Genomic DNA, 72,089 nt, shown 5'->3' with positions numbered 1-72,089 from the left:
CATGTCACTTTCAGAAGAAAACTAACCTTTAACACGTTTGCCTACAGCGATCATAAAACCTTACCAGACACATCTCTTGGCCGAGTGGTGCATGTGTGCCAGAATGCACATATGCATACTTACATTTAACTCAGGTTTTCATATTTCTCTTAGTTTATTAAAATTATTTACCTTAAAAAGTAATCCTAATAGAATTTTTCTACATTAAACACTTTATATGCAAGTTATTTCCTAAATTGTTTGGGGAAAAAACAAGACAAAAATGAGAAAAGAACATTCTTGACTAAGCCTACACTATTAGTAATAATCAATCAGTACTATAGTTATACAGGGCGAATAACAGAAGCGCTAAACTTGACATGAAATTGTATCCTTTCCTCTTTCTTGGAAAGAGATTGCATATGAGAGGGCTTTAAAAAAATCTGTAGGAATCTTCCAGTATCTTTTAATTCTATTTTTCCAAGAACTTTTTGAACTCCTCTCCTCTTTGTCCTCAAATTGTGGAAGGATTTGGAAACTATCATTGCTATAGAAGTAATGATAGACCAGAAAAAAATGAGAAACGTTGAGAGACATGAAGATGACCAAACAGAAATTTGCAAACTTTCTAGAGAGCTATGTACAATACCCAAAACAACCAGCATTGTTGCCCCTCAAACTTATGTATTTAAATTTTTTTTTTACAAAATACCCTTCTCACCTTCAAAGTACTCTCTATGATACTTAATGCATTTGTCAAACTGCAATGCCATTCTTGGAAACATTTTCAAACTCATCTGTTTGGATGGCTGGCAGCACCTCCTTTGCTTTTTCTTCACCTCTTCTAGTCCCCAAATCTGTTCTTTTATGTCCCTCTTCATCCTCAAAAACAAAAAATGCTGCAAGAAGTGGGGTCAGGTGAGTAAGGTGTATGGGGCAAGAGAGGCACACTGTTTTTGCCAAAAACTGGCCCGCTGAGAGGACTGCAAGACCAGGTATGTTGTCGTGGTGGCAAAGCCAGTCCCCCGTCTGCCACAATCAGGCATTTTTTGTCGCACCCTATTACACAATCTTTTCAGAACCTCTAAACAGAAAGCTTGATTAACAGTCTGACCTGGTGGAACCAAATGCACCACTACATGCTGACATTTTCTTTGTTTGGGAAGTAGATGGATGTCCAGAATGAGGTTTATTGTAAGTCAAAAGTTCATGTTTTTTGACATGAGAAAACCACTCATTTTCAAACTTGAGTTTTTCCCATAGTGCTGTCCTTGTAAGCTGTGTTCAACATCACAACAGTTTTTGCAGCATCTTTCTCGAAGAGGAAATAAATCTCACAGTTGTCTGCTGTTCTCTTAAATTAGCCATCACAGAAAAAATGCTGAGCAAAACTGCTTTTACAAAAAAAATTCTCTGTGACCAGAAAGAACAGTCCCAGGTGATGCCACCGGGTGCACTAACTCTGAGTGAGTTGCTGATGCTTACCTAGTGTGAACATGTGCCCTACTAAAGTTCTACCAGTGGAGCTTTTTTCCAATTTTTTTATAACCCCTCATAGATAGCATGCTATATCGATCATTACATTTTAAAAAACTGTATGAAAGGGCTTCAATATTTCATGGACATAATTCCATATTTCCATGAACTTTTTTGAAGTCTCCTTGTATACAAAATCAACAATATTTCTTAATGAATCCATTCCTCTTAAAATTTTATTAAGTCGTACCTTGGAAATAAGAAACATGCGTGAGTAATATATTAATGAATTTGGAAATTCTATAATGGTAGCCCTTGTGCCCTGAGAAATAAAGGAAAGTGAGAGATGGCTGCTGCCTCAGTGTAACACACTTTTTCCTCTACTGCATGTAATCAGCGTATTCTCGTCTTTCCTAGACATTTTTTCCTTTTAATTTTGGTCATTTAAGCTTTGTGTAAGCAAATGCTTGCTGAAACCCTACTTAGATTGTGTTAGTCACGTTCAAGAACCAGTTTTTATTCTTTTATTTCCCAGTCTTTATTCTTGAAGAAGTCAATGTCTGCTGGAAGGAGAGGGACGTGTCAAGAATGGGGTGGGAGGAAGAAAACAGTCTACTATACTAAATGCCGGAGGAGAAGTATAATCTGTGTAAATGGCAAAGAGGTGGAACAACCTGACTCTGTTTCTTCCAAGAGCCTCTACCTCTGTCTCAGTACTCCTTCCTACGTCCTGATAAAGAATGCAGACTCATGCCAGTTACTTACAAAGGAAAGGATGGAAGACAGCAAGGGTAAAGAGGAGGGTGAAAGGGGGCTAAAAAGTCATGTGGGGGCAAGAATAATGCAGGTAGAAAGAACCAAGGACAAGTAAACTGGAAAGGCTGTAAATTGCTTTAAAGTGCTTATGTGTGCCTAAACATGTGTATGTGTACGGAAACGGGTCAAGTTTAAACAGACACATGGTTAGACTTCCCTGGGGTAGTAGAACTCAAGAATTAGCAGGGGTGGAATAGAGAGACAAATGAGTGTGTGTTTTCAGATTTCCTGGATTCTATACAGGGGTACCAATTTCCCTTCACATAAGTAGGGCCATTGATGTCAGTAAGGAACAAAGGCTCTATTAATGCCTATTAAGTGATTTAGATATCCTGGTATGGACTTCTTCTGTTCAAACTGTTTCATTATGAAACTTGTAATAAATAAGATCTTATATCTCATTTTATATCTTAGATAGTCTAGAATCATCTATGCTAATAGTTCTATAAAGTGTAGAAAAGCTCTCAAGAATACTGAAGATGTTCTCATGAATGTTTGCCAGCCTCTGCCCAGAGTCAACACAGCTGAAAAAAACAGGTGAACAGGAATGGTGTTTGAGTTTCCTTTAAAAGTAGAAATATCTATATATTCAAAGAAGTTTCTCTGTTATATTGCTTAAATAACTGCCTGAAACAAAACATCATGGTATCTATTTCAAAAAGCCCTTATTGTATTGATTTACACCTCTTCACAATTTCATATTATGGGACATTGAAAGGATTGACAACCAAGATTGCATGCTACCTCAAAGTACGTAAATTACAATCTTCAATTAGAGACACTTAAATGTACAAGCATGTTAGTTCTTTAACGAACCATCGGCACAATAGTTTACTTTGATCGCAGATTCAAGATTGCATTTGATGCCGTCACTACAGTCACAGTTTTCCTCTCACTGCTTTCAGATTGGGAAAGTCATGAATGGTATTAAAGAACAGGCTAGTGGGAGTCCTATCGTAAAGTATTCCTGAGAGCCTATTGTTTCCACACAGACTAATTAAATATGACCTTGTAATCCCAATGGGCACATTCACAATATTTAACATTTGATATACCTTTGCCATTATTATCAGTGCCACACCAGACCATGTGGATTTGCATTGACTCGGTGCACAATTTTTATTTTGCCAAATCTGTGTCATTTCTAGGAGGTAATCCACATGAAAAACATTTCTATTTGAGGCTTTAGGGACTGATTACAAGGGATACAATGGGAGCCATTAACTAGAGAAAATAATCTTTGATTTATTCCCCTCATCACTAACAGGATATGTAGACTGTTTCCCTAGTAAACAGAATTCGTTGAGGAATATAAAACATACATATGTTTAAAGTCTCATTTTCACACCAAGGATTAAATGCTATCATAAAAAGTAGAAGTAAGCGCCCCCAATAAAATGATCCTTTAAAAAAAAAAGGCGGGGTGGGGTGAGAGGGAGCACACTAGGGAATAAGATTGGATAAGCAGCACAACTCTGTGATTTTAAAGTCAAGCCTTATGCATAGCATCCTAGAAATGTTTGACATGGCATTAACAATTTTCAAATCATTGTATATCCACCACTAATATGAACAATTATCATGGTTTCCATAAATCCCAGCCCTCCCTTAATCTACATCTCATGACCAGAAGAAACATCTTATCTCAATGTGGTCCCAGTGACATTGTTTTTCTCATTTGCTGCCTTTCACAGAAAGGCTGTGAAAGTGGGTTCACTTTCTGACCAACCAATTCCATGATAGCATTATAACCATTGAAGAGATTTCATTAAAACAACAACAACAAAACTTGTTTCTGGTGTTAATTGCCTAAATAGCCAGTTTGTAAGATCGCATTTTCTGTGTGTACTGTAGCTTCTTATTCTAGGGGACACTAATTCGTTTTAATGGTGTTAAATACCATCCCTGCAGTTGCAAGAGCTTCTCTGGGATTTTTACTGGAGAAAAGATCTGCTGTAACTTTAAACCACTTTGTTTTCTTCAGTCACAGATGTTAGTGAACGGATGTCCAGTAGAATCTTATGGGTGTTTTGCCCCCCTCACACTGCCATTAGCTTACACTTATTTTGGGGCATATCTTCCCCCCCCACCCCTCCCAGTACCAGGGTGCAACCACAATCCCTCCCCCGCACACTGCATCCACCAGGGAAAGCGCAGAAGCTTAGTTTGAGTTCTCCTTGCCTCTCTCCCTCCCCTTACAAAGCGTTGGCTACCCTTAAAGAAAATTCTCCAACAACGTGTCAATTTTATATTGCCCACAAAGGCAACTTCTGTTGGGGGAGGCAGGGGAGAGGGACTGGATCTTGGCTGTCCCTTTGCACAGACAGGGATCTTTGTGGCAATCGGAAAACATTTCTTGCATAAAAATCAACACATTCCCTGGTTGCAACTTTTGGGAGCAAGAAGGAATACGTATCAGCTCGGTCCTCACAAGAACGAAACCCATCCTTTAACCTTCCAAACAGGAAAGTCATTTTCTCAAAATATGTCACACTTTCTTGCTCTATTAAGCCTAATCCACAATCTTAAATCCTCTGGCATCTCTTCCCACAGGGACTGGGCAAAAGCTATAAATCACTCCAGGACTTTCATTCTTTCCTCCGCATTTCCGTTGCACTGTTTGTTTGGGGGTACACCCCCTCCCCCCACAAGCTCATCTCTGGCAGGCCTGTATCTCTCCTGGTGTAAGGGCAGAGGACCAGGAAGCACGCAAACGGTAAATGGGGTCTGAAAGGATCTGCTTTTTTTTTTTTTAGCACAAGCCACAGTAGTCTCATGAACTTGACCCCACAAAGAGAGCAAGTTAAATCTGTGTGTTTTAATTCCGGTCAGGCCTCCCCTTCCAGCCTGCACATGACTTCACAGGCCAGGCAGACCCCAGAGAGTTTGTGCTTCCAGTTGGGTCCCACCTGGGGTTCTGCTGACCCAGGACAGTGCGAGCTCAAGAGGTCTATAGGGCAAAGCATGTCAAACAAAATCCAGGTGGGGGTGGGGAGGCAATTTATAGTCTCCTGTCTGAAGGTCACTTGGAACCTAAAAGGCTAGTTAAGAAGTTTCAGGTCCCTTTTAGTCTTTGGGGTTTAAGATCAGACTTGCCAGGGTGGTGAGGCTTGAGGGAGCCAGGGAAGGCAAGGGGGGCACAGGGATAGGAAGTAAAGAGAATCTAGGGTTAGGCAGGAGGCAAGGGGCGCCTACAACTTCCTAGCTCAGCACTGTGTGCATGGCTGTGCGTGTAGGACCCTCCAAGGTCTGCAGCCTGAGCAAGGGACTCAGCATGGCAAGTCAAGTCACCCCGCCTCCCACCTCCAATGCAAGCTGTCAGCCACATTTCCGAGCCTTTCAGTCTGCACTTCCTTCTGGGTAGTGTGATGGAGCAATCCCATTCTCAAAGTCCCACCATTAAAACCTGGAACCTTCAAACAAGTTTAAAGGTCCTTTCTGTATCCGAAAGGTCACAAACCAACGGAATTCAAAGATGGCAATGTAATGCAGCAAAGATTAGTCCTGGGCTGTGAAACAGCCTGTGTTTGCCCCATCCCCCAAAGTCAGCACAGTCCTCATTCCCCACCCAGAACATTGTGATCCAAGCCAGCACCACCACCACCACCACCCTGTCCCCCCACTGTCCTTTGGGCACTTACCTTCTTTGGGCGGTCGCTTGACCTCCCTGGTAAGATTGCAGACCTGGGTAGTTTGCAGCTCCTGGGTCAGGCAGCCCTCCGTCTGCTCATGCAGGGGTAACACCACGTTATTTAACAAAACCAGGGACTGGCCATCGATCCCCCACTCTCCCAAATGCTGAGGGCAGGTGCATTTTGTATACATGATCCCACAGGATTCTGTTCTCCCATTTTCCGACTTTAGGCAGCTCTCCAACCAAGTGCATAAGATATGGCAACCAAACTGGCTTGGGCTCACCTTGTTCAACACCAAAAACTCAAAAAAAGATTTCTGATCTTCTTCCCCTTTTTTCTGTAATCCTGGGAAATCAGTTGGAAATACCCGGCGTATCTGAATAAAATTTTTATCATATTGTAGAAAAACGAAAGCATTCTTGGAACTGCAGAGTTGCATTATAGAATGGGTCTTTCTTAAAAGATCCTTTATCTTTTCATGAGAAAAATGATCAAACTGATAAGCCAGGAGGGAAAAGTTAGAGCAGCTAGGTCCTTTTTGGAAAATTTCAGGTAAATGCTATATTTGGTTGGATCTGGATTTTCCAGCGTCCAAGTGCAGTTTTTAAAGTTTTGGGGAAACAATTCACTTGCAGAATACGATCCATGAATGACTGCTTTCACCAAAGTTGAACACCAGAAGTCTTGGGCAGCATTAAATCCAAACATAACCAGGAGATAGGTGGAAAATATATAAATCAGCAGGTTGCAAACACCCTTCATCCTATGTCATTTGGCCTGTAAACATGGCAATGAAAGTAAAATGCAAGTCGATGCGCATTGAAAAAAGAAACTCCTTCCAATATTACAGCCAGCTGTTTTCAAGATTTCAGTAAAAACCCGTTTTAAAAAGAAGGGCAGGTGATTTTTATTTTATAATGCCAGTAAACTATCCGCTGCTGTGTGAACAGCGCCCTCACGTGGTCATACACAATGGCCAAATTCTCCATATGTAATTTAAAAAGAACATTTAATAGATTATTAATAGGAATGCCCTAATGTATCTAGGAGGATATCCTAAAAGTGCACTATGTGTGGATGAAGAGAATAAAATGTAGGATGATCTAGATCATAACCCAAATGTCCATTATTGGAATTTTTTAATCAACCTATATAGTCTCCCCCCGCCCCCACCCGCCTTCTTCAGTCTTCTGTCGGCAGTAAACATCATCACACAAAATCTAATCTGAAATCTGGGAACAGCTGTCATCACATTATTTCTTTTCTCTAAAATGTGAAAAGCAATTATGATAAATTATAGGCACAATTTTAAAAGCATAGATTAAAATTTGTTGCAGATGGAACATCATTTCCCAAATGCCCCTACTTGCCTTTGCAGGGGCCACCATGTATACTGATGAGAAAATTCCTGTGCAAAAGCCTGGGCATCCCTCTGGACTGGCAGGATTTTAAAACTACCATCTGGGAGAGGGCTTAGATGGCTAGGTACAGAGCAGATACTTGTTCGGCATCACCACTGAAAACCAGGCCTGGAGGTAGTCATTTCGATGTGACATGCCCCTTGGGATAAATAAAGTGAATCACTGTATTAGTATCTGTATCCAAAAGCAATGTCAGTGAAAAATCCCAGAACCACAGTCATGGAGCTGCCGTGAGTTTTTAAATTGTCTCTTTTTTAAAAATCAGTGTTATTATATCTGGGGTTATCTACTGTAATTTGAGATGTACACATGGTAGATACCAGATATTAGCCTTTTCTTTCCTAGCAGATTTCAATGATTGAATTGCTCCCTTTCCGATCACAGTTCCAAAGCTCCTCCTTCCTGCCTTCCTTCCTTTTTTTTTTTTTTAAATCTTGGTCTTGCATAATAAAGTAATCCTTGGTTATATTTACCTCTAGAACTTGTTATCCAAAAATAACTTCAATTTCGTTCCTGCTTTAACCTTTAAGAAGTTATTTCTTAGAATAAATGACACTGCTTTTCTGTTTAGCCTCTGAGCTGAGGAAAGTGATGCCAAGTTAATGTTAAATCTTTAGGCTGCAGTCTCTTCCACTGTTCTGTAAACAGAGACAGACACACAGACATATAGATAGTTAAAGAGTGTCCATCCCTTTGCCTGGGGCATCCCGTTGCATAACACACACCAACGCATGCACACAGAATCCAGTATGGAAAGTCTCTGAAGCTAGAGCTGCATTTTCGAGATGGTAATTCAAATTCTACTCTTGATACGGGCAAAAACAGCCCCAAATTCTGAATCTCTATAGAGCAGCAGTCTGAAATAACATCAGAATCACTGCAACTATCAAAACAGTGTTGTCTGGTGGCAGGCACAGAGTTTAATGAATGATACATTTTCTGCTTCAGGGAATTAAGTCAGTGCACATTTAAAAGTGTTTAAAAAAAGGAAAGGAAAGTTGTAGGAATTTCTGCCCCCCCCCCCTTTGCTGTAGCACTTTGCAGGCAATGCAGGTCTGCGCAGTGTTCTTCAGGATAGAGTGTAGGCGTTGAAAGTCAATGTGACAATAAGTGTCTAAATTAGGAATTCCATTCATGAAAGAGGGCTTCATTTTAGACTCGGTAGAGCTCAGAAAGAGGTCGTATTTCATTTCCTTATGAATGCTGGTACTTTTGCTTCCATGTATTTGACAGGGTATGTCTGCAGTGCTGTGCTCGGCTCTGCCAGGATTACAAAGATTGAGGAAATCGCTCAGATTTCACTTTCACGCCTCTGGACATCATGCTTGGTATCTTAGATTCTTTAAGCAGCCTCGGCGTCCAGTCTCCTTTCCTTCTAAACAATCTAACATGCATCACTGAGACTCCCCCGCCTCATCCCCACCCCCCAGGACTGCAGGGCCAGTTCAAACCACTGCTGTTTCCCTCTTTACTAGTGACAGCGATACTGGAAGAATGGGGGCGGGGTGGCTCTAGTGTTGGCCACCTAAGTCTCTGGGAGGCTGGATGTCTTTATTTATTAATTTATTTGTCTCCTGCTGAGGAGCAAACCGGTGTTTGGTTGAGCTGTTCTCAAAACTGATTTTCTGGGTGACACTTTAGTTTAGCCAAACATTGACGGTGCCATCACTCCACCAAAAATGTTCACCAATCGAAGACACACTGCCTCCCCTTATTTTAACTTCCTATTAACCTCAAATCCCCCCACCCCATAAAATTACCTCAATCACACACAACCACCAGATTTTCCCCGTCTCTCTGCCCATTCCTTCCGAACCCAGCACCTCGCTGGGAAACCAGACTTCGCCAACTTTTCCACTGCAGCGTGGAAGTGAACGCAGCCCATCAGGGATGCTGGCATGCGGGCAGCAGCCCCTCCTCGCCTTGTCCTCTCTCCCCCTATGCCTAGTGCAGAGCCCCTCGGCGACGACCCTCACCCACCCCCCAGCCCCGGCGGAGGGAAGGGGACCCAGACCCCGTCCTTACCTTCCACTCCCAAAGCTCAGGCACGAGTCCCAGCAACACTAACCGAGAGACTCCCCTTCGGTCCAGATCACCGTGGCCCATTTCCCTGGCTCAGCGCCCCAAATCAGGGTTTAGTCTCAAAAAATGCACACATGCACGGAGCCGACGGCAGAGATGCGGTGACCAAAAAAAGAGGGTGCGAGGAAAAAAAGGCCCGGGAGCCCAGAGCCCGGCGCCGCGGGAACCAACCTCCAAGTCCTGAGGGAAACCCCCACCCCACCCCCCCGCGAAGAGAGACTCTGAGGAAACCAAAAAAAAAAAAAAAAGGCAAGAAGAAGTGGCTTCAGGTGGAGGATTTGTTTTCCCCAAATCAGTCCCCACAACAAACCGATGAGCCTAGAAGAAGGGGGGAAGGAGGGAAAACGCGCCCAGACGCAAAGTGCCCGGCGGCGACTGCGGCGCCTGCAGGCTGGTTCGTCGGGCGCTGGGTTTCTCACACCAGTGCTCGCAGTCCGATGCGAACGCTCAGCTTTGGCTGCTCCCCGTTTCCGCCGCGCACCCTCCTCAGCCTGCCCACATCGGGTACGGATGGACCGAAGGCCAGGAAGGGAAAGGGGAGAGGGAGGGCGCTGGGAGGAAAATCCTCGGCCCGTGCTGTGTCTGGAAGCGGTTTGCACGCCAGGCGAGGAGTGAGGCGCACGAGGGAGCGAGATAGTAAAGCTCTGTCACTTGAGTGCGCGCGCTCCCTTGACCCTGGGGCGCGCTCGCCCACCGCCGACCGCCCCGCCCCCCCGCGTGCTCGTGCTCGTGCTCGCGCGCGCGCGTCCTCGCACGCCTTGGGCCCCCCCGCACTGGCTGCGGAGCGCCGGGTGGCCAGCCCGAGGCTGGAGGCGGCGCGCGGCGCGGCCATGGCACCTGTCCCTGAGCGCTTCCCCCCCCCTCCCAGGGCGCAGGCGGGCGGGCGAGCGCCTTGGCGGTGGCGGCGGCGGGGGACCAGGGGCGGCAGCGGGGTCTCCTCGGAGCTCCAGCCAAGGGCCACAGAGCGCCCACACGTCAGGGCTGCTCAGAACCAAGCACATCCCGAAAGCTGCGTGTTCTAAGTCTGGGAGCTGGATGCATCCTCTGTTCCCACCGCTGCGGCTGGCGGCGGCTAAGGGGCAGGAGAAGCCCTCTGGGAGGCCAGGCAGGGGCCTAGGAGGGGTGCGGAGTCCAAACAGGACTCGGTGGTTTCTCACTGTGTCTTTCAGCACCTACCGACCTGTCGCCAGCGGAGAGCTGTGGTTCCAGCATCGGAATCCGGAGGCATTGATCCCGTCTGCTGGGCGGGGCATGTCTGGGCAAGCAAAGGGCTGCACATCTCTGGCTGAAACAATAGTAGTTTTTTCTAGGCAAAGCTGCAATTAACATCTTATTTGTTCGGGCTCCATGCGGGCTTGGTCAACACCTCTGCGCGGTGACCGAGGTTGGGCTTCTGGCACTGCTTTCTGCATGGCAATGGGATTCTGTGGTGGTGGCTGAACTTTTTCTTTCTTTTTAATGTGTCTGATTTTTTTTCCAAGTTTCCCCAGTAACAGGTTATGGTCGGGGCGATAAGAAATGAGGAGGAGAGGCTATCCGATTCTTGCCTGAGGAAGGGAAAGTGCTGGGCATGGGGGGTGGTCTTTTTCCACCCTAAACCCACTGGCCTCGAATTGATTCAGTCACCACATCCCCATTCCCTTTTATTGTGTGCTTCTCTATTTGTTTAGGCTCCTGGACAGTTGGCTGACGCCATATTTGATGAACTAACCACCAATACATACTGCAAAAGTTGGGCGTGGTCACATGTGCAGGTGTCTGTGGACACGTGCGCAGGCGAGCCTGGTAACATGCAGAAGTGCGCAGTTTGGGGTGGTCAAGTGCGCAGGTGGGCATAGTCACGAGCACAGGCAAGCCTGGTCACATGCGCAGGTTGGCGTGGTCATGTGCAAAGGTGGGTTTGGTCACATGAACAGGTGGGCGTGGTCATGTGCAGAGGTTGCCATGGTCACCTGTGATGGTGGGCATGGTCACGTGGGCAAGTGTCCCTAATCACGTGTGCAGGTGGGCGTGGTCACGTGCACTGGTGGGGTGGTCACGTGCACAGGTGGACATGGTCATCAGCGGAGGTGGGGGTGCTCACGTGTGCAGGCGGGCATGGTCACACACCCCTTTCCCCTGAACCCTTAGTAGTTTATAAATAATTATTTTATCTTATCTTACACTGCCCAGCGTCTCCCCTCACCCACATTCCCATTGCCCATCTCCCACAGAGGAGGTTCCCCATAGATCCTCAAGATCGGTTCTCTCTTTCTACACCCCCTTGCCTCCCGGTGTCACAACTCTCACCACTGGTCCTGAGGGGTTCATCCATCGTAGGGAGTGACCAAGGCCAAGGTAACTGAGAGGAATTACTGAAACCAGAATGAAGGCTGAACATAGTATAGGTTGTTACTCTTAATGGGAGCAGAAAGCCTCATTTTTCTTTCATGAATGGTTGGTGAGTTTGAACTGCTGACCCTGTGCTTCACAGTGCAATATGCTAAATCAGCTAATGGAAATTTTATGGTTCATAATGATCTGATCTGCAATTACTTGTTGGAATAGCAAAAGAGAAATAGGATAAAGCTGGAACAGGATTAATTGTGGTTAAAATAACCAATGAAAAGCAAAAAAAAAAAATCCCTCCTACTAACTCACAGCCATCAAGTTGAATCAGACTCATAGTGATCTTGTAGAACAGAGCAGGAGTTCCCTCTTTTTCCCAGACTGTAAATCTTCAGAGGGACAGAGGTCTCTCTCCATCTTTCTCACTGGGATTGAGTGGTGGATTCAAACTGCTGACCGTGGGGTTTGTAGCTCAAATCAGAAAGTAATGTCTAAAAGTTTTAGCCTACTGGGAAAATATTTTAACGTAAAATAAATAAGTAAAATTGATAAAATAGATAAAAGGAAAAAGTACAAATAAAACAATACTGGGGCTAACCAATTTAATCAGAGTGAGCAGCAATTTGAAATATATATAAGGAAAAGACCTTCAGATATGATTAAGGTATGCCGTATGGGAATTTTAACTGAAAATAATTCCATAAGTTACTTTCTATGAACAGTAATAAGATCTTCTCTGAGAATATAACTTAAGTTATAATGCAATCAAATGACTTCAAGGAAAATGAAATGTATGGCACCTACGAAATAATTATCAGAGAATTCTAAGATGGAGAAATCCAAAAATCAGAGTGAGAACCCTCATGAAATCTTTGTTACATATATACAAATATATTTTATTGATGGGTCATATTACACATCTCATTTGTATGACAGTATAATTACTTTATCATAAATTGCATATAATTCCCCTTGCCTAGAGTAGCATATATCATTTTGAAATAATCCCTTTCTGAGTCAAGTAATCGAAAAATTCACAAAGAGCCTTGTAAAAAAATGATTTGGGGTAGACACATGGAGAGTGCACAGCTGAAACTTTTTTTTCACTAAACAGATAAAGCAAGGTAGGGATATTGTTTTACAAATGTTTCCTTGAAAGAAGTATATCTTTTTGAGCCTTAAATACATTAAATTTATATATTTTGGGAATAACATATAAGGCTAAGCAGAATAAATATGAAAAGTTAAGTAGCTCTACAAAAAAAAAGATGAAAGTGAGTGTGTTAGGCCAGGTTGACTAAAGAAACAAACCCAGTAATACTCATGTCGGTATAAGAAAGAGCTTTCTATCGAGAAGCATTATATATCAAGAAAACATCCCAGCCAAGGCACACTCAAGTTCCTAAGTCCTACACTAGCCCATAAGTTCCTCTTTAGACTCACAAAGCCACATGAAACAATGCCGAATGCAGGAATATCACAGGCCAGTGGGTGCAAAGTCGTGTGGATCCAATGGCTGTGTAAACATCACCGGAGTTCTTGCAGCCATCGGGGTCAGGCAGCAGGAATAAAGGCAGGGAGATAGGAAGAGGTTCCCAGGGCCTTCCTGATGAGAAGGCCATGCCCACAAGGAGGTACCATCATGCTGTGTCCTGATTGACAAGCTAGACTCCACTCCTGTCCTTTTAGAAATCTTCAAGTTGACATAAACTTATGTAACTAGCACAGACCACCCCTTATGAACCTAACACCTTTCCACAACTCTTTAACCATAATTTTAAAACAAAACAATCATAAAATCATAGTTGTATCTAACAGTATCAAACTAAAATGCATACCACTCAAAGTGTGCCAGCCTCATTTAAATACTATAATTAAACAAAACAATTTAAATGCTATAAGCAGACCATTTAAATTGTATAAGTAAACAAAACAAAAATATTCTATGCCTAACATTGAAATTATGGGAAAACCTACAGCATCATTCTATAATCCTATCAACATTTCCCCCACCCATCCATGTTGGTAAGCCACCTTCTTCATGACTTTGTCTTCCACATTCCGGGTGTCCAATGTCTCTACTGCCCCTTCTATCAACCCAGGACTCTGAGGATACAAGCATTTTCGTTGATGTGAAGAATCTCATTCTAGTTGGCACCTGCGTGTCTGCATCATCATTAAAGTCAAACCAGGACAGGCCATCCATAAAGTCAGCAGGAAGATGCATCAATTCACAAGCTCAAAAATCTTTTCTTCATTTGGTCAACTCATTGTGGGCCACCTCACTTGGCCTCACTCGGGTGCCCATGGACTGTCTTGACTTTTGACCAAGAGTCCCTGTCACAAATCCTCACCCACCTTAGCCCCCTTGTGCTATGTCATAGGCTCAGGTTCCCACAGCTCTTTAAACTTGAGACCAGGCAATCTGCTCTTGTTTGCAACTCTAGTCCCTGTGAACTAGGTCCACAGGTGTCAGTGGCCAGATGCTCTATTCATATTTCCCACGAATCATTTCTATGATGCGTTATAGCAATAAAAATAGATAGAAAAGATCGATGTAATCCTAATACATTCAGATACTAAACACATTCTGAAAACATTCCAATTGAATCCTTTCTGATCTAAACTATCCCATTCACATGCATTATGGTCTTAGGCCTCTGGTGGCACCAAGCTAGGGCCAGGCCTTTGGTCACCCAGTTTGACTAACCAGCATGGCCTCAGAGAAGTTCGAAGGGTATTTTTGCCCCCTGAACTCAAAATTTACACCTGTCACATTCATTTTTACAACATTTCAGACAGAAATAACCAAATACAACTTCTGGGCATCAGAACCTTCACTTCCCATGTCCTTCCCAGAAGAGAACAAGTAAAATACATGACTATATTTGACCTCCAGCTAGTCAAAGAGAAAGACTATCAGAAAGCAGAGGTCAGGCAAGCATCCTCTCTTCGCCTTCATGATTTGTTTCTCTAGTATTCCACTCCCTAGATACCATATTGTGTAAGGCCAGGTTGACCAGAGAAACAAATCCAGTGACATTCATATATGTGTAAGAAAAAGCTTTATATCCAGAAATAATTCTGAATCAGGAAAACATCCCAACCCAGTCCAACTGAAGTCCATAAGTCTAATACTAGTCCATAATTTCTTCTCCAGACTCATGAAGCCGCATGCACTGTTGCTGAATGCAGGAATGTCGCAGGTTGTTGGGTGCAAAGTCTTGTGGATCTAATGGCTGTGTGCACATCTCCAGAGGTCTTGCAGCCATCAGGGTCAGGCAACAGGAAGCTGAAGCCAGAGAGGGAGGAGGTTCCCAGAACTCTCCGTAGTAGGAGGCCACGCACACAAGGAGATACTATTAGGCATAATTGGAAGGCTACGCTCCACCCTGTACTTTGATAAATCTTCAAGTTGACATGAGACTATGTGCATTTGTATTCGTACTGGGAAGTAAGATACTAATAAGATGATATAGACATCTAAAGAAGACAGAGTAAGTTTCAAAAAAATACAGCATGAAGTTATTAGTTTCTAGGCTTTGCTAAGTTAATTTCCCATGTAATGTTCAGAAAAATATGAATAATAATATTGCTAATCTATAGAATTATTTTATAGAGTGGCATGGACATACTGATAATGAAATTAATGTTAATACATTGGCCTGGTCAAGTGAGGAGGTGGGCGTGGCCATGTGCATAGGTGGGTGTGGTTACATAAGCAGGTGTTTGGTTACATGCAAGGGTTGGCATGGTCACGTGCACAGGTGGGCGTGGTCTATGTGCCCACATAACCTCCTCACCACTGTGTGCCCATATCCCTTCACCAGTCTGTGTGCCCATGTCCTCTCCTCACCAGTGTGTCCACATCCCCTTCTCACCACAATCTGTGTGCTCACATCACCTCCTCATTACCGTCTGTGTACCTACATTCCCTTCATCATAGTCTGTGTACCCATGTCGACCCCCCAGTCTTTATTCCCCCACATTAACCCCCGCCGCCTGGGCAGCCCTCCTCATGCCCTAGGTCCTCACTAGTTTGTGTACCCCATGACAGCAACCGTGGGGGGCTCGTGGCCCTGGTGGCATAGCAGTTCCGTTTGGTAATGAGGTCCTGCAGCACCTCCTTGTTCCGTGCCTCCCTGTCCTCCAGCAGATGCTGCTGCACCTGCAGGAAGGTCTCCCCTGCAGCGCCTGGCAGAGGGTGGGGTGAGCATGTCATCTGCGCCTGTGTCCATGATGTAATTCCGGGTGGGGAGCAGAATGGGACCCTGGGCCTGCATGAGAGCCGTGAGCATGGAACCTATGGACGACATCATCCCAGGGCGAGGGTGGGGTAAACCATCCAGGGCATGTTCAGTGCCACCAAGTTCACATCACAACAGTGTCCTGAGCTCACCCTGGAGCAGGGGTGCCCATATCCTACAGGAGTGGTTTTCCTTATAACAGAGGAGGTGGGACACAGAGGGACACAGAGGGGAGACGGCCTTGTAGAGACGGAGGCACAGGTTGGAGAGATGCAGACACAAGCTCAGGAATGTAACAGGGCCCCCAGGAGCTGGGAGAGAACACGAGGGAGGACCCTCCCCTGGAAGCCTCCTGAGGGAGCACAACCCTGCTCACACATGGACCTCAGATTCCAGGTCACCAGATCTGGGAGACAAAGTTGTGACCTCAAGCCTTGGATTTCTATCCCCTTGCTGTGTCCCTCTGGACACTCAGACCCCGAGGTCTCTCAAGGTCCCCCTGCGCAACTCCCAAAGGGCAAGCCATGAGCACACAGACCTGAGGCCATGATGTAGCGAGAGCCCCCACCCTGTTGGTCTAGGGGGAATGGGTCCTCCTTCAGGTCGGACCTGGTGCAGAAACAGGAGGGCATGTTGGCTGCAGAAGTGGGTCATCCCCTCCCCGCCCGTCACATGCTATCTTCGTGTTCGCCCTGCTGACACTGTCTGCGATGGCATCTGCTTGGCAGCCTTCTCGAGGTGCACCACAGACGAGGGCACCAGGCCCGGAATCTGCCACCAGCACCCACAGGGTGCTCAGCAATGAGGGTCAGCGGTCCACCCTAGGGCTTACTGCTGCCCCACACTGTCTTCTGCTGTCCATGATACACCACTGCCCCACTGTCCATGACTCATCACAGCCACACTGTCCTCTAGTGTCCATGATCCTCTGTTGTCTGTGCTGTGTCAGGATGGGAGGTGACAAAGGCTGCCAGCATCCACCTGAGCAGGGGGATCTCAGAGTCTTTGGGAAACTAACACTGAGGGACATGTGGCGAGCACTATATTCCCCAATTTTTAACAGAGGGAATCTGGAAAGCTAGCCTTCCCTGGTAGGAAAGCCTCCCCCTTGGTGAGTCAGAGGTTAAGTCCAAGTACATCATCCTGCTTTAAATATCGTTCCCAGCATTTCCCCCCGACCAGCTACACTGCCTTAAAGTGTGCACAGGTTTGATTTTAGGTCCCTACAGGAGCAGACACCCTGTTGCTACCTCTTCCCGCCCTGTCAACCAGCCCCACTCGCACCTTCCCCCACTGCAGGTCTGAGGTTTCCTCACCTGTGAGCTCAGGGACCTGACTGTTGATGCCATCCACCTTGTGACAGTATGTATGATTGAATGTGCATGTCTTTTGGCTAACTGTAAATATCCCAGTATAGTAAAGACAGCCTCGCTTCTCTTCCCCTTCCACATGGACCACCAAGAGGGGCTGAGGTGAGCATGCTACCATAAAATGTATCTGACTCCTACATTTAATCTCTCTCTTATCGTTCTTATTCTCTTTGACTTTACAGTAATCTTCATATACTATAACCGTACAACTGGGCCTACTGACCCTTTGGTTGTCAGAAGTTGGTTTCCTCTAACAAGAGTCCACCTGAGCAGGGGTATCCCAGAGTCTACTGTGCAGGGGGGAATCCCAGTCTACCTGTGCAGGGGGAATCCCAGAATCTACCTAAGCAGGAGGATCTCAGCCAGGGTCAGCTGCAGCCAGGCCTCCTTGGGGCAGGCGTAGCAACTGAGGATGTACAGCACAATGGTGAAGCAGTCAAACACCTGCATGCCCCAGGCTGTCTCCAGCTCCCTCTGCAAGGGCCAAGAGGGGAGCATCTGAGAGCTCAGCTGGGCACCGAACAAACCTGAGCATGGGGCAACCACCTGGGCAGATGTGCAGTTGGGTGTTCAGCACACCTGTGCAGGGGTCATGGTTGAGGACATGAACACCTGGCCAAGTACACATCTGAGCTGGGAACAACCCTGGAACATGATACACAACTGAGCAGGCGGCAAACCTGGTCGATGCAAATCTAGGCAGAGAATGCACCTGCACGCCTGGGCAGGTATACACACCTGAGTAGGTGTCATACAGGCAGACCACAGCTGGGCAGGTGGCCATGGATAAAGTGGGGCTATCCCTCTGTTACTCCCCGACTTGATCGTCCTGCAGCAGGCTCTGCCCACCTGTGTCAATAGTCACACCTGGTAGCTGCAGGTGCTCAGCCCGGGTGTGTGATTACCTTTTGTCAGGAGGCATTCTCTCCACATTCAGGAAGACAGACGTGACTTCTGGGGATCCACGGAGCTCCTCTAACGGAAGAGGACGTCACAGGAGTCTGGTGCCCTCACACACCTGCCCTAGAAGTCATTCTGAGGACAGTGGGGTGCCTCAGGGGTGCACAGGACAGCCACACAGTGGGCAGAGGGGGAGTCTGGGGTCTCCTTGCAGGTGTGTGACCCCCACAGCCCTGTCAGTGCAGGCAGATTATTGGCAGCCTGTCTGACGGGGTCTGGGGACGGGGGCTATGCCGCAGGTACGATGGTCAAGGGACCTAAGTGGCTGAGGACAGCAGGGGCTCTGCACCCAGCATGGCGAGTGGGGTGACAGGTGCCGAGGGGGCGCCTGCCCAGGGGCAGCGGGTGCATGGCAGCAGGTCCCACTTCCACGTCTGAGGTTCAGGGCTAAAAGCCCTGGGTTTCTCCAGGGACCGGGCTGCAGCCTTTGCCAATACTGGAAGGGCTTGCCAGCTGTGGGGTGGTCCCAGGCTCTGGGTGGGCGGGCAGGCGGGCAGGTCAGGGAAGAGGGGTCTGTGCTGCCAACCCCCATAGCGCACCTGTCAGCTGCTCCAAGTTGCCTCGGCCAAAGACCAGTCTGCTGTCGGGCGGCTTCGTGGGCACCACCAGGCTCTCCACCACCGACCAGCCGTCCAGCGTGTGCACCAGAGACCCACTCAGCCACTGGCCACTGTGCTGCCGCCCGAGAAAAATGCGGAGCGGAAAACAAACTCGAGGGCCCCGCCCTCTCTTGTTGCCACGCCCAGAACCCCCCCCCCCCGAGCCTCCAAGCCCAGGACATTCGGAGGCCACCCAGCCCCTCCTCCTAACCCCCAGAAGTCTAACCTCAGAGGCCCCGCCCTGAGCATTAGGCCCGCCCCCGGGAGCCCGTCCATCCCCTCTGGTCCGCGTCGGCTTCCACGGGACCCACTCGCTGTCCAGGTGGAGCGGGCACGCGCGCGCGGGGCGCCGGCCGGCAGCCGGGACTCTCAGCTCAGCAGCGCCTCTTCCTCGTCCCGCACCTCCTCTCCTTCCAAGTCTTCCGGCTCCTCTTCCCTGGCTTCTGCCCTCTGCACGCCGCACGCGTGACCCACCACTACCCCGGAGCCCGGGGACTGAAGGAGGCGGGGCGGGGCGGGGCGGCCGTGAGTCTCGCGAGAGAGCCAGAGCCCACTGTGGAGGGCAGCCCGAGGGTAATAATTCGCTCCTGCCGCCGCCGGGGGCGGGGCTTCTGCCTACGCCGGGGGCGGGGCTTTTACCGAGTCTCCATTGGCCGCACCGGGTCACATGTTCGCTAAAGCTGAAGCCAAGCCATTGGCCCTGATCTAGACTTGGGGGCTCTGTGGATGCTGTCTTCCCTAGGAGGCCAGCTTGGGGTTCCCGACTGGGGAGAATCTCAGGATTCCTGGCAGGGCAGCAGTTAAGTGCTCACCCGCTGACTGACGGTCATTTGTTCAAACCCGCCAACAGTACCGCTGAAGCAAGACCAGGTGATCACCTGCCTTAAAGGTGACACTCTGGTGTCACGTGGGGTCTCTGTGAGTGGGAAGGGACTCGAGGGCACCTGACCACAAAACGAGCTGTGGCCCCACCCTGGTCCCTCCTAGTGTCCTAGTGGCACCGTGGTTAAGCGCTGTAAACGGAAAACAACAGCGGCTTGAACCCAAGGTGGGAGAAAAGACAGGCAATCTGTTCTCTTCAAGATACTCGAGCCGGTTCGCTTCAAAGCAACCTGATGTACAAAAGCACAAAACACGGCGGGGCTGCACTATCCTCACCAGAGTTAAGTTTGAGTCCATGGCTGCAGCCGCCTGTCTGCCCATCTGCTTGAGGGCCTTCTTCCTTTTCCCTGCCCCTCCACTTTACCAAGCAGGATGTCCTTCTCTAGGGGCTGGTCTCTCCCCACAGCATGTCCAAAGTACGCGAGACCAAGTCTCGCCATCCTATTGGAAGCCTAGGCCACATCGTGAGGCAGTTCTCTGTAACAGGGGCCACTAAGTCGGAATGAACTTGGAAGATCAGTAAGCCTCCCTTCAGGACGCCTGGGAGCCCAGAGGTGGGATATCTGAGGGCAGCTCAGGAAGAGCTTCCCGCCACTGGTGCATAGTGTGGAGTCAGTTTTCCCTTTCATGAGTGCCCCAGACCCGCTTCGAACTCGGCCCCCACAGAATAACTATGTTCGCTTCAAACTCGCCTTGCCATTTGCATTAGGCCAGGTGGACTAGAGAAACAAGTCCAGTGACACTCATATCTATTAGTTTTATATCAAGAACTAATTATGCGTCAATAAAACATCCCAGCCCAGATCAAGTCCATAAGTCCAATACTAGTAAATAAGTACCTCTTCAGAATCATGCAGCCACATGCAATGATGCTGAATGCAGGAAGATCACAGGCCAGCCAGCGCAGAATCTTGTGGATCCAAAAGCGGTGGACACATCTCTAGGGCTCCAGAAAGTCTCGTGGCTCATCAACAGGAAGGTGGAGGCAGAGATAGAGGGGAAGTTACCGGGACCCTCCTTGTGAGGAGGCCACGCCCACAAGGAAGCACCTTCAGGCTGGGATTTGATTGACAGGTAGACTTCACTCCTATCCTTCAAGTTCACAAGGAATTCTGTAACGCCCACACCACTCACCAGAATAAAGGCTCATTTGTTTACGCTGATACATAAATAACAGTTTATATTAATGCACTGCACTAATTCTGGAGAACAGAGAGATGTGTAGGGCCTGGCTGATGTGACTGTCATATGGGGTTACCAGAGAAATAGGAGCAATCTGTCTAGTCTTCAGGAACTTCAAATCCCTGAAGGAAAGAGAGTGGTTGGTGTGTGTGTGTGTGTGTGTGTGTGTGTGTGTGTGTGTGTGTGTGTGTACAGTACTAGGGCCACCTGGTCAAGTTTCAGGAGTGCCTTGAACCACGCTTTAGTCAATGCAATCGTGCAGCCACAGCAGCAGCAGAACCACCACCACCTCTGCCACCCAGTCCGCCCGCCCCAAACCTACTAACTCACCACCCCTGGGTGCCCTCTGTTTGAAGCGGATCAATCCCATCAAACGGACAGAAGCGTCGCATTGTCTTTGTCACGCTTAGGTTTTATTATTCACTGCCTCCAACGTATATATGGGGATAAGGGGCTGAAGGTTCAAACATACGCCCTCCCTTCCCACCCTCCTCTCGCTGCGCAGGCCCTCTTCCTTTGTGAAGAGAGGTGATGGATGGATGGATGGATGGATGGATGGATGGATGGATGGATGGATGGATGGATGGATGAGAGAGAGAGAGACAGAGAAACAGAGAAACTTCTCACAGGAGGGCCTTCTCTAGGCTCTCAGAGTGACTGGGAGTAGGAGGGAGTGGTGGCCGGTCCCACCGTGTGCGCCATAGTGCACGCGCGCCTGGCCTAAGGGTCGACCTGACGGGACTCCCAGTGATTCCCCCTAGCGGCGATGAGGAGGATGACAGGATCTCTTCTAGGCAGCACTGGTCTACCCACCTATCTTGTCCGGGGCGGCCCGGGGTTCCTGGCGAGGCCGGGAACCCCGGGCCGCCCCTCGACTTTTTCCTTCTCTTCTATCCCTCGCCCCTCTCCGCCGCCCTGGTCGACCCGGGCCGACCCAGGAACAGGGAGACAGGCGCGCCCGCGCGCCTCTTAGTCGTCAGGGAGGGAGAGACGGGATGCGCCCGGCTGGCCCCCACGCCTCCGCCGCGCACACCGCCGCACAGCGCAGACAGACAACCCTCAACACGGCAGACTGGGCCAGGGACGCACACTGGGCCACCAGGCGGAGCGAGCGGGTGACAAGTGTCCAACCTCCCCTCTCCCCGCCCTCACGCCCCAGAACGCCCGACCCAGGCACGCGAGCAGAACAAGCCAGCGACACAAAAACCTTGTGTCAAGGGCTGACTTTCACAATGAGATCACAGCCTGCCTGCCTGCCTGCCTGCCTCTCGCTATCTACCTCCCCACCACCTAACTCCCACTCTCACTTCCTACCTACCTATGCCCTACCTCACCTCTACACCGCACTCCCACTCTCACTCTCACTTCCTACCTACCTACCTATGCCCTACCTCACCTCCCTACCTCACTCCCACTCTCACTCACTCTCACTTCCTCCCTACACCCTAGCTCCCACCACTACCTACCTACCTACCTACCCCCCCCATTACCTGCCCTAACTCCCCCCACTACCTCCCTTATCCCCTCCAGCTAATTTAGTTCCCCAGACGGGGAGGGGGGAGAGGGGAAACAACACGGCTCAGCTTGAATCACTTTCATGAAACAGTAATAGCCTGGAAATCCTTCGTCTTGCAAGGGCTGCTCCGTCCAAGGTCAAGGAAGCAGACAGCAGAGTCTTCCAGAGAGCGATGCACTCGGTCCAGCCGGAGGCAGCAGGCAGCCAGATGGGTCCCCCACGCTTAGACATATCACCGGATCCGACCGTCCCAAGCTCAAGCGAAGTGTACTATCGCACCAGCGGTATGGCAATGCACATCTGAAAGGGGGGAAAAAACCTCACGCTTTAGCGGCAGGATCCATGGGTCGAGTGCCCTGCCCCCACACACAGGTTGTAGACATTAGCTCACAATTGGAGTCACGCGGTGGGGTGACACCGCAAGAGAGCGAGAGAACCTGGGCTTACAGAGTCATTTATCTCTCTGCCCACCGGATCAAAACGACGACCTTATTACACCCCAACTGTTCTTATAGGCCAGGTTGGCACAGTAAGCCGATCACACCACCCAACATAGCACGCTCGCGCCCCCCAACCCCCAACCCCCGAGGTCCCCTCTCTATCCCTTTCCTATAGGGAAAGGAAAAACGTCTTTGCAACCTGAGGACTAACCCCCTCTCCCCCTCTTGTGGGCCTCTCAATGAAAACCAAAGCAAACAGCAGAGACGGTGGCGTAGACGCCTCCCGCAAGTCACATCCACCCGGCCTGTTGGACATAAGGGCTTCGCCCCAACCTCTCTGCCTTGGGAACCTAATGAAAATGCCCCGCCCAGGGGGAAACTTCCCCAGGGCCACCTTGACATAATACAGACCTCGTTAATAGGCGCCACTGAACTTTTACCCTGGCCTGTGTCCTCAGAATACACTGACTGTGTTGGCCAGGCGCGTCCTTTGCATCATGCACCCCCCACCCCATCATAATACCCTTCACAGTTCTCCACTGTCCCAAGAATGTTCCCCCCGGTGGGGGCGGGGGGAAGGACAGCCCCCTACAATGAATCGTGGGCTCAGCAGGCTAAATCTTACAGCGGAGAGAGAGATGGAAGTCCTATATAGAATGAGATGGAAATAACAGAGGCAGACACAGCTCAGGGGTAAAGCTTGCCCACTCTCAGCTGCACTTGGTGGTCCACTAGACTCAACGGAGCAGCCTAACCTTGTTCACTCTAGAGTGGGCTCAACCTCTACCACTACCACCCTGATGGGAAGCGAGCGGACCTACCTACTTACCTACCTACCTACCTACCTACCTACCTATGGTGGCATAAACAGTGGTGTCTGTCTGCTTACTCTAGAGGGCTGACCACCCTGAGGGAGAATAACCCAGAACCTACCTTGGGTGAATGACCTTTCAGTGGGATATGCCTGGGGGAGAGACAACTCGGGAGAAAGCTTGCCTTCCCACATTCCCCACCCACCAGGCTGACTTCTGTGGGGGGCCCAGGCTGTGATCCTTACGCACCTTTAGAAAAGCAGACGCCTTACAGAATAGGAGGGAGGGGCAGCTGTGTTTGAGAAACTTGGACTCTGAACTAGAACTAGAACTCTACAGTCAGGGTTAGATTGCTCTCTCACTCACTCAAACCAGTCGGAGAGTCCGTCCCTGGAACGACAGACCTCCCCAACCCCTTGCTCCAGGTAGCCGCTTGGGTGAGAAAGACCCACATGCTGCCCACACCGGAAGGCGGACAGCAGTGAGTGTGCAAAGATAGATAGATAGACAGATAGATAGATAGATAGATAGATAGATAGATAGATAGATAGATAGATAGATTTTTTAAAGCGCACGTGCAGAACAAGCCAGATTCTGCAACTCAGCCAGGACCTATTCCTCTGTGGAGAGGTGATGGATGGATGGATGGATGGATGGATGGATGGATGGATGGATGGATGGATGGATGATGGAGAGACAAACACAGACAAACCCCACACAAGAGGGCCTTCCCCTCCCCTCTGGGCTCTCAGAGCCACACACTCATAAGCCATACAACAGACACAGAAAATGAGGATTCCACACCCCTGCTTTTCCCCACACACCAACAAGCAGATGGCAGGAAGAGGGTAGGGGCCCGTGGACAGAGCGAGAGGAGCGGTCCCATTCGCCATGAATGTCCATCCCTCGACCCTCCTCTGGCGCGGCTTAGGTCCGGCTCAGGAGAGCGCGACAGCACCACATCGATCAGGGTTGTGTTCAAAACTCAAGTCACTCGAGGAGAGCAAAAGTTTCAAAAAAAAAAAAACAAAAACAAAAACCCTGTAGGAAGCTGCGGGAGGTCAGGGAAGGAAAAAAAGGCCCAGTTTCTGCCTCTGCCAGACTCACCCAGGGCCACTGAAGGACAGCCGCCAAAAAAGGACACGGGGAGTGCCTGACATGGGAGACGGAGCCCACGGGGCATGAAAGGCGCTCCGTTAATCATAGCACGGCTGCCCGGGATGCCTGCAGCGGGCAGAGGGCACGGGGAGCACAGAAGATCCTTCCCGCCAACCTCTCTGTGGGTCTCGCCACCCTCAAGAGCACTGGAGGCCAGAGGAGGCACCACAGGGTCGGGACACAGCTGGACTCTCGAGAGAGGGGGGGGGCGCAAGGGCCTCAAAGCGGGCGACTCACACAGGATCAAAGGGACCGCGCTGCCGGCCATCGGTAACCCAAAGGCGACCCAGGGAACCTACACACGTCCAGAGCACCAGAGCGACCTCTTCAGTGAGGGCCACTGAAGACGAGCATGTCAGCACCTATCTGGTGGCCCAAAATGACCGAGTTCAGCGAAAAAATACCACGCCAGGAGAAGGGCGGTGGTTTCTCACACACGAGGCGCCCCCCGGAACTGTGTTTTGGCCCAAGGCCTGCCACGTGACCCCATAGCACTCACTCCGGAGGTCCTGGGACCCTCTGGTCAACCTCCAGAGAATAAAGGAGGCAGGGGAGAGGGGCAGCGTGCCCTCGCGCGAGGCCGGCGCAGCACACCCGAGGTCCCGCATATCGGCGGGGCCGGCCACTGATGTGGAAGCATGTGTGAGGAACTTAGACATTTTTCTTAGGCTCCGCCTGAGGAGCCAGGGAAGTGGGTATTTAGGAAACAGTGTGGCTTCACAGTGGGCAGTGCCCATATGCGGCGCAAGGACACCGGTTTCCTGGGCTCATTAGGCTCCAAGTTAGGACTTGGACAAATTCTCTTTGATGGTCTGAGTCTTCACCCTTGGACGGGTGGTCGCTGACGTTCCCTGGAACAGACCACCTGTCTGCTCAGTCGGGTGTGGTCCCCGAAGGCAGGTTCCCAGGAGCCATGGCTGCACAGTGATTACACACGTTGGGCTGCTCACCGTGTCTAAACCACCAGAAGCTTTACGGGAGAAAGAACTTTCTACACCTGTGAAGAATTTTTCGGAAACTCACCGGAGCAGTTCCCTGAGCATGAATCCGCTAAGGGCCGGTTATGTGAACTCACACGTGCATTTTGTAATAATCAACTGCCGCCTCCAACGGGTCCGGCTTCACTAAAGGCGGGTCCAAGCACGTGCAGCGCACGATCGGGGCGACCAAGAGCCACCAGGACAGGTCTGAACCCCAAGTGGGCACTCAGATTATCAGTAGTCTCCTCTGATGGTACCAGCACCAGTTGTGGCTGAGGCTCCTGAGTCCAGATAGGGTTACAGTGAACTTCACGGGTCCCTCCAAAGGGCCGATAGCCATTGGCAGTGCCCGCGGATGAATGCGGGTCTGAGCGCCCTGTGCTGGTCGACCAAGACTGACGGACACCGACACTGGCGACAGAGGTGGCAGTGAAACCCGCCAACCCGTAAGGCTGCAGGTATAACCTCGGGCCACCTCTCCAGGCTGATGTTCTGTCACCACCTGGACGACCCAAGTGACGCCGCCGGCATCCTGGAACTCTGGGGCCGGCGACACAGGTGTCGCGCGCCAGGTCTCGCCAGCAAGAAAAGACGCGCCACAACAGGATTCTTCCACAAGCATTTAATTTTTCATTATGCGGTAAAGACCTTGAAACCCCAGACTACTGCTGCTTATATATGCTCTATGGGGACGTGCTGTGCCTTGATTGGTGCATTTGCCAAAACCTCTTGCATAGATTGGTGAGTTCGCCAGAACCTTCGTTTGCATACTCCAGGGTGGAGTTATGACTACGTCATCTCAGCATCGCGCATGCGCTAAGTGGTTGTTTACCACTTAGTTGGACCACCGCCCTGACTGCCCGGCGCCATCTAGTAATGGCAGCGAGAGTTGCGGCTACCCACATCACGAGAGCTGTGGCTTCCCACATCTCGCGAGAGCTACGGCTTCCCACATCTCCTCCTTTCTTTTTTTTTTTTAAGCCTAATCCATCGATCAATTCCAGAGCCTCCAGCAGCTCCAAAAGATCAAGATGGATATAAAGTCCATCGATCCATCCCGGAGCCTCCAGCAGCCCCAGGAGATCAAGATGGATCTAAAAACCCAAATCTGGTCACCCTGATGTGTGCAATGAGCAAAGCTCCACATGGTGCAAGGGCTGACCAAGATCCAATTTCTGTCACTCTTCCCAGTGCAATGGGACAATTCCCTTGGGGTGCAAGAGCTGACAACTTATGGGGGTTAATTTTCTCTTAACAAAGAAAGCCAAAGATCATGGGAACCACCGCGCTCAATCGCTAAGAGCGCCTGCGTGATGATGACTTTGTCACGTTTCTGCTGGGCTTTAAGCTTGCAGAGCAACCATAGCAACAACACTCCTCCACAGCACATTATTGCAGCAAATGTAAACACCCCCACCCACTCTTTAAAGTAGGAAAAGGCAGTAGAAAGCCAAGAAGTAAAATCTCCAACAGTTATGGGTTTCATTCTTGTGCCATTAAGAGTCGTAATCTGCATCCGGAGTTGTTCTTGAAGTTCTTCCAGCTCAGCTGTCCATTGTCCTGTAAGATACTGGGATATATTCTTGCTGCTAAAAGAAGACTCATTCAAGAATTTTAAAGGTGTTATGCACAAATTAGGTGTTGAAGAAACACAACTTAATTGCACCATGCTCGTAAGAGCATCCACTTGTTGTTGTAATAAATCAACTCTCTGGTTTACTAACAGTAAACCAGACATTAATCGAGCATCCAATTTATGGACTGTAGATAAAGCTTCTGATGTAGATTGCGTAATATTGTTAATGACATTTGCTGTCATTACTTGATTGGACATAGCCAATCCTGCTGTAACCGCTGCTGCAGCTGAGATAGTAATAGCTGTAATAATTGCTGCGATAATGCCAAAATCTCTTTTATATCTATAAAGTGTAGCAATAGGAAAAGTATTGGGATCTGCTTCAACCGGTACAGGTATCATAGTGGGAATCTTTACTATCAAGGCAAATGGCTCAGAGCCATTCCAACATTCAGCAAGCCAACACTGACTGCTAAAACTATTACATGAAGCTTCCCAAAATGTATCATTTGCATGACTAATTTTGAATGTTAACAGAAAGAAAAATGGGGGCTGGACACAAACAGGTGATGGCTGAAATTGCACTCTTGATATATTAACCATAGTATTTACTTTCAGCCTCTTTGTAGTGGTATTGTATACACCGGTGACATTGTATAAAGTATCATTAATTCCAAACATTTTTGCAAAAGGAGTCACTATTGTAGATGCTCCACGTTGATTATATAATATCCATTCATACCACGGCCAAGTATTATCAGGACCAGTGATATTAATACTGCTATTCCATTTTGCTTTACCTAAAGCTGGAGTCATATCAAAACCTGGTATAATAGGTTTGTTCCGATAGTTTGGAGACTGACATTGAGCAAAAGAAGGCGGAAAACCTTTTTCAGGTAAACAACTAGGTAATATGACACGTCTGGTCACATTAGGTGGCACTACTGATCCATTAATGGGCCCAGAGGGCCTAGATCCCTCACGAATCATCATGAGTGTTGTTATATTTACACCTTTTCCTTTCTCAGAGGTGCCACTTCCACCTGTAGCACCTTGTGCAACTTTCATAAGGGTGGATATAATATTATTAACTGCAGAGTCTCCAGAAGGATCCACCCAATTGACTAAAGACCCATTTCTTACATGTATACAAGGTGCACTAGTATTAATGGTGGTAAAACACAAAATATATGCCAATGTAAAATTGCTTGCATTATATACTTTAGGAGGCTCCCCTCTAGGTGTAATACATGGTATTCCCAAATCACATTGCGTTGATAAGAATAAGGGTAATATTGACGCATTCGAGTGTATGGGAATAGGTACAGGCCAAGTTTTAGCTATAGCCCATAAAGAAACTCCTTTAACTATTGGGGTCCATATTACCATCAGTATCAGCAACATTATTAGGTTGATCATCGTCTTCTTCATTCTTCCTGCTCCCACGATCTTCATCCTCCTTAATTAGTCTCACCAGTCTCTCTGGCACCCAGATGGGGTTTTCTTCTTTCTGTGGAAAAACACAAATTGCTCCCCTGGACCTGATTAATATGGGGTCCGGGCCATACCATTTATTATCCAATACATTTTTCCATCGGGCCATTTCCTTTGGTGGCTTTGGCCATTGTCCATGTCTGTCTGCAGCTGATTGGCCTTTCTCATCCAGATTTTAAAAATTTAGAGTAAAAAGAGTTAAAGATAAGGCTATTCTAGGGGTGGTGACCATCACGGCATCTATTCCCCCTTTTTGTTTTAATAAATATTGTTTTAAAGTACGATGACACCGTTCCACAATTCCTTGCCCTTGGGGATTGTACGTCAAGCCCGTAAGGTGTTTCACTTGCATTTGCAAGCAAAACTGTCGAAACTTGGAGGAAGTATATGCAGGCCCATTATCCGTTTTTAATATGGTGGGCTTGCCCCATGCACTCCAAGCCTCTAAGCAATGTTGAATTACTTGGCTGGATTTTTTCCCCCGTTAGGGGTGTTGCATGTACAATGCCAGAACTGGTGTCCACTGACACATGCACGTACTGCAACTTTCCAAAAGCAGATATGTGGGTAACGTCCATTTGCCAGATGTCGAGAGGACGGACGCCTCGAGGATTTACTCCAACTGAAGGTTTAGAAATAAATTCTGCACACTTGGCGCACTGCAACACAATAGTACGAGCCTCTGCGCGAGTAATTGAAAACTTAATGCGTAGAGTGGCAGCAGGCACATGATACAGCTCATGAAAGTCTTTAGCAAGTTCAAAATTGGATTTAGTTAACACAGGGAAAGCTCTTGTAGCTTGATCAGCCAAATCATTACTTTTCACCATGGGTCCCGGGAGCAAGCTATGAGCACGTATATGCTGAATATAAAATGGGTGTTTTCGTTGCAAAATACATTTTCTAATTTGAGACAATATGTCTGCTACCTTGCTAGATTGCTTAATGTAGCCAGCAATTTCCAGCTTAGATACTGCGTTGACTATGTAATGGGAGTCAGATATGATGTTAATTGGTTCCGTGAATTTCTAAAAAACTTCTAAGACCACCAAACATTCTACTAATTGAGGTGCACTAGCTAAAAATTGCAATGTAGTTACTTGATTATTTATCACATAACATCCTTTACCTGTTTTAGAGTCATCTGTATAAATGTCTAAAGCTTCCTTAATGGGGTTGTTAACAGTGACACGGGGAAAAATTACTGGATGTGCAGTCACAAACTGCAACAAAGAATGTGTAGGATAATGGTTGTCTATTAGTGCATTAAAACTGCACTTAAAAATTGCCCACTCATCTGTAGTGGCACACAGTGTAGCAACTTGCTCACTAGTATATGGGACAATGACACTGCTCAAAAACTAGCTGCTCAATGAGAGGCATGGCTGTGTCTTGATCTCCAAAATTTTTTTTTGCTGCTTCCAACATTCGTGCCACAAAATCTGAAAAAGTTTCAGTAGGTCCCTGTACAATTTTTGCTAAGTTGCCTCTAACCTCTCCTTTATTAGGTAAAGTTCTCCATGCCTTGCTTGCAGCAGAATTTATTTGCTGATATACTTGCAATGGATATACTGTCTGATTATTAACCCATCTTCCTTGGCCTGTAAGCATTTCAAAATCCCATGCTGGCTGCCCTGCTGCAGCATTTTCTCTAGCCTGAGCTGTTAATAAATCCTGCCATAAAGATTTCCATTCCAGGTACTGTCCTGTAGTCAATACTGCTTTTGTTACAAATGTCCAATCGGCAGGAGTCATAGCTTGACTCGTAAGCCTTTCAATTAAAGATTGAGTATAATTTGCACTTACTCCATAAGCTCTCACAGCTTCAGCTAAGTCCTTTACTTGCTTGTGTTCTACGGGTGTATGATAACGAGCGTTATTCTGATCCTCAAATACTGGATATATTTGTTGAATTTCTCTACGGATATTGGGTGGGCAAAAGGAATAGCCACACCCTTTTTGCTTTTCTTCCTTATAAGGAGGTGGTGCTGATGGGCTCACAGCTGACTTCCGCATAGCACTATACCGCCCTCTTTCGGCCGCTTTTAGTGCATCATGCCGACTTTCCTCATAGCGAGCAGCTATCTCCTCTAACTGCTCCTCCTCCTCCTCTGATATTTCCAAGAGTTCTAGTTCTCGCCACGGATTTAAAGACTCCGAATGGCGGGCACGGTCTAGTTCTCACCACGGATATAAAGGCTCCGAATGGCGGGTACGGTTCTTCTTCTGTTGATCAACTTCCTCCCCTAATTTTACCTGCGCAGTTTCTTCTGTTTGGGCATGCCTTTCCCGAGTCTCCTTGGACTCGCCCCAAGCCTCTTTGGACTCGCCCCGAGCCTCTTTGGACTCGCCCCGTTCTGTTTCTGACATGCTTTCCTGAACGTCCTCCAAAGCCTGCTGTCCCTGCTGTAGTGACTGTCTACACTCTTTATCCTCAATACATGCTTTTATTAACTTCCAGATGGGTCTAGTTCCCGGTTTCAATTTCCCTTCTTTTGCAGCTCGGTCTACATCCCAGCCCAGTTTGTTCCAACTCGCCAAGGTCAGAGAACCTGTAGATAAAAACCACGGTGCTATCTCATCCACATTTGTTACAAACTTACGCAGCGTCGGCTCTGAAATTTTTAATCCTCTCTTCCTTAATAAAGCATCAAGCGCTGTAACCATGGTGTTTATTGCTACGTTCCCCATATTCCCTACTTATGTAGACAAGAATTTAACACACAGGTTCACACGGTTTTATTTGCAAGATAAGAAGCAGCAGGCTGTCCGCCGTTGAAACCGAAAGTGAAAGTATTAGAATGCATACAACAGTTTGCAGCTCTAGCAATCGCTCAGGCTCATGTCTCTCAGAACTTACCTCTATAATTCCGTGTGGTTCTGAATCCTCCCTGGTGGGGGTCTCCGCTCGTGCCTTAGATGATCATAAATTCCCGGGTTCTTGGCACCAACAGGTCGCTCCGGTCCCATGGCAGCGACAGAGCTCCAGAGAGAAAGTGAAAGTGACCGCTAGGTGGAGGAATAGGAAAAATAAAATGTTTAAGATAAATATTAACTTAAACTAATAAAATTAAAAGAAATATAAGGTACAGGATTATGTAAAAATTATATATTCTATTAAGTTGAATACTGAAGTCGAACAATGTTTTACATCAAATTTATTAAAATAAATTATGTAAAATACTATGAAATAATAAACACAGGAAGTGAAGCCTTTAAACAAATAAAAGAAAATAAATTAGTTGAATGTGTATCCATTTCATATAGCATTAAATTTAATTTGATATATATAAGAAACTGAAAAAAAATCAAAAAACAAAAAAAAAGAAACTGAAAATAATTGGAGGTTAAACTTACTTTAAATCAATGTTGAAAGACAGTGAATACATGTAGACAGTGAAATCACTTTTAAATACACAATATAATTAGAATTATTATAACAGAATAGCAATGTATTTAATATATAATTAAATAGCAGTAATAAAACTGAGTAAAATCGTATTACATTTACCAGAAATACATGAATTGAAAATTAACGAATAAATGTCATTTTCAAACTGGTTGTAAGATTGTGATGACAACATTTCCGAATCTCCATGATGGTGTTCTTTAAGAAGTAATGAATGGTATTTATTGTACAACTGTTGTGTGCCTGCTCTGTATGAGGTCCGGATTGTGCCCTGCAGGACCTCTCGCCAGGTGAACCATCTGGGAATCTGGAGGTGAGTGAACTCCATCTCAGCCGGGTTGTTAGTGCAGGGTACATTGGTACCCCTGGACTGGCAAGAAATCATCCCTTAGTTATCCATTGGATCCTCAACTTCTTTATGGGTCTAGCACAAATCCTTCCAAAATCTAGCACCATGAACTTAACTGCGCTCTCAGCCTGAAAAAAAATGACGTCTGAATTAGAAGCCTTGTCCCCCAGACAGCATATACGCTGACAAGAATGCCATCCAGGACAGACATTGACCTCAAATGGCCAAGGGAAGACAGTCTTACCCCTCGCTCACCCTGCTCCCTACCCTGTGAGCTCCTTGGCAGGCAGAAGACGCTGGCTCATTCTGGGTCCTTGCACTTCCCAGTTTTCCCGTTCCTTTTTCTTTTCCTTTTCTTGCCATGCTTTTGCTTTGTATTATTTCTTTCTCTGCTTTCCCTTTTCTTGATTTTTTTCTATTTTCCGTTGACCACTTTCTTTGCTGGGACTGCCTCATGATTTGTTTCCCCCCCCCCCTCCTTTTTTTGGCTTTACAAAGAGAACTTTATTCTGTCGTCCTTGAGGTACAGGACAAAGAAATATAGACATGGCTGTTTAAAAAAATAAGGTTCTCAACAGGTTGGCTGTAGGAAGTACTGGTCTCTTTTCAACATCTGAGGTGCCTGCATTCCTCAGAGATCTCCGTGTCTGGGCATTCATGTTTTACTGAGTCAAGAATGTTTCCAGGGCAGGAATCTTGACTTCAATGGGAATGATTGTCTCCTAGGAGCCTTGTGGCGTAGTGGTTATGCATTGGGTGAAATCTGCATGGCGGGCAGTTTGAAACCAGCAGCAGCTCCACATGAGAAAGACTGGGTTTTCTACTCCCTTAAACAGTCTCAGAAACCCACCGGGGGGGGGGAGGGGCAGGGGGTTGCTAAGAGCAATTGCAGTGAATTTGGGTTCCCTGTTTGCTGATGGGAGTCAGCATCCTCTCTGCTTGCTGGCTTTGCTCTCCTTTGACGTCTTGTAGAGGAGATGTTTTTTCCTTTACTGCTCATCACCCTGCATTCTACTCCCATCAAGGATTACAGTCTTTTTTTTTTCTTTCATCCTTTTTTCCCTAACCCTAAAAGGGTTACAGTCTTGGAAACTCCCAGGGCAGTTCTACTCTGTCCTACTGGGTTGCTATGAGTCAACCTACCAGTCTTGTTTTCCTTACCTCTTTTCTGGTCTGGCAGCAGGAGCTCTGGGTGGGCAAATCTACCTGGATTCCATCTTCCCTCTCTCCCGCTTGCTCTTTTTGAAAGTTACAGTTAATCCACTATTTTTACCTTCTGCTGCAGTTCAAGTATGCTTTAATCCTAGGCAGGGGATAAATGAGTTTTTTGGCCTTTAAAGATGAACTGAGAAGCCCACTCAGGGATGCTATGAGGGGAAATATTTTCAGTTTCTTAGTAGCCCAACTAGCTGAATAAAAATTCTTCTACATTTCAAGACATTATACTGGCTGTCGTTTATTTGAACCCTCAACACTAAAAGTCAAGGGCAGGTTTTCACACTAGAAGAAACATTCGTTGATGGTTACCAGGAATAGGGATGGAAGTGGGGGAGGGGAAGGTATGGAATTTGGGGTCAACAAATATTAATTTGGATGAAAAGGAAAGAAATGTACAATAAGAGGAAGGTTAGGGACAAATGAAGGAGACAAGGGAAAGTATCTGGGAAATTTTCATGAGTGAAAAGCAATAGAGACAAATACTCATATACACAATCCCGCAATCGTTACTTGGATAGACATGCAGGATGACTGACTGGCAGGGAAATCAGAATACAATTAAAAGATACAATTCTGAAGGGACTGTTTCCTGATTTTAAACCATGCAGTAGTCTCTCGTTCTTTTAGATTCTTGTATCTTATTTATCTTCTGGAATTTTATTTGGAGTAGTATGAATTCTAATTTTTTTCAAACCATTTTTCCATAGTAATCGAAGCAACCTGTTTCATGTGGACTTAAGGCATTGGTTACTTAGCTATGGTGACCCTAGGAGAAAAATACATGGGAACCCTACTAACTATTTAGGTATTCTGTACAGGCAGAAGAATGCTAGAGCAGGTGAACAGCAGTTCAACTCAAACCACAATAATAGAGAGTCACGACCCCTCAAACAATTCCTAGACTTGAGCCAGATTACAGACCCACAGCCCCTTGAATGAGGAGAAGGCCGGGCCCTTTGAAGATGGGCCATTGTCAAAGGTGTGTATACTGTCAGCCTTTCTTCTAGCCTTCCCCAAAGGGACCTGCGGCCCTTCACAAGAGTGATTGCTCATTTCAGGTTGGTGGGGTGAGGAGGACAATAATCAAACTTTATGGGAATTACTGGACACTGGCTCTGAACTGACACTAATTCCAGGAGACCCAAAACATTTTGAAGGCCCACCACTCAGAGTGGGGACATACAGATGTCAAGTTATTAACAGAGTTTTACCTCAGATACCTTTCACAGTGGGTCCAGTGGGACCCCAAACACATCCTGTCATTATATCCCCAGTTCCAGGATGCACCGTTGGAATAGACATACTTAGTATGGTAGAGAATCTTATCGATCATCTTCCTGGAGCACAAGGACCTTCTCTTTTCAGTGTCATGGATTAGCCCGTGGTTCTAATTAAAAATAAAACTATTGAGAGAGGGAGAGTGAATAAATGTAGACTGACTATATATCTCAATACCTGGCATATTCACTTGTACAGAATAAATCCTTATATGACTGAATGCTATTTGCACAAACAATGGGAGTGGTGGTCAGGCAAAACTTACCATAATGTTCACTGGCAATGTCAGACACGGGTCTGCCAGAGTAATGCAGATCTTAATAGAGCAAGCAGGGTATTGTAGTAGTAACTGTTAGTCTGCCTTCCGACAGTTCAATATTCTTGCTATAGCTGTCTTCTGCTTCTTCAGACATCATATAATTTCAGTCTTAAGTCCTCAGGTTACAGGTGTGTTTGAGGTAGAGTCTAATTCATCCAGTGGGGTTCCCACAAAGCCTAGCGCATGAGCAAGGCATGTCCTGTATCACAAATATAAATCACACCTCACAGAGAGGGAGGATGTTAACCCTGATGGAAATGAAAAGTGGAGGCTTGATTCATTTGTGGATTTTTTTCTTTTGATTCATGTGTTTTTAATGACCGGTGCTTCTAGGCTTTTAGAAATAAATGCACCACACTTTAGGACTTAGAGAGATTTAAGAGTTGGAGAAAATATGCTAAGGGCCCCTGGGCAGAATCAACATCATCCCATTGCCTAGATTCAAGCAATGATCCAGAGAAAACCATCCAGAGCCTAATGGACCATGGATACGTGCTTAGCAAGTAGTATGGAAAGACAACATTTTTTAAACTTCAACAACAGTGTATTTTGAGGAGGACCAGTGAGATTTAATGCGCAAAATTCTCTTCTATTTTCTGCTCAAGTGAAGTCTGACTCCCGTATTTTATTCTCTCCTATCTTCTATGACTTTGCTATAACCTTTATATATTATAACCGTACAATTGTGCCTGTGGACCCTGCAGCTGCCGGAGGCTGGCTTGCTCTGACAAAACCCTTGCATCAGTGGTTATCTCTATGCACCCACTCGTTCTGTGCTTCACAAACTGGTCAACCCAAAAGAAACAATCTAGAACAAATATTAAATAAAGTAGGGAGGATAAAACAATAGCAATATAAAGACAAAAATACAACCAATGTGTAAGAAACAAATGTCCACCATCAAGATTTAAAAAGCCAGGGAAGACACTTTTGTGGAACAAGCAAGAAACCCTAGCACTTTGAGCAAATTCAAGTTGGACCTGGAGGGATGTCCACTGACCAAATATCAAGCTGGTTCCAGCATGATTAGGATTACAATGGTCTATGTTTGATAGTAAGACTGTTCCAGATCTTTGTATGTGGCTAGAGGGGATTTGTCAACAGCTTAATCTGGCTAGACACTTTGCAGATGGGTTTGGGGCTTGCACTGTGTCACAGCCTTTGAGAAATTGGTGTTCATAATTTTAGCTCTGACACTTTTTCTTCGTCATATTTGACTTTTGTTATTGTCATCTTTGGATTACACAAGCTAGTGTGCTTCTTCAAGGTGAACTTAGTTGAATCCTCACTTAGATGACAGCTTGTTTGAATACAAACCTTCAAGACCACAGATACTATTCCAGTTGATAGCTGAGCACCATCTGCTCTCTTCACCACACTCTGCTGTAGCAATCTTATCTTCAGTTGTCATTTCATGAAGGTATGTATCAGGTAGGGCCATGTTATCAGAACTATCTGTTCTTGGATTGGGGCTCCAGTTAAGCAGGAGCCCAGAACCCATACGCTTGTCCATGGAATATGCATGACTGAACTTTACTTTGGCGGTTGTCTTATGACAAATTCAACCCCCCATAGGACCAACTAAACTAGCACAAACAAACAAAAAAAGAGAGAGAAATTAAATGCTCAAAGCAGGAAACGCAAACCCCATATAAACAAAAAAGTACAACATTGTTAATCATTCCCCTGGAGTATAAGGTGATTGCACATCATTAATTTCCCCAAAGACACAGCACTCCAGACACTGTTGGTCTGAGGAGTTGATGCAAGCACAGACCCAACTTCACCCGTAGCCCAACACAATTTGAGCTTCTGTTCTCTTCCCCTCTGTTTACCCTAAGTATGGGGTGTGGTACCGGGGGGGAATTTGTTCTTTTGATGCGGTTCTGCTCAATATTTGCTTTCATGAAATGTTCACTGGAAAAAACAGATACTATGGCAAGGTGTGATGAAGAAATCAGAGGGTGCCAGACGATCAGAAATAGAAGTGTCTGGTGTGTGACCCAACGACTGTAAATAATAAAACCCACGATCAGAGGATCTTAGGTTTTCATAATATTATCACTTCAAGAGAAAGCAAAAAATACAATAGCACTCAAAGCTTATTGAAATGAAAAACATGTATGAAGACACCATCCCAGCCCTTGGACCTTGAACTTGTTGCTGCTGTAGGAGACTTGGTTGGTGTAGCTATCGTGGAGTAGGGAATTACCCACAGTGCTTCACGTGGCAAAATGGGCACAGGGCTGCTGGGGGACTGCCTTGGGGGCCCTCCTTTCATTGATGAAGTATGGGGAGATAGGCCCTGCACAGACAAATATGCAGGGACCCCCTTCCTCTGCCACGCTCACACTCTGGAACAGTGTCAGGATGGAACTTCTGGTCCATTTGGGGGTAGGGGGTAACTGCTAGGCAGGTTGCTGAGGTCTGTGCCCAGCCACTGTCCCAAATGAAAAGTGTATCCTCTTAGAGCCCCTGTGCCTGGGACACCTACCATGTGAGGGAGCCCACAACTGGGGGTCAACAGTATAGTCGTGTGTGTGTGTGTGTGTGTGTGTGTGTTAACCACTGGCTGTGGGCACCAAGGTATCAACATATGACTTTAAATATATCCCACCCGAATTTTGAGAAAATCTGAAGAACAGATTTGAATCATTGAACACGGATAGAAGACCTGATGCTGTGGGGGGCCCTCAAGAACACTATATACAAATAAAGCAAAAGGTCACTTTCAAAGACTGGAAAGAGCTGCCCTTTAGGAAGCTGGGGGTCCGGGATGTACTCCTACAAAGGTCCGGCCAACAGGTACACCCTCACAGAGCCCAGGGCCAGTGAGCAGTGGAGTGGTGCACCCTAAGGCAGCAGCAACCCACGGAGTAAACTCACCGAACATCCAAACACTTGAGGTTCCCACGTGTGGAGGGAGACATGAGGCCCCAGGATCAAGGCCAGACAGAGACCTTTAAAATAGCTGAAATATTTATCACAAAAGCAGAGACAAAGGTAGAGGGACAAGGACCGAATCACCAGCCAGCACTGGTTGAAGGTATTTTAACATGGGGAATCTTCTTAAACGTTTGTCATGCACAAACCTTGAGCAGGGGTCAAAATTTCCCCTTAATTTAGAAAATGCTCAGCCTACAGAGTCTGAGAAGGAAATTTAGAATCAGGTGAATGTAGTATTAAAAGATACAAAAGGTATCTTTTCTAGAAGAGCTGACCACGCAGTTTGAGAGGCGACCCAGCATCCAGCGGAGGAGAAGTTGCAGGAGAAGACATGGAATGCAGTGGTCCCACTAGCAGGCAAATTAAAGACATTTTATTAATTTCTCAGAGGTTAGAAGCAGCATTACGAGTTCTAGTGGGAGCCCCGACAAACACCCAGAGAGCAGGCTCTTGCTCAACTCTTTGCAGAAATCCTTCATTTCACACTCTGGTTTGATGAACTCCAGATGGCAAATCCTGCCACGCAGAATGGTGTCGGTCTTATAGAAGAGCGTTGGGTCTTATGGGGATGAGCCAAGTGTCTGCAGAAGGAGAGAATGAAGTCAATAATGAGCGGGCAAACTGAAGGTCTCTGTTTAATGCGGAAGCAACCCTGATGCTGGAGTCCTCAAGTGATGCCACAACAAGCTTTGTGTCTGAGAATACGAAGTGACCTGCAGAAGATCCCCCAGATGGATGGAGTACTGTGGCCTGTGGGGTAGCCACCCCCGACAGTTATTCATGGGTTCAGTAGGCGCAATCATATTGGGAGAGATAGTCAATAGGCTCAAATAAATATTTTCTGTTATTCTCTCCTTTCAGCCAAGATGCATCTGATATCACCAATGATATCCCTTGTTACACATCCTCTACTGAATCCAGCTTGAATCTTGTGTAGCTGTCAATATACTGTTGCAAATGTTGTTGATGATCTTCAGCAAAACTTCACTTCTAGGTGAGAATAATGATACTGTTCTATAATATGCACATTATGTAGCAACTTTCTTTAGAATAGGTACAAATATGGGTTTCTCAGTCAGTTGGCCAAGTAGCTGTCTTCTGAATTTCCTGGTATAGATCAGGAAGTATTTCTAGTACATCACTGGCTTAGTCAAACACATTTCAGTTGTTATTCCATCAATTCCTGAAATCTTGGTTTCTGCTAATGTTTTCAGTGCAGCTTGGACTTCCTCCTTTAGTACCACTGTTTTTTCATCTTTTGATACCTCTTGAAATGGTTGAATGTTAACTAGTTCTTTTTGGTGCAGTGATGCTAGTTTTTCCATTTTCTTTTGGGGCTTCCTATTATCATTCAATATTTTGCTCATAGAATCTTCAATATTGTAACTCAAGGTTTGTAATTTTTCTGGAATTACTTGTTTTAGATATGCTGAGCATATGTATTCTTCCTTTTTGGATTCTCACTCTAGGCCTTTGCACACTCCATTATAATAATTTTATTTTGTCTTCTTAAGCTGCCCTTTGAAATTTTCTGTTCAGTTCATTTACTTTGTCTTTTCTTTCTTTTGCCTTAGCCTGAGGGAAACTTTCAGTCTTCTGACATCCATTTTGATATTTTCTTTCCTTCTACCTTTGTTATTCTGGTTAACTACCCTCTAAATGATACTCATTAAATATATTTCATAAACACAAAATATCACATAGTAGCTACTTCTGAGAAAAGAAGGGCCCACTGTGGAAATGGGGGTTTCACATACGTGCAAAACGCATTTGGTCAAGAAAAGGTCAGCACGTAGTTTTTGTCTTTTACATGAAAGACAAACAGAAAATCACCAGGAATTATACTCTTTCAAATAGAGAACAACAATATGAGAACGTTTCTCTCTCTCTTTCTCTCTCTCAGGATCAAGGGATGAAACACTGGTTTATACTATCCACTGTTGGGTGTAGCCTGGAAATAACACTTTTTGTTAAAAAGATGAAGGGAGGTAAATCTGAAGGGCTCGAACACTCTGCTCCACGGTGCTTGGATTTACCTGCTGGGTGAAGAGTAAACTCGGGTCCGTGGGTGTCTTTTAAAAACGGCCAGGTGGGCCCGGCCATAGAGAGCAGGCTGGGCTTCCCTCCCGGCCTGGGCGCTTCCCGTGGAATCCAGCCTGTTGAGCGGGAAGAGGTGGTGGCTGGTGCGCGTGGAGAAGTAGAGCTGCCCGCCGGGCATGTGGCTGGCGTACGGGTTGCTCAGCGCTAGCGTCAGCTCGAAGTCCAGCTTGCCCCATGAAATTGAAGGTGGGCGAGATGTTGGACTTCTTCCTCTTGACGAAATCGTATGCGTCGTTCAGCGAGAGGTTCATCTTCTGCATCAGGTAGGCCATGGTCACTGTCACCTACCGGCTGATGCCGGCCAGACAGTGCACCAGGATCCCGAACTTCTTGGAGCAGGCCTTGTCAATGAAGCTGATGGCCTCGGGGAAGAACTGGGAGAAGTCTGGCTCCAGTGGTCGGAGATGGGAATCTGCATGAAGCCATTGGGCAGGTTGGGTGTGACGTTGAGGATGCACTTGATGCCGTACTTGCCCAGCACGTCCAGGTTGGTGGAGTCCTTGGCACAACCGAGGTAGAGGTAGGGCAGGATCTGGATGGGGAAAGCTGGCTGTCTGGATGACACGTGGCTTCCCTTTGATTTGGTGACATTGCTGGGCAGCTCTGCGGTCGGACGGCTGGGACTCTCCGACGGAGCAGCCGGAGCTGAGGCGCAGGCCGCCTACACCCAGCACCGAGGTGGGCTGGGAGCCGCTGGTCGAGGACAGGTGCCGGGCTTGGGCTGCCACTCGTGGTGGCCTCCTCGTAGAGCAGCACGGTGGCCGCCTTGCAGCATGGGGTGAAGCGCTCCTTGTCAGCGTGGTTGGTGACGATGAAGCAGATGGACAGGTTGCCCTTGCGCAGGCCCCGCAGCATCAGGTCCAGATGGCCAGGCTGACGGCCGTCTTGATGTGTGACAACTCGAAAAGCTCCTCCGGCAGCCCCTCGGCGCTCTTGCAAAGCATGGCTCCCACACCTGCTGCCGACTCGGACCTCGTCCAGGTGCACACCTTCGCCGTTCCCCAGGCTGACATGTGCGCCCTGGTTTTTCATGGGGAGCGCGTGCTGGGTAGCCCTGCCCTGGGAAGGCACCAGGGCCACGCGGGCCTCAGACGCATCTCTGGGCACCTGCCTCCTGCCGAACTGCCTGCCGGTTGGCCCGCCCACCTGGCCCTCCCAAATCCTTCAGTTTTAAGGCATTAAAAATACAGCTGTGGAGGAGTGGCACATTCAAAATAGAGTCAACGTGGCAAAGCTTTCCGGCGCTTCATTTGCTGCGGGGGCTTGGCTCCATAGGAAGGGAAGCATATCTATTACTACTTAGAGTGTGGAAGAGGAAGTATAACTCTAAGAAATCTGGAAGTTGTCAAAAATGAAATCGAATGTATTGGTATTCTAGGCATTAGTGAGCTGAAATGGACTGGGATAGTCATTTGACTTGGATAAGTGTTATTGATGGGTGTCATCCAGTCAGCCATGATTTACAGAAACCCTATGTATGACCAAAAAACAAAAACACCACCTGGCCCTGCGGCGCCAGGTCCGCAATTGTTATGTTTTAGCCCACAGTTGTAGCCATGGTGCCAACCCTCTTTAGGGTCTTCTTTCTTTTTCATTGTCCCTCTACTTTACCAAGCATGCTGTCCTGTTCAAGGGACCACTTCCTCCCAGTAGCACGTTCACAGTAGGTGAATGATGTCTCACATCCTTGCTTTTAAGGAGCAATCTGGCTATGCTTCTCCAAGACAGAGTTGAACAGTATTTTGCCAGTCCATGATATTTCAATATTCTTCACCAGCATCAAAATTCAAATGCATCAAATCTTATTTGGGATTCCTTATTCATATGAGATGATTAACAATCATATGTACTTTACTATTGTGACTTACTATTTACTGCACACATAGTTACAAAGATCAAGGTCATTCGTTAAGTACAGTGCTGGATGTGCCAGGCTCTCCTGCACACCTAGTAAAGGAGACCAGCTAATACCACCACTATTCAAATTCACTCACTAATGACTAACTCTAGTGACAAAATATTGTTACATTCTACCACGTCCTTCAGTCTGAATGCATTGATAATTACTGATGATTGGAAGGCAACTATTAAATGCAAAAGGATTGGGATTTGGAAAATATAGACTTGGTGATAGAAAGTAAGATGGACAAGCATGACAGAACTTGTAAGACCAAAGACTACTTCAAAGAAAATATTTTTTTCAAATGGCAACTTTAGATGTGAAATCTACACAAATCAAATTGCCTAGACCTCTGGGATTTCTCTGTGAAAAGACAATGTAGAACCACATACATTTAGTCAAAACAAGGTCAATGGCCGACTGTGAAATAGACCAAAATTGTGCAATGAAAATTAGGTTGAAGATAAGGATAATTAAAACAAGTCCAAAACAAGTCCAAAAAAGCCACACATTTACAGGCCATCTCAAAAATAGCTCTGTTGCACCTAACTTGACCAAACAAAAAGGATGATATCAAAAATATCATACATGAAGTAATAAAACAATTAAATTTAAAACATAAGGGAGAGGAGGATGTAGGTGCTAGAAAACCCTGAAACAGTCTTGAAAGTAGAATCGCTAAAGCAAATAAAAGAACTGACGAAGTACACAAGCTGAACAGAAAATTTTCAAAAAGCCATTTGAGAAGACTAAAGTGAAATGTGCAAAGACCTGTAGTTAGAAAACCCAAAGGTAAGAATTAAATTCAAGACTTAAGTTGTCATATTGAAGGATTTTATAACCAAAAGAAGCATTAAAATAAGATGGAAAGAAATATTAATTAAACTAAAGAAAATTGGCCAGCAATCAGCCATTACAAGTGGTAGCATATGATATATAATCATTTATTATGGCCATTCTAAGCATAATTCTACAGTTCTGCCGGTACAGTGGTGATCCATTGGGTTGCTAGCCTCAAGGTCAACAGTTACGAACCATCAATTGCTCTTGGGATAAAGACAGGTCTTCTACTCTGGGAAACTCACAGGGGTGGTTTGACCCTGTCCTACAGGGGTCTCTATGAGTTGATATCAAGTGAATGGCAGTGAGGTTTTGAGCTAAAATTCCTAAAGTGATGTCATATCATTGTGCATTCTCTGCGGGTGGCTGTGATCCCATTTTGGAGGGAGTTCTTTGTTACACAAGAGAAGTGGGGATAAGCCCTAACCTTAGTAGAGGGTATGAACCAACCCACATCCTGTTTTCTTGGGTGTGTCTTTAAGATTACTTTAGTGAAGGGTGTGACTTAAAACATCATCATTAATTTACAGTGGTTTATGGTCTTCAAACAGGTATACCACACATCCATCAAAGCCATTCCTCAGTATATAGGAGTTTGTAAGTGGCAGAGGCTGCCAAGGCCAGATGTATAGGAGGCTGGCACAGAGGAGCAAAACCAAAACTATGTGGTACCTTCTTCTCATCCGGCTCAAGACCTTGGAACTGTGCCACAGACTGAGAGGTGGGCTGGCTTCCTGGCCCATGGAGACAAAGGCCAAGGACCACATGGCTAAAAGATAGGACCAGAGAGAGATAATGTGGCTGCTGGTTGCGGGGATAAATGGTTTTATCCTCAATGCTTGCTGATCCTGACTTGTGGTAATCTATTAACTTCTCTAATAAAACCCCATAACCCTAAGAATTGTTGAGTTCTATGTGGCCCTTGGAACAAACTATTGAACTTAGCATAGAAGTAGACTGCTGAGGGAGGAAAGGTTGATATTACAATAGATAAAGAAGGACGGGACACGGAGGCCGTCTAACCACTGCCTAGTGGCAAAAGGGAAGCCAGGACAGGTTGGAGATGTGCAACTCCACTGCTGTTTACAGCAGTATATAATCAAGGTCACAGTGCAATGGACATACTTAAAAGTGCATTTCTGTAGGAAGACGCCTTATCCCATCCAAAGACATGACGGTGGCTGCTCAGGATTCAATGCTTGAGGACTAAACCAAAAGCTTGGCAGTTCATATCTACAAGGACCCTGCAGAAGACATTAACTTTGAAATTCCTAAGATAACAAATTCTCCAGAATACATGTGACTACAATGAGTTAGAATGGATCTAAAGGCAAATGAAAACAACTGAATTCTGGCCTTTAGACTGGCTCCTGGAAGATCACCTCTAAAAGCTAGAGAGGCCTGCCTTTCTGGCCCATGGCAGCCCCCTCATCCACACAGACTGTTCATACTAGTTTACAAACAGTGGAAGCTGCTCATGACAGAAAGACAAACCATACAATCAGAGTTGGAACTTGTGCTACTATAAGACAAATATGCCAGGTAAATGAGAGCCCACTGCAGGAGGAAACCATAAAATTAGGTGTGGGTTATAAAGATGCACTTACACATTTGACACCAAAAATGAAGAAATGCATTTCATATGCACAGGCCGCAGGAGAGAACATTCTCAAAGGCTAAGCAATTCATGGGAGTGGCAGGAAGGGGCGAGTTATAGAGGGAAAGCAGAGCTGGGGCTCAACATTTAACCTGGAGAGGGAAGTATACTTTATCCCATGTGCTTAGTGACTACTGACCAATTTAACAGGTTTATGGAACATGTCATTTTGATGCATTTCAATTTCAATGAAAATTATAGAAACCATTTACATTTGCCTCCTACCAGTTATGCCGATTTTGATCCAAATATATATATGATTTTTTGAGACAAATATATATCCACATTCATTTTTTTCTAAGCTTTCCAATCTCGGAATTGTTTAATATACCTATCTCTATGGATACATGTCAATTTGCTATGACTGTAAATTGACAATCCCAGTAAATTAGTTTCATTCATGAAAGTATTACCTCAGTAATAAATATGTATATGTATATATATATCATATTAAATGAAGGGGGAAGTGCAGAGTGGAGACCCAAGGCCCAAGTGTCGGCCAATGGAGATCCCCTCATAGAGGGGTTTAGGAGAGGAGATGGGTTAATTAGGGTGTGAGGTAGTATCGATGAAGAACACAGCTTTCCCCCAGATCCTGGATGCTTCCTCCCCCCAACTACCATGATCCGAATTCTACCTTGCAGGGCTGGATAGGACAGAGGCTGTACACTAGTACATATGAGGGTTGGAGGTACAGGGAATCCAGGGTGGATGATACCTTCAGGACCAAGGGTGTGAGGGACGATGCTGGGAGAGTGGAGGGTGAGTGGGTTGGAAAGGGGGAACTGATTACAAGGATCCACATGTGACCTCTTCCCTGGGAGAGGGACAGCAGAGAAGGGGGGAAGGGAGACTCCGGATAGGGCAAGATATGACAAAATAACGATGTATAAATTACCAAGGGCATATGAGGGAGGGGGGAATGGGGAGGGAGGGGGCGGGAAAGAGGACCTGATGCAAGGGGCTTAAGTGGAGAGCAAATGCCTTGAGAATGATTGGGGCAGGGAATGTATGGATGTGCTGTATACAATTGATGTATGTATATGTATGGATTGTGGTAAGAGTTGTTTGAGTCCCTAATAAAATGTAAAAGAAGAAAAGAAAAAAATGATTAGGGCAAAGACTGTACAGATGTGCTTTATACAATTGATGTATGTATATGTATGAACTGTGAAAAGAATTGTATCAGCCCCAATAAATTTTTAAAAGAAAAAATAAATAAATAAAAATAAAAGGTTAAAAAAAATAAAAAATAAATGTAAACAAAGTCACAAAGTTCTTAGGAAGTAAACATCAAATGTAAAGACAAACAATTCAGTGGAGACTAACAAACTGACTGATCAAGCGACCCTTATCAAACCCAATATCTCAAATGTTGTATGATGTTAAATATTATAAATTTTATATATAGAATCAGAGTTTCATGTATATGTTGATAGCACATAATTACCATATATAGTCGAGTATAAGTCCAAACACCTAATTTTACCACAAAAAACTGGGGGGCTTGTTCAGCATAAAAAATGGGCGGAAAAACTCGGTTTATACTCGGGTACATGTGGTATGTTGTTTCAGAATGTTTTAAAAATGTACGGTTCCATTCACATGTCAGTTTGACTCATCGTCGAGGTATGCAGCATGGCTGAATGCTGACATACACGCAGTCTCCAGGAGTTGGAGTGGATCTGATGGCAGTGGGCAGGTTTGGTATGGTTTACTCCAAGGAGATTAGAGTCCTGTACGTTGGCTGCTGACCTCAGGATTGGCAGATCAAATGCACTGGCAGTTCAGTGAGGGAAAGATGAGGTTGGCTGCTCCCATGCAGATTGACAAGCTCAGAAACTCTACATAGGAATGCTGATTCAGAATCAACTTGATGGCATGGGAGTTTGTTTGGAGCAGGGGAAATGAAGGTTCCTAAGTGGAATGTACTTTTCCTACTGGCAGTTTCCACTCAGCCAGCCTTACTGTGGAAGAAAAGGCCTGGCGCCTGCTTCCATTAAGAGTACAGTGCATTAAACCCTATGGGACAGTTCTATTCTACTGGAATTAATTCCATGGCCACCAAAAAAAGGAATGATAGCATAATCGTGCCTATGAACACACATAAAATTATGATGAAATTCAACGATAAAAAGAATTCTCAGCGAAAATCACCATGTCCATCATGAAGAAATCTAAACATACTACAGCTTAGGAATATCTAAATGACTAAGGAGGCGTACTGGTGCGGGGGTTCAACAATCGGCTGCTACACCTGGCGCTCAAGACCTGGGAACTTCTTCACATACAGATGACAGCCTGGAAACCCAGCAGGGAGTCCCTAAGGTCAAAGGGCATCGCTAACAGAATGGACTAGAGTGCAGCTGGCAACAAGAATTCTGTGAACATCAACTGAGCCTTTATCAACAACCCTTGGTGGGTACATCTCTGAAACATGGAAATACCACCATGCAATGATTCTTAAGGAGACCCTCAGTTAAGTCCAAGTAAGATATCTTACCCCATTTCGAACAATTCTATTACTGGATATTGTGCTATCTTCTATTAAAAATAAAGCTGTGACAGAATCTAGTGGGGGAAACAGGTCAAAGTACATGCACAGTGAAATCAAACACATGTAGACAAAAATTATGGTTAAGTTAGCTATACCAGAAGGAAAGAGATACTACTTTATACGTGTAGTTACAATTCAGTTCCACGAAGAGCTTCTGTACTCCATGTGATAACTGACACATGACCAATTTAAAGTCCTTATCACTAGAAAGAATAAAATGAGTGAAAACAAGAAAATATGGTATTCTTTAGGACTTGTGTCACAAAAAAAATATTAGTACAGAACAGGACAAGAAAATTAACAAACAAAATCAACATGGTGGGAAACTCCCCCAAAATAATCCACTAAAATTCAAAACCAAGACCCAATCTCACTGCCGTCCAGGTGATGTCAACTCATAGCACCCCTATAGCACAAGACAGACCTCTGTCTATGAGTTTAGGAGACTGTAACTCTTTACAACCCTAGAAAGACCCGTCTGCCCACAAGCTGGTTTCGAACTGCACACTTGGCGGTTAGCAGCCCAATGCTGCTACCAGCACCAGAGGAGCTCTGGGCCAACGCTGCCCTAAGAGCCGAGATAGACCTGGGGGTGTTAAAGGAACCTGGGTGAGTCGTGACATCGATCTCTGGGATGAGGTTTACAGGGCAGAAGCCCTAAAGTGGGGTGCTGCATCCCGAGTGGGCAAGCCACAGCCCAGGGTCTGCAGCGTTCGGTAGACAAACCGCGGGAGCACAAGCTCGCACATGCGGTCCGGGTCTCGGTGGTCAGTAGGGCGACTGACGACCGCGGGACTGGCCTCCCCTTCCAGGAAAGGCCAGTCTGGGGCCGGGTCTTCTCATGGCGGAGACCCCACACCCACGGAGCGGACTCCAGGCCAGGACCCGCCCCTGGCAGGGCCTTTCCGGGACGAGGAGGACGGCCTGGGAGGGGCTCTAAGCAGGCCAAGCGGGACAAGGGGTGCCCAGGCCTGAGGCAGAGGCCCGCGACCGGCCCGGGGCGGATTTAGCGGGAAACGTCCCAGGGGGTCACGGCGATCAACGGCGCGGCGGACGCAGTGCGGGCACGAGAACGTCTGCCGGACGCCGCGCTCGCAGAGGAGGCGGCGTGCGGGGTCGAAAGCACCAAGCCGAGGCTCACTAGGCTCGGTCGCTGGGCGGAAATGACGTCACCGGAAAGGACCCTTTCCTGCGGGGCTTTGGGGGCGGTGTCGGACCCAGCAGAGAAGGCCGAGCCCCGAGAGCGGGCCCGGCGGAGAAGGCCCAGCCCTAGAGGGAGCTAAGACTGAACTTGCTCTTGTAAAAGGGGCGCCTCATCGCCACATGCATCACGACCTGGTGAGTGGTGTGTTAGGTGGATGAACGCCCGCCACATCACAGCACGCACATCATCTTAGCCTCTCTATTTGGGATGCATTCTCCTTGATATTTAGGGAGCTCTGTTGCGTAGTGTTTACATGATGCGTTGCTATCTGCAAGGTCAGCAATTCCAAACTACCATCTTCTGCGAGGGGAGAAAGACTAGGCTTTCTACTCCCTTACAGAATTACAGCCTCCAAAACTCACAGGGGCAGTTCTAGCTTGCCCCGGAGTCTCGATGAGTCGGCATCGACTTGATGGCAGTGAATTTTAGGAGTTATTTGATTTTTCACGGAGAAAAGACACCTCACATTTGCAGGATAAACAGCACACACACATTGTCTATTCTTCTAGAACTGCTGAAACCTTGTCTACAGATTTCAGTGTGTTCGCATCCTTTCATACCATAGGTGATCAAGGTCAGGGATTCAAGCCCACCATCTACCCTGTGGCAGAAAGAATAGGCCGTCCGCACCCACAAAGACATGCTAGCTCAGGAAAACTATATAGTTAGGGTCCTTATAAGTCAATATTGCCTCAATGGCAGTGGGTTTAGGTGGGTTTGGTGATTATTCATTAGTAAGCAGCGGGTCCTGTATCAGATGAAACATGCTGCACCCTTGCACAGTAGTCAAAGGCAGTGACATTCTTCCTAAGGCAGCACCACCGACAACCCATTTTAGAAAGGGTTTCTAAACAAGCTGGTGATATTAACTCACAAAATGAGATTGGGGCTATTGCCAAAGGCTCATGGAACTGTGAGGGGAAAAGTGACCCAAGCCTAATTGGGCAAGTGCGTGCGTTGCAGTACCAGCACTAGAAGGTTAGGGCGAAGAGAGGGTTCAGTGCAGAACACCTGCTTTTGGACACGTTTCTGGCATTCACGTGACAAAACATTGGATATATTTTGTAGGAGCACCCATTATTCTTCCTCAGAACTCTTCCACAGCCAAAAGGACAAGGAAACCACAGTGGCTATGTGGAGCACAAGGATCAATCAATAGACACTACCGTTGATGGCTAGAACTTCAAGTAGCTGCAGTAGCATATATTGAATGAAAAACACCATGTTCCAGTCGACTTGTTCATGGGGCCTGGAAACTGCTGAAGATATGTCTCCTCCTCAATCTCCTCAAGTGTTGTGCTTTAAAGCCACTTAGGAAAGATCTATGATTGAACATGGGCCACGTGGAGTCAGTCACCTGCTTACAAATGAGAAGAGAACTGGGACTCACTGGAGGACCAACATTCAAACTGCCATCTCACTGCCCAGCCTAGAGAAGAGCAGCCCTGCCAACAGCAAGTGCAAATCAGAGCAAGAATGGCCTGCTTTTGGAGCCCAGAAACATCCAGTTCACCGTCTAGAACAATGAATGCAGTACATAACCGTGAGAGCAAGGCCTCCAGGGATTCTCCTCTGCTTCAGCCTCACCAGAGCTTATTTCCTACAAGTCGATCCAAGTCGGCCTCAGTGCAGCCCGCCTGATCTCTGGCCTCTGGACTACAGAGAGTATCTAGTATTTGTCAGGTGCAGGATCCCAGCCCAGCAATTCGACATGCCTCCACAACTTCCTCTTAGGCCCACCACATCAGCTTCACTGGCAGAGGGAACACCAGCCGAACCACTATATCTCAGGGTGTGTTCTCAGAAACTCTATCCAGGCTGGGCACCTGGATAGATATCTATCTGGCAGCAGAGGTTTCTCTATTCTGTGACGCCAGTCGTCCTCTGGAAATACCCAGGAATAACAGGGCCCACTGGGAGGTTCTTCAACTGTTAAAAAAAAATCTGTCTCCAGGTGTGCCAGAAGGAACCTCAATGATCTTGAGTGTAGTGCCGAACGGAGATACCCACACCATCCCTGAGAGGCTAACCTATGAGATGTAGCCACTAACATTCACCCGAGGCTGAAGATCAGCACCCAATCCTAGCTGCTATGCATGCATGACAGGACTGAGCCTGGTAGTGCGCTTAGTTAGGCCTCAGACTGCTAAACCCAAAGTCAGCATGTGAAACTGCCAGCAGGACCACCTGAGAAAGACTAGGCTTTCTACTTGTGGCAATTTCATTATCTGTCAACGTGAAAGGGTGGAGCTTAGCCTGTCAATCAGGTCGCAGTTTGATGATCTCATTTGGAGGCAGAACACAGAGAGAATCTGGTGTTGCGCGCCAGGTCTCGCCAGCAAGAAAAGACGCGCCACAACAGGATTCTTCCACAGGCGTTTTATTGTGGGTTCGATTTGCAGATGCGGAAAAAAGACCCCGAAGCCCCAAACTGCTGCTGCTTATATGCGCTCTATGGGGACGAGCTGTGCATTGATTGGTGTGTCTGTGGACATGCTGTGCATTGATTGGTGCGTTCACCAGAACCCTATTTTGCATACTCCAGGGTGGAGTTATGACTACGTCATCTCAGCAGCGCGCACGCGCTAAGTGGTTGTTTACCACTTAACTGGGCCACCGCCCTGACTGCCCAGCGCCATCTTGTAATGGCGGCGAGAGCTGCGGCTTCCCACAATCTGGGAGTTATTCCTGTTGACAAGCCACATGGAGCTACACTGATAGAGCCAGAGCCCTCGAGCTGGAGGAGCCATGTGGAGACCCGCACCAGCACTGAGATGCTTACACCGCCACTGGATCCACAAGTCTTTCCACCCACTGGCCTGTGGTCTTCCTGCATTTGGTGTCATTGCATGACTGTGTGAGTCTAAAGAGGGATTTATGGACTAGTATCGTTTTTTGGGGTAATATCAGACTTATGGACTGATTCTGGACTTGGCTGGGATGTTTTCTTCATGTAGCATTGCTCTTTGAGATAGAATTCTCTCTTGCACACATATGAGTGTCTATGACTTTGTCTCTCTAGTTTACCCAGACTCACACACCACTCCCATGATTATAAGCTCAGGAGCCTCAGGGATGGTTTTACTTTACTCTGTAGGGTTGCTATGAGTCAGCATTGACTCGATGGCAGTGAGTTTGGTTTGGAAGGTAAGCAAACTGCCATGGCAATTTCTCAATGCAGTTCAACCTGGTACACTCACAGACCTAAAAATGGTTGCCTCTAAAATAGCCAAAGAACTGAACCTTTGAAAGGAACTTCAGAAGTCACCCGGGAGAATACTGCAGACGATGGCTGGGCCCAGCTATCTGTAGGGTTTCCCAGGATGCTGGCTCTGCCTAGGATGCAGGATTTCTGTGTCGGGCCCTCTGCAAACTGACATCTACTTTCTTCTCTTTCCTTCCAAGCAAATCCCCAGAAGTGTCCTTACCCTGCCCCCAGTCCTCTGGACTTGGGAACCGGGCAGCTGTGGACTAAGCAGAGTTCAGCTCTGTGCAGCTAGTGTTTGAGGCTGCTCTGGGACTGCAGAGGGGAGGCGGAGGGACACTGAACTCCCTCCACACTCAAAACACTGCCTTCCCTGCAGATTCACAGCTGAGCATTGTGTTACAGAAGCTGTTTGTGCAAGGGGCATTTATTTCTCCCTCTCCTCAAGGGTCTGTGCCACCCCCACCCCCAACACAATCCTCCTGCTTAGAAGAGAATGTGATCCATGAGAGTGAATGGAAAGGAGACGTCAGGAACGAATGGCTCTTCCAGCTCCCAGAGACCTGATCAGATTACTCCACGCCCCAGATTTGTCTGAAAGACCCCATTCTCCTGGGTCTTCTCCTCATTGTTTACCTTCCCTTGGCATTGATCTGGACCACAGCTACTTACACAGCAGTGACTAACTCACCTGACCCACTGTTTGATCTCTGCCTTGCCTTGCCTTTCCTTGTATTCCTGATACCATCGCGCCCTCTGCTGGTAGGTGACAAAAAGCCAACCCAAACTCATTGTCAGTGACAGGGTAGAACTGCCCTGTGAGTTTCAGAGACTGTAATACCTTATAAGAGCAGAAAGCCCGTCTTTCTCCTGAGGAAAGACCACTGATTTTGAACCGCTGACCTTCCGGTTAGCAGCCCGGCATGTAAACATTATGCCACCAGGGCTTCCTGGCAGGTTAGAGGTCTGGTAAAATAACTTTTTCTTGCTTGGGCAGTTGGCTTGTAATGGTCTTTGCTTTCCTTGTTTTTCTGTTATTTATACTCTGGAGGAATTGGGGTCATGTATAGAAGTTTTCTGAAATTTGACCTGGCTGGAGCATTTTCTTATGAATTGGTTTGTTTTTAATTTTTTAAAGAAAAGGTCTGAAGTAGTAATTTCATCTCTACACAAAACTGGAGGCCGTCCCGCTCTATATCCCTGACTCCAAGTCTCCAGTTCAGATCAGGGGCTCCCTCTTCATGCTCTTCATGTTCTTGTCCCACAGAACTGGGCACATTCTCCTAGTGTTCCAGGACAACATGGCTTGGCTCTCAGGGGTCTGAGCCACTTTACCCAAAATGCTCCATCCAACATTGTTTTTGTTGTTGTTTTGTTTTAACATTTTATTAGGGGCTCATACAACTCTGCTCACAATCCATCCATATACATACATCAAATGTATAAAGCACATCCGTATATTCTTTGCCCTCATCATTTTTGAAGCATTTGCACTCCACTTAAGCCCTTTGCATCATGTCCTCTTTTTTCCCCTCCCTCCCCACTCTCCCCCCACACCATTGTTTTTATGTTAGGTTTTATTACTAAATTGCCCTCTGCATACTGATTTACTGTTTCCAAAAGGTTATTTATTTATTTATTGTGTGTGTGTGTGTGTGTTTCAGATACTTTTTATTTCTTCAAATTTGTTTATTCATTAGGAGTGACTGAAATGAAAAATAGAATTGAGTCCCATCATCATCATGATCATCGTGGAAATGGCTTTAAGAGAAAACTGGTCAGATGAATATTATTGCTTCCCATTTTCAACCAGTAGGTAGTTGCCATTGATCTAGACAGCCAACCGTCTGCCAAGAATGCTTGAGATATGTTATATAATACAACATGCCCATTCATGGGGGAAACCCACTAGGAAATAACTTATGTGTACTTCTTGATTTCATCGTACAAGACCAACACAAAGGCACCACCCATGCCTCTGAGCACATTGGACCAGGCGCCCTTGAAGAACGCTTTGCTCCCTTCATCCCGAGCGATCTTCCTCCAGCAGTCCAGCGTGCCGGTGTACATGATATCAGTTCCTTTGCGCCCCAACTGCATCATCATTCGGCGACGAACGGTGTCAAATGGGTAGGAAGTCAACCCAGCCACGGCTGTGACGGACTGTGCAATCATCCAGCTGACGAAGATGTGGGTGTTCTTGGGATCCGGAAGCATTCCCTTTGCGGTGTCATAGATGCCGAAGTAGGCAGCCGGGTAGATGATAATTCCCTGCACACACATGTTGAACCCCTGGTACAGGCCCCTAATCCCATCAGACTTGGTGATTTTAACCAAGCAGTCACCGAGGCCTTTGAACTCCCGTTCGGCGCCGGCTTTGCCCACATCAGCTGCTAGACGAGTACGGGCAAAATCAAGAGGGTACACAAAGCACAAAGATGTGGCCCCCGAAGCACCGCCCGATGCCAGGTTCCCTGCAAAGTAGCGCCATAACTGGGTCCTCTTGTCCACACCACCCAGGAAGATCTGCTTGTATTTATCTTTGAAGGCAAAGTTGAGAGCCTGGGTGGGGAAGTATCGGATGACATTGGCCAGGTTACCATGCCAGAAAGACAGGACTCCCTGCTCCTTGGGGATACGAACCACACAATCGATGATGCCCTTGTACTGCTTATCTGCGGTGATTTGCTTGCTGGTGTGCTGCACCTGCAGCAGGAGCTTGACCCGTTCGATGGGCGCTACCGCCGTCTTGGAGATGGCCGCGGCCACTCCACCTGCCAAGAAGTCCTTGGCGAATGACACAGCGGCATCTGTCATGTTGGAAGAGAACGAGGCGACGGGCGACCGCTTAGATGGAACAGGAACCGGCTCTGACTCCGGGGCTCTCCCAAAAGGTTTTTTATGTTGTATTTTCATTCTCACTTGTTCTCAGGAATTTGAATTCTTTATTTCTTTAACTACCCATTCATTTTTAAGCTTGTCTTGTTCAATTTCTATTTATTTGAATTCCCGTCTGAGCCTGGAGCAATTTCAGTCATAGGGATTGTCATTATTCTGTACCAATGATTGCTCCTGGTGTTTGCTAACCCTCTTCTCCATAGGAGCTCTGCTGCAGGTTCTATGAGTCAAGACATCCAACATTCTAAAAGTGGAGCCTGCATGCGGCATTGGCAACCTGGACATGTGATCAAGGACCCGGATGAAGGGAGCTGAGCCACTCTGCCATGATGATGATGATGATAAGAGAGGTGGACGCTTTGCTGGTGGCCACTGCAGCATCGATGCCTGAAGAAGCCTCGTCTGGGTGGACTATGAAACTGGGAGGACACAGAGAGACACACAGAAAGATGGAGAGGCAGAGAGACAGAGCTATAGAAGTAGAGAGAGACACAGTTGGAGAAAGACAATGACAGAGAGATGGAGAAACAGAAAGACAGAGAGATATGTGTGGAAAGAGATACAAAGGGAGGCATAGCTAGAAAGACAGAAGGTGACAAAGAGAGATAGACAAATAAACAGGACAGAGATAGGGAGACAAAGAGATGATAGAGACACCTATAGAGAGAAAGTAAAAGGGAGGGAAAGAAACAGAAAGAGATGCCCCTCCATCTAAATGATGTGGATCTTTGTCCTGCCTCTTGGTGCCTGCTGATGAGTGAGGACTGGTGTGAATTTCTTGTCTGAGCTTTGCTTACCTCATCATGGGCATCTTTAGAATGTGGGTTTTGCACAGTTTCATGAGGAGCAATGTGCTTTTTTCATGAGGAGCAATGTGTTAGGTTGGGTTGACTACCCCCAAACAAATCCTTGTGGTAAGTTGCTGTCATATTTCACCGTACAGTCAAAGAAGCCATAACATTTACATGTACAGGGAAAACTAGGAGGCTTACTTTGGGAGAAGAGACAGGGGCACTGGCTCTAGTGGACAGGGGGAAGCCTTTCATAACTTGCCTCCATCTACACAGTGGATGGAGCATTACGGAGCCCAGAGATGGATCAGGATCAATTAAGTCACACACACACACACACACACACACACACACACACAAGAGCTTCATGTATTGAAGTAATTACATATCAATCAGGTATCCTAGCCCAGTCCAATTCAAGTTCATCAGCTTTACACTAGTCCATAAGTCCCTCTTCAGACTCACAGAGCCACATGCAATGATGCAGAATGCAGGAAGATCACAGGCTGGTGCGTGCAGGGCCATGTGGATCCAAGATCAGTGGAAATATAGCTGGGCTCCAGTAGCTCTCAGGGTCTGTGGCAGAGTTCTAGCAAGCAGAAAGGTGGAGGGGGAGAGAGAGGAGATTCTCAGGGTCCGTCTTATGAGAAGGCCATGTCCCCCAAGGAGGCACCACCAACCTATGAGCTGAGTGAGCGGTTGGATTCCAGCTCTATACTTTCATACATCTTTCAGTTGCCATAGAGCACAAGTGGAATGGGAGCAGACCTTTCAGTCACATAAGACCAGCACATTCTTGGGGATGGAGTGTAATTGTGAGACTTTCCTCACCACAAGTCCAATGGGCAGCATTGGCGTCATTGATCGTTATGATCATCCTTGTGGTAATTTGCTAACATAGTTCACCGTACAGTCAAGGAGTCCATGACACTGATGTGTACAGGGCAAAGTTGGAGGCCCACTTTTGGAGAAGCCTTTCATGATTTGCCTCCACACACACACAGTGGGTGGAGCATCATCGGACCCAGGGGGGTGAATCAGGATGGATGAAGTCAAGAGTGAGACAAAGGGTCTTTGACACTTCCGGGTACCCCATGTCCTGATTTCTCTGACCGACTAAGTGACCCGAGGAACCCTGGCTTGTGGCTGTCCCTTTCTAGGACTAAGGTCCTTTGTCCACTTGGCTACCCTTGGGGCCCACCAGAGGGTCTTACAAGAGCAGACTTGCTATCTTTTCTACATCACCTCAGGAGCCACTAGGGGTAGGGAGGAGATGGGGAAGCCATTGGTGTTGAGCGACACTTACCTCAGGCCTTGTGGGGCTGCCACTGCCTGGGCAATCCTGTCTTCCTGACGTGGTCATCCACAATGGCAATGAATGGAGTGGTGTGGCATAAATGCAGGGCTGCACTCTCCTCCTGAGGCCACTGTCTAACTACTGATGGGAGTCCTGGCAGGCCCAGCACATGCTCAGGCAGCACGTTCTCAGATCACGGGCAGTGAAGACAGTGCTGTCTACCAGGACAAGTGTCCCCCGTGAGAGTGGTGAGTTTGAATGAGCAATCAGTACACTCCTCCTTTCCTTTAGGGGCAAGGCCATGGTTAGGAGCCAGTGAGTCCTCACAAAGTTTAAAATATATATATATATATATATATATATATATATATATATATATATATATATATTTGGGATTTAATACATCTATCATATCATTCCATATTTCAAACATGTCAAGTAGAATTGTACAATTGTTACCACAGTCAGTTTCCAAACAATCTTTTTCTACATGAACTCCTTGACATCATCTACCATTTGCCCTCTTCCCTACCTCACTGTACTCTCCCTCCCCAGAACCCTTTATTCGGCTTGCTGTCCCTATAGGTGAATTGGTCCTAGGTTTCATCTACAAAAAACTGAAAAGCATGTAATACAACTTGAACAGGGTGACTTGCATCGACAACACTTCTGAGATACACTCATACAAACAAGCAAAAACTGAAGAAAACAATACATACAAAAAATACAGAAAATGTTGGGAACCAGATTATGTCCAGCCTGCATCATAGGGTGGATGTGCTGACAAAGTTATAAAGGTTCAGGTCAGATTTATGCCTTTGATCTTCTATACTCCTCTCTCCCAAACCCTTAATTTTAGATGGAGGGAGTTCTCTGGAGGCTTATTTCCCATGTCGTTCCACCAGAGATTCGAGGGCTCCCACTCTCAGGCATAGCCTTCTGCACACCAGATTCTCACACTGGCGGCTGTGATACTGATCCCTCCTTCGACTTTGGATTCTATGGATTCCAGTCCTTCAGTGACTGATGATGGTGTGCCTCTTCCATGTGGACTTAGTGGACATCTCACTGAGAAGGATGCTTGTCTTTAGATGAGCCATTAAGACCCCAGATACAATTTTACCTGATAGCCAAAGACCATCTAAATCAGTGGTCCTCAACCTTCCTAATGCCACGACCCTTTGTTCCACATGTTGTGGTGACCACCAACTATAAAATTATTTCGTGATACTTCATAACTGTAATTTTGCTACTGTTATGCATCAGACGACCATTGTGAAATGTTTGTTCGACCCCAAAGGAGTCGTGGCACACCGGTTGAGAACCACTGTTCTAAACTCTTTGACACATTTTGCTATAGTGTGTTCCTTTCCTGTGGGAGAGTACTGGGAAGGGCCACAATGTAAGAACAAATTGTTCTGAAGTCAGAGCTCGTATTTAGTGTGAGCCCAAAACCCATTCCTGGAACTATGTTTTTTTTTGTTTTTTTAATTTTCTGCAACTTGGGAGTTGATACATATGTCAGATCATTCCATAGTTCAGTCACATCAAACAGAATTGTGCACTTGCTTCCATAATCAGTCTTCAAGCATACTTTTCCTTCCTGGACTCCTTGATATCATCTCCCTCTTGTCTCCCCACTCCTGTATGTCCCCCTTCCCCCTGAAATCTTTGTTCTATTTGCTTTCCCTATAAGCTCAAAACAAATGAAAATAAAATTACTAAAAATTGAGACATCAGTGGGGTAATGTATTTAAATATTTGTTTTAAATAAAAAACATAAATGACAACAAGTCATTTAACATTAGTAAACCAGCACAGTAAGTGGAAAATAGGTTCAACAAAAACAATAAGGTATCAACAATGATACCTTAAGAGTACTATTCCCTGAGCTCGATCAGCAACCAAGCTAAAATGTAAAGAGTTAAAATCCTTCAAAACTGGATTCCTCATCATCATCATCCGTATCTCAATGCAGAGCTTCAGCTGGTATGAGGTCATCATAGACGCTGTCCTCACTGAGATCGCCATCATACCATCACTGCTGTCATTTTCATACAAAGTGCAGTCTTCACTGCCATCCATAGCATTACTAATACTACATTTCTGGAAGGCACGTCGCACCATGTCTTCTGGAATGTCTTCCCATGCATCTTGAACGCACTTTGCTATTAACTCTATGTCAGGCTTCATGAGATTTCCTCCTTTTGTTAGTCAGGCTTGACCAGATGACATCCATTCATGCCACATCCTTCGCACATGATCTTTAAAGGGCTTATTCAAAGATACACGTCATAGGATGGCTCTGAATGGTTAGATATGAGTAAACAAACATTCAAAGCCCTGCAGTGTCAGCAGGGCTTTCAATGAACAGAGGAGAAGCGGCAATCACCCACGAGATAACGGTCGCTCGTCCCATTACCTCGGGTGGGGGGGGAGGACCAGTGAGATGTTACACCTCACTGGGGTACCACTGACCCATGTATAAGCCGAACCCCAGTTTTTCAAACTCGGCTTATACACAAGTATATACGGGTCCTTCCAACTCAAGCCGGCTGCTGGTCCAGAGCTGAGGAAGCAGACAGTAGGAAGATGAGATGTCAAGGCTTAGCATAGGCCAGTAGCTCAGCATAGGGAAGCAGATCACGGTGGAACCTCAAGGTGGAGCCATATGAAGTGGTGTGGCCTCTGGAGCTGCAGCAGGAGGAGAGGAGTTGGCCCACAGGCAGCAGGCACTGCAAGATGGGGCAGCACCATGGTGGAACAGCACAGCACAGTGATGCAATCCACCACAGTCCACGGGTTGGCTTGGCCCACAGGTAGCACAGTTCACCTGTAGAGGCAAGGCAGCTAACTCAGGCAGCACTCTGGTCTGACCACCAGGGAGCCGGAGGAAGGGGCTGCCCTTGAAGATCCATTTATCTTGGGTTGGGCCTCCAAAACAGGTCATCAAGCTGCAACCTGACTGACAGGATAAACATGTTGGTTCTGGTGCCATGTTGGCATAACAAACTTAACATTGATACGCAAATCTAGTGTGCTATTTGAGATGAACAGGAAAGCTGTCATCAACTATTACATTTTGTAATGGAACAAATATGCAGAACAAATTGTTAAGTTCTAGGTTGTGGGTGGACCCTTGTTGGGTGTTAAATATGAACCATGTTAGTTCTCTAACCTTCACTCATCTGCTCTGTTTAGGTTTTGAGTCCTTGTTTGCTTGCAGGTAATGAGTGTGTGCACGTGTGTATGTGTGAGTAAAGATGACCTTAGGGCTGGCAGATGTCCTTGCTGCAGCAATAGAACTTGCTCCACATGGGGTCTACTGTGCGTTCAGCCGGACTAAACCAATCATGGGTATTCCAATAAAGCAAGATAATTGGAGGATAAATTGTGTTGATTTATTAATCATGCAGAATTAAATAAAGGTGACTTTCATTTAACCTGTCTCTGGCCTGTCTCTGGTCTCCCAGCACACCCTCAAGACCCAAGCGAGCCTGGAGGCAAATAATTCAAGGTACTGAAATTGAAGCAGATCTGAATCACAAATCAGGCAATAGTGCATGAAATGACAGAGGATCTTCCTTGCTTGGGTGTTTTGTGCTTTCTGGAAGGTAAGAGACCTGGGAAAGGCAGGGAGACCTATCCCAGGCCAGGTGTCCCCAGCTAGTAGGTATGTAGGACAAGTCAATGAGGAACACTGTCCTTTGCCTCTGCAAGCACGTGGGGTTGAGTTCCAAGACATACTATCCTGAGCCCTCAACCTGACAATGAAACCTGCACTAAGAACTTCTTGGTTGCTGTTTTGCCAACACCCAGGTCTCACTCTCATTCCAGGGTGCATTTAGATATCCAAGGGCCCAAGGTGCGTGGTCAGCATTTAAGCCATTAGGTCAGAGAGGGGCTGGCCCACTGTTGTTGCACGGAGTTGACTACTAGATGAATGGGGATCCCCAGTGTGTTCTCCGAGGGAGCTTTTGGCACCAGACACACAAAGAGCCCCTGAAATGGACATCTTTCCAGTTTGAGAGTGAAGAGGCATCAAATTCTTGCAATTAGTCTTGGGAGCTTAAGCTTAACTCAAAGTTGCTGACTTACAAGTATCTCAAGGAACCATGGTCCAGAATAGTTTGGGGTCACCTGCTTATGCTAACACAGTGGTGTCCAAAATCTTCTGAGCCTCATCCCTTAGTCTGATAAGAAGGCCAATGTTTCTCTGGAGAAATGGAGACAATGGTTCCAATATAAGCGCCTTTAATTTGCCTCCTCCTCTATCTCCTGTGACATGAGGGTCCCCTAGAAACGAGGGTATGGAGGGGGCCTATGATAGAATAACCAGTAACTAATTTGCTTTATTTATCATAGGCTTCACCATATCTTCATGGGGAATACAGGTGAGCTACAGATTTGTAATTAAGTAAAATGAATCCAAAAGGCATCTTGCTTATTAGTCAACCTATCTCTTGCAATTTAATTGAAGGGCGAACAGATAAATGGCTTAGGGAGCCTCGCCTGTCTTGTCTCTTGCTCTGTGATGGTCAGACCAGTGCGTGGCTGCCTTAGCTTGTTCTCTCCCTCAGCTGGCAAGGCTCATTTCCTGCAAGACATTCCTGAGGAGAAGCCACATGGACCTACCCTGGTATAGCCCTGGGTGCCGGAGAAGCCACACGAAGACCCCTACCAGCACTGAGCTGCTTACACACTCACTGATTCCGCTTTCCTCCTGCATTCAGCCTCATTGAGTGTGCTTTGTGAGTTTGAGGAGGACTTTGTAGATCGGTGTCGACCTTATGGGCTTGGGCTGAACTGGGCTGGGATGCTTTCTTTCTGTATACTTGCCCTTTATATAAAACTCTCTCTTATACACATGAGTTTCTGTGGATTTGTTTCTTTAGTCCACCCAGACTAACACAATATTGTTTGTCATATTTAAACACGTATGTAGCACTATATTTTGCCAAGTGCCATGGGCAATATTCAAATGATTTACACGTAAACTGAGGACAGAAGATGTATTTGTTATTCCGGGTTTTGTGTGTCTAACTACAGCAGTCGGCTGCATTTAAGCAAACTCTAAGAGAGGAGACAGCTCCACACACATAATTAGCAAAGTGAGTTTCTTGGTGGCTTAGGGTTGTTGGATGCTAGAGTCAGAACCTGTACTTAAGATCAGAATCAAGGCCCTGGGTTTAATCAATGGTCATGGTTCAAGAATGAGTCAAAGGACAGAACCAGGAGCTAAGTGTCACAAATTCAGAGTCAAAGTGTTAGTTGACAGAGTAAAGAACTACATGCCTAGAAATTTCGGTGCCTAACACGCTATGACTGGAGTAATTCAGGAGTGTATTTGTTAAGGTATAAGGATTTAGAGTTATGGTTTACGGATTAACATGTTGGGGGTTTAGTTCCTGAGTTTGAGACTTAGGGCCTTAAAATGATAATTAATGTTACAGAATATGTTCAAGGTTTTTATAGTGTATCAAGGAATTGGGATAGTCTCCTTAGGTTAGGATTAGGGTGTATGGTGATTAGCAGTCAATGATGATTAGAACTCAAAGTGAATATTGTACATTGAAACATATCCTACAACTTAACATATATCTATTAGCTATAGACTTTGTGGCACATTTAGACTTATATATAACATATATTCTAGAGATTAGTGAATATGATTTATTTATGGTCACTAATTTTTATTTCTTCTTCTAATTGAATACCTCTTCTTTCTTTTCCTTTTCTTCCTCTAACTGCCTTAATTAGAACATCTACTACAAATAGAACTTCAGTGGTGAAAGTGGACATATTGGTGTGTCTTATTTTTGAGGTGGCAATGTTTTTGTGTCTATTTTCACATTATCCACAAAGTGTAACATTTGTTGAATTTTTTTCCCTAAGAATGCATATTAGCATGTCAGTTATTCCTGTTTTATATTATATACTTAGAGTATTTTTCTTATAAAATACTAAATGTTGTTTAGTATGTTTTCTGTATCTATTGAGATGTCAATGTGAATATTTTTTTTCTTCGGCTAATTTTTTTTTTTAGTTTTTTTTAATTTGCATTTTTTTAAAATCTTTTTGTTGGGGCTCATAAGGCTCTTATCACAATCTGTACATACATCAATTGAGCAAAGCACCCTTATACATTTGTTGCACTCGTCACTCTCATAATTCACCTTCCACTTGGGTTCCTGGAATCAGCTCGGTTTCCCTTTTTTCCCCCCATCCCCCTCCCTCCCCGATCCCACCCCTGGTCCCTTGATAGTTTATAAATAATTATTATATCTTATCTTACACTCCCCGGCGTCTCCCCTCACCCACCTCCCCATTGCCCATCTCCCAGAGAGGAGGTTACACATAGATCTCCAAGATCAGTTCTCCCTTTCTACACGCCCTTCCCTCCTGGTGTCGCCACTCCCACCGCTGGTGTTGAGGGGTTCATCTGTCCTAGATTCCCTGTGCCTCCAGATCACCACTGCACCGCTGTACATCCTCTGGTATAACCAGGTCCGCAAGGCAAGGTAGAAAATTGGGGTCATGATGATTGGGAGGGGAGGAAGCGTTCAGGAACTAGAGGAAGGTTTTGAGTTTCATTGTTGCTACACTGAACCCTGAGTGGCCCATCTCCTCCTCACTACCCCTCTGGAAGGGGTGTCCAGCTGTCTACAGGTGGGCATTGGGTCCCCATCATGCACTCCCCCTCTTTCACGGTGATGTGATTCTCACCACCACCCCACCTTTGTTGTTGGAGACCTGGTCTCCTCTGTCCTTCATGGTCACCTATGTTGGTGTGCTGCTTCCGTGTGGGCTCGGTTGCTTCTGGGCTAGATGGCCGCTTGTTTGCTTTCAAGCCTTTAAGTCCCCAGACGCTATATCTCTCAGTAGCCGGGCACCATCCGCCTTCTTCACCACACTTGCTTATGCACACTTTCGTCTTCAGCCATTATGTGAGGAAGGTGATCACACAATGATTGTTTTTGTTCCTTTGTATCTGCTACGTGGTCCATTCAACACCTTGTATTCGCTTAGGCCATGTGCTTCTTCTCTGTGGGCTTTGTTTCTTCTGAGCTAGATGGCCGCTTATTTGCCTTCAAGCCTTTAAGACCCCAGATGCTATATCTTTTTTTGATAGCCGGGCAACATCAGCTTTCTTCACCACATTTGCTTACACACACGGCTGTCTTCAGTGATCATGTCGGGAAGATGGGTATCCTGCAATGGCTGCTTAGCAGGGCAAGGTGCTATTTGTATTGGGGGATTATGCATGAGGAGGCCCAATGTCCATCTGCTACCCTACTACTGAACCTATAAATATATGCATATAAATCTATTGCCCCCATAATCATAAATATATTTACATATGTACATGTCTGTATTTAGGCTTCTCTGTATGCACTTTGCCTCCTACTCCTTTCCTCTATTTCCTTTCGCTTTCCTCCCGACCCATTACCATGTTTAGCCTTCATTCTGGATTCAGTAGTTCCTCTCAGTTACCTTGCTCTTGGTCACTCCCTTCCAGTCCTCCCCTCCCCTCCCTCCTCTGGTTTTGAACCACTCGCTGTTCCCTTGTCCCTGTGTTGGGCGACACCTCCTCCCTTCCCCTACCTCCCACACTCTCATGTCCCTCCAGGACCATTGGTCCTGTTGTTTTCTTCTCTCATTATTTGTCCAGCCTATCTTGTCTAGGTGGACCTGCTGACAGAGTAATATGTGCATACAAATGGATATGACTTTGACTGCGCCCAAATGGCCCATAAGAACATGGCTTTGACAGAAGCAACATCGACATGCTGATAAGCAGAAAAGCCACTAACATACAAAATTTACAAGGTAAAAAACAAAACAAATTAAAAAAAGACTAAACAAAAAGATAGCAAATATTAAAAGAAAAATTGCTAGTAGTTCAAGGTCCTTTCGTTGGCCTTTAGGAGTGTTTTCTAGGTGTAGCTTGTGAGGCGCCACGTCCTGACCCGGAAGACCATCCTTTATACTCCCTCGGGCTCCCTTTGCTCTGCTTCCTCCGCTGCTCCATTGCACGCCCCCAGTGTTTGCCTCAGTGTGGCGGGGTCAGCTCAGTCGCCCATCCCCCTTTGTGTCTCAGGTGCTGTCCCGTGTAGGGCCATGTGTTGGTGCAGGATGTCGTATCTCGTAGTGTGGTCAGCTGAATGGTTCTCTCTGTATGATGGGCCCTTCTAGCTGGTCTATTGACCTTGGGCTTGGTGGACCCAGGTGTACTCCACTACGTCCTTTCTCCTTCTTTTGTTTCAGTTTCCTTCTGGATGTGGTGTGGTGGGTCAGTTCCTTTCCCACTCCAGACGATCTATTTTTGTTTTCTGTTGTATTCCCTTCGAGTGTGGGGGTCGGCCTAATTCTGGTTTGGGCCGGCTTGTCGTCCAGCCTCTTTGTGTAGACCTCTGTACTTTGCGTTGCCCTCCTTGTTTGGTGTGTCGTGTTGGGGTCCGTATGCATGTTCCAGATCTGTGGGGACACAACCGATACTCTCCCCCGGGTGGGTTAGTACCCTGCCCCCCCCATACCATCCATTCGCCCCCCCCCCATACCATCCATTCGGATTCTCCCCCTTCCGGTTCTCCCTCTCCCTACCCCACTACTCCTTCTTTATGCTGGGCTCTCATGTACCTCCCTAGGTGTGGCCTGTCCTCCCTCCAACTATCTATGCTTCCTCCCGTTTATTGTGGGATGGATGTTTATTCTTCTATTTCTGTCATGCTGATTGTACTTACCTCAGGGGACTCATGTTGTACCTGTCCCTTTGGGTCTGGCTTACCTCGCTTAACATAATTCCTTCCAGCTCTTCCCATGAAATAACGTGTTTCATGTGCTCATCGGTGCTTTTCAGTGCTGCATAATACTCCATTGTGTGTATGTGCCAAAGTTTGCTAATCCACTCGTCTATCGATGTAAACTTAGGCTGTTTCCAAGTCTTTGCTATTGTGAATTGTGCCGCAATAAACATTGGAGCACATATGACTGGTCGTGTTTTATTTGCTGCTTCAACCGGGTATATGCCCAGTGGAGGGATGGCTGGGTCGTAGGGTAGATCAATTTCCATTTTCTTTAGGTATCGCCAGATTGCTTTCCACAGTGGCTGTACAAATCTGCACGACCACCAGCAGTGGAGGAGGGTTCCTACTTCACCACAGCCCCTCCAACACTTGTTGCTCTCTGATTTACTGATCTGGGCTAGCCTCAGGGGTGTTAGGTGGTATCTCATGGTTGTTTTGATTTGCATTTCTCTTATGGCAAGGGACTTTGAGCACTTTCTCATATGTTTATTGGCCATATTGATCTCCTCTCTAGTGAAAGTTCTTCTCATTTCTTTTGCCCACTTCCTTAGGGGGTTAACTGTTTTCCTCTTTTTGCAGGTCACGATGGTGTTGTAGATTTTAGTAATGAGCCCTTTGTCTGATGTGTCATTACTAAAAATCTTCTCCCAGTCTGTGGGTTGCCTTGTCACCCTTTTGGCAAAGTCTTTCGAGGTGCACAGGTGTTTCGGCTAATTTTTTTATGCCTATTCAATCCTGAGACAAGTTTCAAGTAATAGTGGTAATTAATTATTTTAATATGTGGTATGATTCAGTTCACCAGTATTTTATGCAGACTTTTGCCTCTGGATTATAATCAATATTGGTCTGCGGTTTCCTTGAAGTATTGCTACCTCGCATTGGTGTCAGATCACTCCTGGCCTCATAGCAAGTGTTGGTAAGTGGTTCCTCACGAGCCTTGTTATATCTCTGCCCATTAACTGAACTTGAGTCACATTTAGTGCAAAAGGACTTATTCACACTGCTTGAATACTCTGTTTTCTAGCTCCAGAATCTTCAGTTAAATCTCTTAAAATTAAGCTGGGAGTTCCACACAGAATATAATTTGATTCCATCTGCCTTAGACCTTTGGAACAGCCTGAAATGCACCCAGCTACAGGCTGTTTCTTGTTCTGGTTGGATCCTGTAATCATCCAGCAGACTCCTCAGTCTAGAAGACTAAAGGATTTGCACTTCCCCTGTCAGACAAACTGTTTCCCACACCCGTGAGGCCCTGTGCTGCCCTCACACTCGAAACCGACTTATAGGAAATACTCTGTCATATTCCAGGCTGTCGATGTTTGGAGAATTTTTTTCAGCTCCCCTTCCAGAAAATGGTATAAACCATGAGAGCTTGGAATTCCTCAGTGATCTTGATGCCACCTTGTGGGTTCCAATTTTCAAAACAAAAGAAATCAATTTTTTTTATTTAATAAGAGAGCTTAAGTTCCAGCAGATGTCATGTGAGGGGAATGGCATTTGATAGCCTTAAAATAATTTTTGAAAACATAATTAACACACTAGCCTTTTGTTTATGTGTGGGTATTCATGTTAGGCATGGTTGACTAGAGAAACAAATCGAGTGACACTCATATATGTGTAAGAAAGAGCTTTATATAAAGTAGTAATTGTGCATCAATAAAACCTCTCAGCCCAGGCCAACTCAAGTCCATAAGTCCGATATTAGTCCATACATCCCTATTCAGACTCATTCAGCCACATGAAATAATGCAGAATGCAGGAAGATTACAGACCTGTGGGTGCAAAGTCTTCTGGATCCAGTGGCAGTGGATGCATCGGGCAGGTCTCAGCATTGCTCTTGAACAGGAAGATGTTAGCCTAACCCTAACCCTAACCCCAAACCCTAAACCCTAACCCTAAACCCTTAAACCCTAAACCCTAAACCCTAACCCCAACCCCAACCCCAACCCTAACCCTAACCAATATAAACCCTAAACCACAACCCAAAACCTAAAAATCCCAACCCATAACAAACCAACACTAACCTACAACACACCCTTACACCTAAAGACAAGCACAAGCACAACCAAAGCACAACAAAAACAGCAACCAAATCCACAAACCCCAACCAAAAACCTAACAACTGCAACCCATAACAGTAACCCAAAACACAACCCTAAACCTAAAGACAAACACAAGCAAAACCACAAACCTAACAACCCAACACGTAACCCCAAACAGTAACCCAAAACACAACCCTAAACCTAAAGACAAACAGAAGCACAATCAAAATGAAAACCACAAACCTAACAACCACAACCCCTAGCCTACAATAGTAACCCACAACACAACCCTAAATCTAAAGACAAGCACAATCAAAATCACAACCAAAACCACATACCACAACCACAAACCTAACAAAACCCTAAAACACAACAGTAACCCAAAACAACCCTAAACCTAAGGACAAACAAAAGCACCAGCCCAACCAAAACCACAAACCCCAACCCCAAACCTAACAACCCTAACAACAGTTACCCACAACACAAACCTAAACCTAAAGACAAACACAAGCACAACCAAAACCACAACGCCATGGTAGAGGCAGGCATGAGGGATAAAGGACCAGGAAATGAGCGACAGCATGGCTAGGCCTTGGGCACCTGAGGGGACAACCTGGAGCGCTCCAGGGGAAAAGGCACAAGAACAATCCAGGCACAACCCCGTGCATACCTGGGCAGGTGCACGGTGTGGCAGGCGGAACAGACCATCCCCGCCATGGGGAAGACCCATGGCCATGGAAAGGAGCACGGATGGCTGCTTGGTATCACAGAAGCACACACTCCTGCGAGCCACTCCGTGAGCCAAGAGGAGTGCTCCTGAGAGCCCAAACCTAATTCCCCACCCCTGCCCTCCCTACGCACGGACAAGTGGATGGCGGGAAGAGTCGAGGGGCCCATGGACAGAGCCAGAGGAGTAGTCCCATTTGTCCTGAACGTTCGTCCTTCTGGCTTAGGTCCGGCTTGGGAGAGCATGACGGCCCATTGATGGGGTGTGTTCAAGTAAAGTCACTCAAGGAGAGCAAAACAGAAAAAAACAATCCATGTCAGGTTTCTGCCTCACCTGACCCACCCAGGGCCAAGGAAGAATGGCTGCCAAAAGGACAAGTAGAGTGCCTGACACCAGAGACACAGTCCGAGGAGCGTGGAAGGTGCTCCGCTAAGCATGGCACGGCTGCCCGGATGGCTACAGCAGGGAGAGAACACAGGGAGCACAGAAGACCCAAACCGCCAACCTCTGTGGGTCCCGCCACCCTCCAGGCGCTGGAGGCTGGAGGAGGCACCACAGGGTTGGGACACAGCTGGACTCACAAGAGCCGGTGCACGGTCCTTAAAGCGAGAGACACACAGGATCAAAAGGGAGCACGCCACGGGCCATGGGTAACCAAAAAATGACCCAGGGAACCAATGCACATCCAGAACATAAAACCAACCTCTTCAGCGAACGTCACTGAAGGTGAGCATGTCAGTACCCATTCGATGGAACAAAAGAGCAATTTCAGCGAAAGAAATACCAGGCCAGCAGATGGTGCGACGGCTTCTCCCCATGGGGCACCCCATGGAACCGCGTTTCAGCCAAAGACAAGCCAGGCGACCCCATAGCACTCACTCACAGAGGTCCTGGGACACTCTGGCAAACCTCCCAGAAATCAAGGAAGGGGGGAGCGGCGTGCCCTTCCCCATGACACAGGCTCTGCACACTGGAGGTCCCGCATATCGGTGGGGCTGGTGACCTACGTGAAAGCATTTTTCTCAGGCTCCAACTGAGGAGCGAAGCACTCAAGGAGTCGCCAAGGAGCAAACTGCCACTCGCAGGGTGACCGCAAGCCACCAAGGCGGGTTCCAGGACCCAGAGTGGGGACTTGAGAAACACTCTCAAGGACCACCTGCAATAGAACTGAGCAGGCATCAATGAGACAGAGCCGTGTCCAGGCCCGGGCAGTAAACACCGAATTTCTGGGAGTATGAGAGCCACCACGGTTCTTGGAAAAATTCAAGCACAGCTTCAGGCAGTCCGGACACCGCCCAGGCCCGGAGAGGCAGAGGTGACACCAAGACCAGAGGAGTGCACGCAGACCGATGCTCCCAACCCGCCACCTTCTATTTGTTCATGACGCCTCCTTGGGGACTGCTCTGGTCCGTGAGGCCGCATCAGGTGAGCACCCTGTGATGGTCCACCAAGCCTGATGGACACCGACTTTAGGGACGGCAGTGAAGCCCACCAACCCGTAAGGCTGCAGGTACAACCTCGGGCCACCACGGCGCTCAGTCACCAACTGGAGGACTGAGGCAACGCTACCGGCGTCCTGGAACTCGCCAGCAACACAGGGCCCTCTTGTCCCATCGCGTTGGCAACAGAGCTCAGGAGAGAAAGTGAAAGTGAACTCTGGGTGGCTGTGGCAGGACAGACGAATGTGCATCGCTGGCCAGCAATGGTGTGTCCTTGACAGGACAGTCACCTAACTTCGACCAGTTCAAACACCGCCATCATCTACCACAGCCACCTGACCCAGAACACTCACCAGATGATGCCGCCGCTGCCACCACCGCCGCTTGTCCCGGACACGAATCGCCACCACAGTGGCCGCCGCCACCCTCCGGTGTCCCGCTTCCGGACACTCTATCCGACAGCCAAGTGCCATCCACTGCACTTCCGGTGGATATGATGATGAAACGCTCCCTGCACAAACAGGAAGAAGACAGACCAGGTTGGTGCCCAGTTATCACCACCTATCACCACCTCCTGACCGGACCTATGTATGGGCAGGAAGCAGAGGAGGGGGAGGACCAACCAACCAACCAACCAACCGCCCCTGTAGGTTTCTGAGTGGGCGCAACGACAAGGGTGTTGATGGGTGGTTTCCAACGGGCTGACCTTGTGATTGGTAGTGCAACCGGAAGGCTTGTGCAGTGCATGGAGCACCCATCTCACCTGAGGGGCGTCCTGTCCTAGTGCGCTCCACGGGAACCTCCTGGCATTGCTGGCCAGGAAGTGGGGGTTGGGTTGAGGGTATTGAGGGTCCCTGTGGGAAAGCTCTAAAATGACAATTGTCTTCCTATTCTGAGTACGATGATGGCGGTATTGATAGTATGACATGTAGCTAAAGTGCAAGTTTAAACGGTTTATACCAAAAAATTTATGTAAGAATAAACAAACGGACATCTGAGAAACAACCAAGTCCACATGGAAGAAGTGCACCAGCCTGTGAGAGCACAAGGCGTTGAAGGGATCAGGTATCAGGCATCAAAGACCAAAACAAATCAGAGAGCTGTGAATGAGGGGGAGTGCAGAGTGGGGACCCAGGACACATCTGTGGGCAATTGGACATCCCCTTGCAGAAGGGCCGTGATGAAGAGAGGAGCCAGTCAGGGTGCAGTGTAGCAATGATGAAACATACAGCTTTCCTATAGGTCTTGAATGCTTACTCACCACCACTGTCATGAACCCAATTCTACCTTACAAATCCAGCTGGACCGGAGGTTGTACACTGGTACAGATAGGAACTGGAAACACAGGAAATCAAGGACACATGAACCCCTCAGGACTAGTGGTGAGAGTGGCGATACCACAAGGGTAGCGAAGGTGAGGGAGAAAGGGGGAACAGATTAGAAGGATCTACATATATCCTCCTCCCTGGGGGATGGACAGCGGAGAAGTGGGTGAAGAGACATGTCAGACGGTGTAAGATATGACAAAATAATAATTTATAAATTAACAAGGGTCCATGGGGGAGAGGGGAGGGAGGAAAAATGAGGCGCAAATGCCAAGGATTCAAGTAGAGAACAAATATTTTGAAAATGATGAGAGAAACAAATGTACAAAAGTGCATGACACACTGGATGTGTGTGTGGATTGTGATAAGAGTTGGACAAGCGCACAATAAAATTATTTAACTTAAAAAATGCAAAACTTAGAAACTAAAAGAGTTGTTGAAAAAAAAGACCTGGGTGATAGAAACAAAGTTGGAGATTGTGGGAAACACAAGGATTTCTCCCAAGCTGTCTCGCCCAAATATATGCCAAACTTAGCTGCTTGTGAAGGACTATACACTTGAAGGTCATCAGGAGTAGATCAGGGGTCATTCTCCCTAAGGGTTATCAGCCATCTTGAGCAAGAAGACACCACTGTTTATCCCACAAGTAGGGTCCACTCCCTTCTGATAAGGATAGTAGTTGTCTGTTTCCTTGTAGGAAACCCCAGAGAGGTCAAACCCATCCAAGGATGACCAAGGTTAGGCTACCATCCAAAATCTAGGATTCGCCCATCTTGTCACATGTATACCCCCAATCCCTACTCTTCCTTCTGCGTGCATTTCCCTAGA

At 46.7% G+C, this 72,089-nt stretch overlaps 1 long non-coding RNA gene and 3 pseudogenes across 1 annotated transcript; 1 reads left to right on the top strand and 3 right to left on the bottom strand.

The window, feature by feature from the left end:
* Positions 1-26,504: 26,504 nt before the first annotated feature.
* On the bottom strand, positions 26,505-31,889 carry LOC142424324 (uncharacterized). The gene is made up of 3 exons (XR_012779364.1): positions 31,814-31,889; positions 28,846-28,969; positions 26,505-27,443 (listed from the first exon to the last, which is right to left on the bottom strand). It is a non-coding gene; the product is annotated as an uncharacterized LOC142424324 (long non-coding RNA).
* A 6,693-nt stretch (positions 31,890-38,582) lies between these two features.
* On the top strand, positions 38,583-39,184 carry LOC142424090 (CYFIP-related Rac1 interactor B pseudogene; annotated as a pseudogene).
* A 1,320-nt stretch (positions 39,185-40,504) lies between these two features.
* LOC142424089 (dual specificity protein phosphatase 7 pseudogene) lies at positions 40,505-41,516 on the bottom strand (annotated as a pseudogene).
* A 12,156-nt stretch (positions 41,517-53,672) lies between these two features.
* Positions 53,673-54,814, bottom strand: LOC142424322 (ADP/ATP translocase 2 pseudogene; annotated as a pseudogene).
* Positions 54,815-72,089: the final 17,275 nt, after the last annotated feature.

This window comes from Tenrec ecaudatus, chromosome 13, assembly GCF_050624435.1.
Source record: "Tenrec ecaudatus isolate mTenEca1 chromosome 13, mTenEca1.hap1, whole genome shotgun sequence".
Classification (NCBI taxonomy): Eukaryota; Metazoa; Chordata; class Mammalia; order Afrosoricida; family Tenrecidae; genus Tenrec; species Tenrec ecaudatus.
This window is presented reverse-complemented; position numbering and strand designations above follow the sequence as displayed.